Below are 71588 nucleotides of genomic sequence, written 5' to 3' on the forward strand. Positions count from 1 at the left end.
AGGTTGAGAGGTGGAAAGAATGGAGGGGTGAAGAGGCAGGTGTGAAGCTGGTGTTTTTTTCACTGCTGAATTCAATGTAGCACATGGGGGTTGGTACGAGCAGATGCTCATGAAAAAGAGGAGAAATTTGGGTCAGGAAGGAGCATGAGCTATTTTTTTTCTCTCTCTCCAAGGAGAAGCTGCTTTAAGAAATAAGAAAGTGAATGCCTAATATATAAATACACAGAACTTCTTCCCTCTCTGATAAGCAGGACTCTCAAGAGACAAGAAGCTTTGGGGGTAAGCAGGAAGTCATTCATTCAGCAAACATCTGAACACCTACTCTGCACCAGGCACTGTTCCAGGGGCTGGAAATCCAGCAGTGGGCAGACCAAAGTCCTTTGCCCAATGGAGCCACCACTCCTAATTTCTGAGTGTGATCAGAGAGTGTAGTGAAGTGAGAGTGAAGGGGAGGCTTCAGAGTCTTTTACCTTATATTTTAAAAATTTGGAAAAAAAGTTTTTGCAATAAACCCTACATTTTTAAACATTTTACCAGGGAAGTTTTCAAGAATACATTAAAGTAATGGGAATAATAATAATAAAGCCCCATATACCCATTGCCCAGTTTCAACAGTTGTCCCTTTTCTCTGCTTATTAAATGCAAATGTCCACCACCACCATATTTTATCCATAAGTATTTCAGTATGTGTCTCTAACAGAAAAGGACTTAAAACATTTAGCCATAATATCAGTATTACACCCCAGAAAATGAACGTTAATTCAAAATACTATTTAGTGGTCTGCAATCAGTTTTCCTTGATTGCCTCAATAATACATTTGTACAGTTTGTTAGTAACGTATCCAAACTGGGCTTACAGTTGTATTTGGTTGAAATGTTTAGCATTGATTTTAAGTCAGAATAAATAATATTTTGAGGGGAGGAGGTAAGAAAGAGAAGTATTGAAACAAAAATTACACTATCGGCCGGGCGCGGTGGCTCACGCCTGTAATCCTAGCACTCTGGGAGGCCGAGGCGGGTGGATCGCTCAAGGTCAGGAGTTCGAGGCCAGCCTGAGCAAGAGCGAGACCCCGTCTCTACTAAAAATAGAAAAAAAAAATTATATGGACAACTAAAAATATATATATAGAAAAAAAAATTACACTATCTTTAGTATATTATTTACAATTCTATATTCCTATGGAAAAGTGGGGGCTGGTAATGGGGAAAGCAGTCATCTGTGAATTGGGACAGAAATGGGCTCATGTCTCAGCTCTGATCCTAATGAGGCCAGCAAACGAGGGAATCAAATGGTAGGACTGTCTTTCACATTGCTGGTGGTCCAGATCTGCTGGAAAGATGTTGTGGGTTTCTACAGCAACCACCCTTCTCTTGAAGATGGAAAGAAAACACAGATTGGCTGCCCAAGAAGGAATCAGGGATCCTCTCTCAGAGAAGAGGGTGTCTGCAGAGACCCAGGCTGAAGGCAGAAGGAATTTGACACTACCAGCCCCCCACCCTGGTGAATGTACAGTCCTGGGAGTGAGACTGAGAAAAGGAACGGGTATCGCTCCTGGTGTTGAAAAGCCTTCAGAAGGCAACTTTCCCATGGAGTAGGACGAGGGCAGGCGTTAGAGCTGATCAGCCTCTGGGCTGTGTGAGCATGGCCATTTCTTTAATAGATGTCAGAAGGGTGCCTGATGTGTGCCCAGGCATTGGTACTCACGAGTGAGCAAGACCATTTATGTCCTCACCCTCAGAGGACTTACCTTCTCCCAATCCCTTTTTTAAAAAGTAATATTTTATTTTATTTCTTGACAGTTGATAAGTAAACACATTTTGGGGATCAAAGTTCAAAAGACATTGATAAAACAAGATTTCCTACTGATTATACATCATCAGCTGGTCTCTGCTCCAGAGGTGAGTGACTGCTATTGGGGGTTTGTTGTGCAGGGTGGGAGGAAGTTCTTTTCCTTTGCATTTGCATACTTATTTGTACCTAGAGAAATAGATGTAATGTGTGTGTGTGTGTGTGTGTGTGTGTGTATGGGGATGCACTGATAATCAGCCTCACTTTCCTTATACATAGAATGAACCTGGCTAATATTAACCATTCCATAATAACAATGCCAAATGTGTATCAGCTGCTAACTATGAGATATGCCCTATTGTTATTGGATAAGTTGTGATAATTAAAATCTATATATGATATTTCATTGATATTTAAATGACTTTTGCTTTTTTTTACATTTTAACATTGAAATGTGCCTTACAACTGTTCATGTCTTTGATTTTTCTTCTTTTTCTTTTTAAGATTTTGACTTTTTATTTCATAAGCCATACATGTGGAACCAAAATTTTCATGTTCATGGCATACCATACTTAGGAAGAAAAATTAGGTTGCCTCCTGAGATTAACCAATATACCAGATTCACCCTTCCTAGTACTGGTCCCCAAATAATAAAACATCGAACATTTCCCATAAGCCCTTACTCCTTAGCAAAGGCAGTTTTATTGCTGAGTTTTGCCATGCTGAGATTTGAGGATATGTCACAAACTTTTTGTATGTGATAATTATTTAATATAATTACTGCTTTTGTCATTAAAAACAAATATAATCTTGGTAAACTTGGTAATCTTTTGATTTTTTTCTTTTAAATGCCTTTTGGGTTTTTAATTTGGTAAGTCTTTGCATATATATCTATGTGCCCACAGAAAACATCTGACATTGTTTTATGTATTGTTGGATTTTCACATAAGTGATGTCAGACTACATCTGTGATTCTGTAACTTACTTTTTTTCCCATACACAATGCTGTGTCTTGGAGATGTTTCCATATCAGTTCACAAAGATCTATTTTGTTCTGTAAAATGAGGATAATAACATCACCCAACCAATAGGGTCTTGGTGAGGATGCAACAAGTCTCAAAACATGTTACTTGACTTATAATGATTCTGTTTTTGGAATGTTAACCCCATCACTACTGTAGTGGTACTGCAGAAAGCCCTGTGGGATGGTGGTGGTAAGGAGGATGTGTGTTTTTCTAAGCAGACTTGGCAGCTCACTGCCCTTCTAGGATTTACCCCATACACTCCAAGTGACTGGATGCTTCAAGGTTATATGCAATGAGGTGAGTTTCCTCACTTCAATCATCCTTTGTTTACCCTTCAGAATAAACTGAAGTATTTTCAGTAGTAGTGAAACAAAAAGGTCTTTGGGGACAGAATGTTCTGGGTTAAATCCTGACTGTTCCATTTCATTTACAAGTTAAACTTGGGCCCTTCCCAAGGGGTCCAAGGCTCCCAAATAATCACTATTTGGAAATAATCCAAATGTCTGCAAGTTGGGGAATGGCCGCATAAACTAGATACATTCACACAGTGTGATTAATTCCCTGCAGTTGTTAAAAAGAATGAAATAGATTCTTCTCTTTGTGGGATGATCCTTACTGACAGGATTCCCTGTTTGTTGCCATAGAACTCTGCCTTCTGGGCCATAGCTGATGGACCAGAGGACAGAATGATAGATCACCTGCTCATAAAGTGGTCTCACTGCAGAATCTTGCTTAATGGGGAATCCATGATCTTGGATGTCTCAACTGGGAAGATTATGGGCTGCATCCAGCCAACTGATGTTCTTGGTTCAGTTCACTCATTTTCACTGTAGTTATAAGTTACCAACATTAAGACATTAGGATAGTTTACATTTACAAACATCACCTTTCATTCAATCAGTCTTCTAAAACCAAGACACATAGAGCATCTGGTATATGCCAAGAAGTGATATAGGTGCTGGAGGCTTAGGAGCAAATTAGAAACACATAATCTATACCATCATGAAGCCTACATTCTAGGAGGCAAGGCAGGCAATAAGCAAGAAAAATATATATAATGTAATGAGCTCCAGCTTCTTTTGAAAATTTCAAATATCAAAACATACTGGGCCAGCAACTCCAGCAGAGGATAACAAAATAGGTAAGTGCCAGATCACAGTGGTTCTGTCTGAGCAAAGAGCTCAAAGCCCGAGTCTCAAAGCTCTCTGCCTTTTGAAGAGGTGTAAACATCATCCTCTTAGAGACAAGGGAATATTCCAGGCATCCTCGGTGTCCCCTCCAGTGTCTAGCACATAGTGGGTGATCTGTGAATGTCTATTTCTTGAGTGATTGGGGCAGCTGTGGATTACCTGGTGACCAGATGTTTGGGAATAGCAAACTTGTTCATTCATTCGTTCAACAATACCAGAGTGGTTGGATTTTATGCCAAGGACTCACTTTTAAAGAACATGGACAATTCAAAACCCTCATAATTCAAGACTAATCCTTAAAAAGAAGGGTGGGCATGTGTATTCAGTAGCTAAAGTGATATTAAAATAGCAAACACAGTTTGCAATATATGTAATTCATTTTATTAGAAAGTATAGATTTTTAGTATAGATTTTTTTAGGAATATTTAAATAGCAAAGCTTCTCACCATTTCAAAAAAAAAAAAAATGCCACGCAAAGGTCATGATTTCAGATGCTTGTAAGAAAATGTAGCCATGCTGCATTTCTATAAATCTACAGTAATACTAATTTGAAACCCCATCTTACAACATAAAAACTAAGGCTTTGCCAATAACGCACATATCCTTATATAGTGGGCTCTGCCCTGTTGCCCTGCTTCCTTCCCCCAGCCCAGGGAGACCAGCAGCCTGGGTCGTGGAGACATCTTTCCCTTACTTTACATTTTGTACATTTGCCCGCCTTAGAACTGTTTTGGAAACTCCGTGTTAATAATTTCAATGAGGTTGTAGCCAGGTCCTGCTGTCCTACCAAAGCTGTGACTTAAAAATGACTCTGCAGTTTTTGCTCTCATGTGCTTGCCTCCCACGCTCTCTGCAGCCCAGAAAGCTTTGTGTCTAGGCAGCAACAGGGATTTCCCCAGGCGGATGCTTTCTCGGGGCGGGGGGAGGCGGGGGGAGATAAAAAGAATCCTCCGCAAATTGTCTGTATAGCTATTCGGCACCGCGGACAGCTCTGGCGGGGCTGGCTCAGCAAGCGCGGCGGTCTGTGCTGGTGCTGGAATGGTTCAGCACCGCGGACAGCGCACTCCCAACACTGTTCTGCGCCACGGACAGCACCGCGGGCCAGCCCTGCTGGGATGGTTCGGCACCGCGGACAGCTCAGGCGGGACTGGCTCAGCACTGCGGGGAGGTCTGTGCTGGTGATGGAAATGGTCAGCACCGGGGACGGCGCACTCAAAAACAAAAAACAAAAAACGGTTCGGCACCACGGACAGCGCCTCGCTGGCCAGCCCTGCTGATATGGTTCAGCACTGAGGACAGCTCACTGGAAGGTTCAGCACCGTGGGCAGTAACAGAAGTGTCATTTCGCCACCACCTGTGCTAGGTGTATGTGCTCTTCTGAGCTGATTCCTGAGCCCACTCCCCAACACTCACCCCTAGAGTCTCCAGATGAGGATATTTGCATAATCCAGGCTCTCCTGGTGTTAATCTCAGAAATGCAGGTATCCAACAATTAACATGCCCCAAAAGGAACTCTAGATTTTCCCCACAAAGAACCTGTATCCCCCTCAGTGAGCTTCAGGGCTCTCAGTTGCTCAGACCCAAAGCCTGAAAGTGTTTCTTGATTCCTCCCTTCCTCTCATGCCTCCCATTCCATCCATCAGTGAGTCCTCTCAGCTCCACGTGTGGAGTAAATCCTGCATCTATCCACTGCTCTCTGTCCCTACTGCCACCACCTTACTCCAGGCCAACATAATTTCTCACCTGTTTTATGTCAAGAGTCTTCTAAATGATCTTCCCACTTTACCTATTGCCCCTTCTAGCATAGCCCCACACAGCAGTTTCAGTAATCTTTTGACAATATAAATCAGAGTCTATCACACTACTCCTCAGTACCCTGCCACTGCTTCCCAACACACTTACAATAAAATTCAAGGAATTCCTGAGGCTTTCCAGAGCCTAGATGCCTCTCTGATCTTACATTTCATCATTATCTCCCTTGCCTAGCCATTCTGGCCACATTGTCCTCCTTGTTGGTTTTCCAGGGTCTTTGCATCTGATGTTCTGGATTCTAGTATAACTAGCTCTTTTCCATCTTTTGGGTCTTTGCTCAAAATGTCACCTCTCCAAAAAGGCCTTTTCTGACCACTCCTTTCTAAAGTAGTCTCGTGGTTACTATCATATTGATCTATTTCATGTACTTCATAGAATTTACCATAAACTATATTTTATTCTACATTTATTGGTTTGATTGTCATTATTTCATCATTAGAACTTAAGCTCCATTAAGCCATAGACATTGATAGCCATGGTCACCCAGATCAGCATTTGCCACATAGCAGTTGTTTAATAAATATTTGTTGAATGGATGAATGAATTCTCAGCCCTGTATTAATCTGTCTTTCCCCAGCTAGTCATGGGGCTCAAAAAAGATGTCAACAGCACTCACATCCTTGTAGAATCATACAGGGTTTGAGGGCTGTTCCAGGGTCTCCAAGACACCCCCAGCTTTGGTGGTTTTCTGGGAGGACTCACAGGACTCAGTCTACTGCCATACTCATGGCTACAGTTTATTACACAAAAGTATACAAAGCACAACCAAAAAAGGAAAAATGTTCATGGGCATAACAAATCTTTTCTTGGCCACTTGACTTGCCATGAGGCTATGGCACAGGTGAAGGTGTGTTGTGTTACAACAGGATAATGAAGAATTTGGACCAATAATTCCACCTACCACATCAAGTAGTGGCATCTAGCTATGATTTATTAATCTTGATTTTATTTCCCTTTTAGGTTATGGCACTTGAAATTGGTTTTCCATTTATGGGAGTGCTGTAAAGTTTACTTTAAAAAAGTACTTCTAGGCCGGGTGCGGTGGCTCACACCTGTAATCCTAGCACTCTGGGAGGCTGAGGCGGGTGGATTGCTCGAGGTTAGGAGTTCAAGACCAGCCTGAGCAAGAGCAAGACCCCGTCTCTACTAAAAATAGAAGGAGATTATCTGGCCAACTAAAAATATATATAGAAAAAATTAGCCGGGCATGGTGTCACATGCCTGTAGTCCCAGCTACTTGGGAGGCTGAGGCAGTAGGATTGCTTGAGCCCAGGAGTTTGAGGTTGCTGTGAGTTAGGCTGATGCTACGGCACTCACTCTGGCCCGGGCAACAGAGCGAGACTCTGTCTCAAAAAAAACAAAACAAAACAAAAAAAAAAACAAAAAAAAAAAAACAAAAAGTACTTCTAAAATGGTTGTAGAAAATGAGTTCACATTAAAATAAAAATATTAAATAAATAATAATACGGATGTTATACAGAAATGGAAGCAATCATGAAGGTGGTAGGCAGGATCAAGGCAAATGTTGAAAAAGGATGTATGGGGCCGGGCGCGGTGGCTCACGCCTGTAATCCTAGCACTCTGGGAGGCCGAGGCGGGTGGATTGCTCAAGGTCAGGAGTTCGAGACCAGCCTGAGCGAGACCCCGTCTCTACTAAAAATAGAAAGACATTATATGGACACCTAAAAATCTATATAGAAAAAATTAGCCGGGCATAGTGGCGCATGCCTGTAGTCCCAGCTACTCGGGAGGCTGAGGCAGTAGGATCGCTTGAGCCCAGGAGTTTGAGGTTGCTGTGAGCTAAGCTGACGCCACGGCACTCACTCTAGCCTGGGCAACAAAGTGAGACTCTGTCTCAACAAAAAAAAAAAAAAAGAAAAAAAAAGAAAAAGGATGTATGAAAAACTGAAGTTGGATAAACATTAAAAATATGGAGGGGGATTCCAGACACTCTCCCTTCACTGTTTTCTTCTCTTTCAGGAATAAATCACCTCCAAAGGAGTCATTCAGTAATATTCTTTCCCTCAGGATTCTGGGGAACTCCTCAAACTTGAGTATATTTTAAGAGCAAGGAGTAATTTATCTGGATTATTAGGATCACAGCTGGAGTTTTTCCCTATGTTGAGGATCTGGTGTTCAAACATTATAATGGTAATACTAATGACATTTACAGAGCACTCAGTATGTGTGAGGCATATGTATTAACTTATTTGATGTTTACAATAACCCTATGAGGCAGGAACTGTTTTTGTCCCTATTTTGCAGATAAGAAACTGAGACCCAGTTAATTCACTTCTCAAAGTTACACAGCTGGTGGATCTGCATCTGGAAGCCCAGATGTAGACTTTATCAAAGTCTACAACTTAAGGTACTATGTAAACACAGTAAAAAGATAAGGGAAAGGCCAGGAGAAAATATTTGCCACTGATAGAGTAACAGGCAAAGGATTACTATCCAGAATATATAAAGAATGCATATAAATCAGTAAGAAAAAGCTACATAAACAAACCGGGAGGCTGGGTGCGGTGGCTCATGCCTGTAGTTCTAGCACTTTGGGAGGCCGAGGTGGGAGGATCGTTCGAGCCCAGGAGTTTGAGGTTGCTGTGATCTATTATGACGTTATTGCACTCTAGCCCTGGCGACAAAGCAAGACCCTGTTTCAAAAACAAACAAACAAACAAACAAACACAAACGGGGGAGCTAAATGGGTAGTTCACGGAAGAGAACGTAAGCCTGGTCAACAAAAATGTTAGTTTGCTCTACTTCACTAGTAACCCGGGAAGGAAATAAAATTACAAAGGGAGACCATTTCCCCCTACTCCATGGCTTTGTCAACGATTTAAAAAAATTGATATAGACTTCATTGGAGCAACTTGGCGGTGGTCATTGCATTGTAAAATCTGAATAATAATGATCACTGATAATAACAGCAGTTGTTAGGTATGGTTGTAAGCACTGTACGTGTATGACTTATTTTTTATTTTTTACCCTCACAGCAATCCTGGGAGGTGGTCACCATAATTGTTCCCACTTAAGAGAATGGGAAACTGAGGAACAGAAATAAGTAATGCACCGGAGGACACACTAGTAGCAAATGGCAAAGCCAGCCCCTGACTCCAGGCGGTCGGGCCCCAGGGTTCCCCCTGGTTTCTAGCCTAGAGAATTGCCAAAGGGCTTGTGTAAAGCTGCTGGCTTTAGCGGGCTTCTGCAGCAGGCGAAGTCGACCATAACCTGCGTGCGCATCAGCTGGGGATGCCTGGCCCATCCCACTTCAGCCAACCCTCAGGGCGGAGCACAGGACCACACCCTCTCCCCGCCCCCTGGGACCCCACGTGGGCACTCAGTCTCGGTGGTGCCTCCGCCCTCTCCCCACTTCCCTCCCTGTGCAGACTTCCTGGGGGAGGAGGGAAGAAGGCCGCCCACCCTTCCCTATTGCCCCCACAGCAGCCTCCGCGTCTGCGCAGCCGCGGTCCCTGAGGCGCCAGCTCTGCAGTGCCGGACAGGTCTGGTTGGGGAGGGTGAGTCCTTGGAGGGACCCCCGCGAGCGGGAAGGAGTCGGGAAAAGGGAGCTAGGGGCGCGGGCGAGGATCCGAGACGCGCGCGCGCGAGTGTGGAGGTGCGAGATTGTGGATGTGTATGGGTGGGGGTGGGGCAAAGCCCCTCCAGGGATAAGGGTCGGGGGAGGGTGGGTCTCCAAACCCATCCGATGGGAGAGGCCTGGGGGTCTGTCCGGGTGGGGCTGTTTCTCCGCCAACCGCGGTCTGTCCACCCGGCTGTGTATTGCATGTGAATTTCAACCTCCACGCGATGAGAAGAGAATGGACTTGCATTTAGCCTCCATTTATGTGTCTGTGTACCCTCGTGGTCGGTGTGTGCACGTGCGCTCTTGTCCCGCGGGGGTCCCGAGTCTGCGGTCGCTGTCCCTGGGTGTTCAGCCCGCTGCCTCCGCGGGCCTGCGGCGCGTGCAGCGGCGCATGAATGGGTTATGTGTCTGTCTGGACACGTGTGTGCCGTCCTGCAATGGCTGGGAGCACAGGCTCTGAAGTCACCAGGTGTGGAATCCCTGCCCCCTACTCTTCCGAGCTATGTTGCTTTGAAAAAGGGACTTCCTCTGCTGTGAAATGAAATTATAACCGTATCTGCTGCGGAGAGTCGTGGCGCGCATTAGGTCAGAGAAAGGATTCCAGGTGCTCAGCAGTGCTGGGTACACGGAAGCGCCCCAGGAAACGTTGTCGCCCATACTGTTATTGATATTGTTGTTGTTGTTACTGCATCTCCACCCTTTCCTCTGAGCGGATGAGTTGTTTGCTATTTCACTAAGAACACTGCAGTTGTGAAGTGCGAATTCTCCCCACCCCATGCACACGTCTGTCCCATGTCCTCCCCCCTCCTCCATCCACTGCGGATGCAGTTTCTTCTGACCTTGACCTGACGGCTCCTGCCTTCTCCATCTGTCATCCCTCTTGCCTGCATTTTCTCCTCTTCCCATACATTCTCCCCCTCAGCTAAAATCCATGATTATGTCTCATATTGAAAACAAAACAAAGCAGTATTCCCTGGTAGTATTCTCTCATATTCTTTTCCATCAAGGCCAATATGTTACTTTTTTCCTTGAAAAATGTTGTCTGTGCTGGCAGCCTCCTCTCCTCACTCCCCACGGGCTCCCCAACCCACCCCGAGGTTGCAAACTGGCAGCCCCAGGGTCTAATTCAGCCCCACAGCTGGTGCTGTTTGGTTTGCATCCTGGCGTGCAAACATTTTAAACACTTGAAGTAATTTTTGACATTGGTAAACTGCAGATGTCATCTGAAAATACAGATTTCCCTTCTTCTTTTGAGAATTCAGAAGATAGGAGACATTTGTGCCAAACATTGGCTGGACTGAATGGGGCAGCTTCTTCAGACAGGGCACCTGATCTCTCTTTTGCCACAGTCCCTGCTATGCCCTGTCGCCTCTCGCCATACTCTGTATCAGTTGCTATTTGTTCATGCTTTCTTACAACAGAGAAGTATTTCTCTGGGTCCATATTTCATTTTCAATTTCAAAAGAGTGAAAGTAAAAACCAGACAGAGGGGGCTTTTGTTTGATTGTTTGTTTGTTTGTTTGTTTTGCTTCCCATTGGTGTAATCTGCCCAAACTCTGGAGGTGTTTGAGTCCTAATCCTTTCCGTCTGCTGGAGTGCTGGGCCTGTGCTCTTGTTTAGTCCTGTGTGTTCACTCATTTCTCTCATCCAAGAGAACATGAGCTATTTAAGGTGTCAAATGCATCACCATATGTCTAATATACAGCACAGGTCTGGCACAAAGTTATGGCTGAGGAGTGGTTGGAAAAAGTTGTATTTGCTCAAGCACCCAAGGGGTGGCACATACCTACGAGGTCCTGTTAAAAGGTGATGTTTAGGGTCAGTTGTGAAGGCTGAGCCGTGTTCCTGGAAGCTGATGCAGGAAGGGCAAACTGAGCCAGAAGGAGAAACACCCTTTTTGTTCTTCCATTCACCAGGTACTCAAACTCTGTATTAAATCATGTTCTGTCTCAGTAGAAAGCTCACAGGACTCAATGAGGTAGCTGCTGCTGTTACCATCTCCCCATTTTACAGATGAACAAACTGAAGGTTGGAGAGGTTAAAGTGACCTGCTCCAGGTCATGCGGAAGATACGAGGCAGAACTGAAGTTCCCACAAGTGCAGTCACATCCATGCCTGGCTTCTAACCACCCGGCCATGCAGGAGCAGTTAGCATTTTTTTAACACCAGCCATTCTTTGCCCACCTTTGTGACTATTTTCTCATTTTAGCATCACCTGTACTAACACTTACCCACTATTTTTCCTTTAAGTCATCTCTCATTTTCCTCTCTTTTAACAATGTTATTTTAATACCTGAATCACAGCTCCCTAAAGATGTCCATGTCCTCATCCCCAGAACCTGGGAACATGTCAGATTATTTGACCAGGGAGAATTAAGGTTGCAGATGAGATTAAGGTTGTTAATCAGCTCTCTTGGAGATGGGGAAATGATCTGGATTATCTGAGTGGATCCAATATAATTAATTATACAGTGGTCCTTAAAAATGGAGGGGGAGAGTCAGAGTCAGAGGGTTTCAGCGGGAGAAAGAGTCGAGTGGCCCTTGTTGGCTTTGCAGATGGAGGAGGAGCCAGGAGCCCAGGAATGCAGGCGCCTCTGGACACTGGGAAAGGCAGAGATTGGATTCCCCTGTGGATCCTCCAGAAGGACACAGCCCTGCCCACACCTCTGTTTTGTCCCAGGGAGACTCATTTCAGATTTCTGACCTATAGAACTGTAAGAAAATAAATTGACTCTGTCTTAAGTCACTGAATTTGTGGTAACATGCTACCGCAGCCCTAGGAAACCCAGACAATATCTCAAGGGCTTCTAAAATCAGGATTTTATCAAAGACTCCACAACGGTGCTGATGATGCAATTGAACCGGTTTAAGCAATGCAATGAAATTCGTATGAGGTGCAATTCTCAGAGCCAGCATTTGTATCCATATATATGTGTTGAAACAGATAAATGCAGCAAAGCACAAATAAAATGACTTGAAATTTAAACAATCTGTATTTTATTTTAGTTTTCTTTTTTCAGTGAGGTCTAAAAAAGACATAGAGTAATGTGCATTAAGTGTGCAGTTCTGTGATGATAGAGCCCAGTGAATTTGTACAAAGGTGTTCACGCATGTGACCACCACTCAGATCAAGATACAGAACTTTCCCTAGAACGTTTCTGCCAGCCCAGTATAACCCCTGTCTGACTTCCATCAGTATCAACTCATTTTACCTGTTCCAGACTTTTTTATATTAGTAAAATCACATATATGTGTTCCTTTGTGTCTGGCTTTTGTCACTTAGTCATATATGTATGTATAATGTCAATATATGCATTATACATATTATATACATTATATATGAAATATTTGTTAAATATATATTATGTTTATGATTATATATTTATATAATTATATTTAAAATATATTGTAGTTATGTAAATATATTAAGATATGTTTATATAAAAAAGACATAAAATATTAGAAATACATAATATATACTTAGATTCATCCATGTTGTTCCCTGTGTCCTTCTGTTTGCTCCTCTTGTTGCTGGGTAATCCTCTGTTGTCTGAATAAACTGCAGTCTAGTTTTCCATTCTCTCGTCCATAGACAGCTGGGTTGTTAGCATTTTTAATTACGAGTATGAGTGCTTTTGACTATGAATCTAAACTGCTTCGTTTTTATGAATGCAGTGGACATCGGCAACATTCATGTACAAGTGTGTGGGTGGGCATAGGTTTTCCTTGCTCTTGGGGAAGTTCCTGGGGGTGGAATTTCCGCATCCCAGGGTACGTGGATGTTCAGCTTTCCTAGATGTTGCCAAATAGTTTTCCAAAGCAGTTGAACCAGTAGACACTCCCACCAGCATGCATGAGTCAGCTTGCTTTTGAAATCTACCTCAAAGAATTTCAAAGGGAAAGCCAGTATCACTTTTTTTTTTTTATGGTATATATATATATCCCACATTTTCTTTTTTTCCTTCCCCCTCCCCTTTTTTAGAGGCAGAGTCTCACTCTGTCTACTCAGGCTGGAGTGCAGTGGCATGATCATCTCACTGCAGCCTCCAGTATCTGCCTCAAGTGAGCCTCCTGCCTTGGCCTCCCGAAGTGCTGGGATTATAGGCTAAGCCACTGTGCCCGGCCTGAGTATAACTTTAAAATTTTTTTTTTTTACACTTATTAAGGGTAACCATGAAAATAAACACAGGCAAAGTCTTCACATTCTGGATGCTTTGCCTGCTAAGCCTGAAGCTGCTCTCCCTGTGTTAGAAGGGGAGCTCAGCTGGAGATGTTAAAGGCATATTGGCACCAAACCAAGACTTTCTCGTTAAGGTAATATTAAATAAGAAGAATCAAAGGGTGAAGAAGGGAAGCCTTCTTTCCCCAGGATTCAGTGTTACTGAGGCCTAGGTGTGTCTAAAATCCCTGCCTGGGCTGCCCTGGGGGAAGGAGACTGCAGGGATAGACAGACGGACGCTGGGCCCTCTGCTTGCGACTGGGGGTTGAGAGCATTGGACCCAGAGCAGCTGGTGGGAGGGACTGGGGCAGGTTCAGGGAGCAGGAACAGAGGCTTGAGAGCCAAGTGGACCCCAGGAGGCAGGGAGGACATGGTCGAGGCCACTTTATCCAGGGGAACAAAAGCAGGGGGCTGCAACAGTGGGCAGGAGGGCAGGGCCTTTTCTGAGGCAAGAGCAGGCGGATTGGCAATGGACTGGGTGCAGGAGGCGAGCTGGGGGCAAGTCCAAGACTGGTCCTGTGGAGACTGGCAGGGAGGATGGTGCAGTCCTGGCGCAGAGTGGGGGACACCGAAGGCGGGTGGGGCGCGGGATGGGGGGCCAGTGGCAGAGGGTTCTGGGGAAATGTGAGTTTGGGTCTGGGTTTTAGGAGCCCGTGAGCTCCCCCTGCCCACCTCTCGCAGGAGGAAGACATGAATGATGATTGGCAAAGCAGAAGAAAAGAATATATTTTGCATATCCATTATATATTATACAGAATATAATTATATTTATAAATAATGTATAACATATTGTGCGATATTAATATAATTAATATATAATCAACATAATTTATTGATATATAATTATGATATACTTGTATATGTTAATATATCCATATATATATAATTTCTTTTATGAAAAAATTTCAAACACACTCCTAAGTATGAGGATAGTACTGTGAACCACCACCTACCATTTTCCAAATTCAGCAGTTATTATTTTCTTGTTTGCTCTAATGCTTCTTTGTCTATTTCTTCTTCTTTCTTTGCAGAAGTATTTTAAAGCAAATCTGGGCCATCAGGCCAATTTGCTCCTACATACTACAAAAGCACCTCTAGAAAACTAAGCTGGACACTTCCTCCCTATCCATAAAACCATCCCCACACCTGACAAAATCAGTGATAATTCCTTGGTATTATTGAATACCCCGTCCATGATCAAATTTCCTGATTCTTAAAGAGTTTTCTTTTCACAGCAGGTTTCTTTCAGAGTCCAAACATCATAGTCTCTACATGAGTTGCAAACTTCTCTTTAAAGCATCTGCCCCATGGTTTCAAAATTTAATAGAACAATTTCTATTTGCATAAACCTAAGTAAAGAAGAAAAAGCTTACAGAAGATTATCGTAAGTCATTATAGTTCAGATATCTTCTTGCAAACAAATTCCCGAATCTCAAGCTGACCAGACATAGAATGAGAATATTAAAGAATATTTTATTTAAAAGTAAGCTGGGTGTAGTGGCTCACACCTGTAGTGCCAGTGACTCTGGAGGCCAAGGCAGGAGTATCACTTGAGGCCAGGGGTTTGAGACCAGCCTGGCAACAGAGCAAGACTCTGTCTCTAAAAGAATTCTTTTTAAAAAATTAGACTTTTAACCCCAATGTGGAAAGTGCATCTTTTTTTCAAAAATGACAACCAAGGAGAAAGTTGGAGCTGTCAGGGGGTTGGTGGGAAGACGAGAGTCCTGCCTGTAGCCAGAGGGATTCTAGGGGGTGAGTCCCTTATTCTAAAGCCTCGCTAAGCAGTTTGGGATGTGGACTGAGTGCATGTGTGCCTGTGTGCCTGCCTGTGACACTCGTGATCCCCTTTCCTGCTCTGTCCCCGGAACACTCACCGCCATTTGACACACTATGTACTTTGTTACCGGTCTGTCTCTTTCTCACCCCACTAGAATGCAAACCCCATGAGGGAGGGATCTTCATTTGGGTCACTGCTGTGTTTCTGGCGGTTAGGGTGGTGCCCAGCACCTGCTGGTCCCCTGTAACAATCCACCGAATGATGAAATGCCTTTAAGTCCTCAGGTTCTGAATCCCGTGCCTGGGGGACCAGACGGGGCCCTGGAACAGGAGTTAGAAGGAGAAGCCTGTCTCGGGAGTTCCACCTCCTCCTGGGGACATGCAGAGCCTCAAGCCTGAGCACACTCGTGGGCTGCTAGAGCCCGAGAGGACCAAGACACTGCTGCCACGGGAGAGCAGGACCTGGGAGAAGCCGTCCCCTTCCGCCTTCAGCAAGGACTGGGAGGCCGTGGAGGTCGGGGCCTCCAGCTGTGACAGCGAAGAGAAAGGTGAGGGTGCCCTGGGGAGGTGAGTGGGTGGGGGAAAGGTCTTGGCAGAGCCTAGGAAAGACCAAACACGCATTTCTTCACTCATGCATTCAACAGCTATTGGTGGAGCTCTGTGTCAGTCCACTTTTGCTGGGTAACAAATCATCCCCAAACCTGGTGGCTTAAAGCAATGATCATTCATTGTCTCGTGATTCTATGGGTTGGCAGTTTAACCTGGCCTCGGGGGACACGTCTCCTGCTGCCCTTGCCTGCAGTTGCCCATGCAGCCTCAGAGACCTGGCTGGTCTCAGATGGCCTTACTCACATGTCTGGCCGGTGCTGGCTGATGGCTAGCTTAGTGGTGCTGGGGACAGGCCACACGTCTCCATTGGGCTATCCCGGGCTTATCCTCATGGGAGTGGCTGCAGGCATCTCGGAAATGGCTGGAAAGGGGATGCCCTGATGCACAAGCTGTTCTGAAGCCTCTGCTGGCAGGCCAGGTGCTCACCTGCCATTGTGCAAAATAAGCTGCTTGGCTGTGCGCGGTGGCTCACGCCTGTAATCCTAGCACTCTGGGGGGCCAAGGCGGGCAGATCATTTGAGCTCAGGAGTTCGAGACCAGCCTAAGCAAGAGTGAGACCCCATCTCTACTAAAAAAACAGAAAGAAATTAGCTGGACAACTAAAAAATATATATATAAAATGAGCCAGGCATGGTGGCGCATGCCTGTAGTCCCAGCTACTCGGGGGGCTGAGGCAGTAGGATCACTTGAGCCCAGGAGTTTGAGGTTGCTGTGAGCTAGGCTGACGCCATGGGACTCTAGCCTGGTCAACAGAGTGAGACTCTGCCAAAAAAAAAAAAAAAAAAAAACCAACCAAACAAAAAAATGCTGCATGGTCAGGCCCAGGATCCGTGAGGGAGGGGCTGTGGACGTAGGGAGAGATGAACCACTTGCGGGCTACTTGGGGATATAGCAGCGAACAAGATGGCCCTGGTAGAGCTCAGATTTTAGTGGAGAAAGCAGACAATAAGTGAGTTAAGAAGCAAAAGGAAAGGCAATGTCTGATGTTGATGAGAGCTACCAAGACAAGTAGATGCTTTGTAGGTGAGGATGGTCAGGGCGGTGGCCTGCAGTGGTGCCAGGAGCCCCTGGAGAGAGAGAAGAGAGAGGGAAAAAGACAGATCATCTGGCCCAGTAATGGGGCATCTCATAGACCACGGCAAGGAGTTTGTATATTATTCGACTATTGGAAACCACTTGGAGCCGTGAAGAGGAGAAAGACATTGTATTTCAGAAAGATTCCTCTAACTCAGTGCTTTCCAACCCGGGACAATTTTGCACCCCTTCCCCTCCCCAGAGGAGGCATTTTGGGTCTAACTGGGAGACGCTGCTGCCATCTAGTGGGTGGACTCCATAGTGCCACTGCTAGACATCCTGCCACAAAGAACTGCCCATAGCACCCAGGTGGGGAAGCCCGTGTCTCACCGTGTGTGAGAATGAATTGTAGGGTTAGGAGGTTGCATGGAAGGTGGGAGGCTGGTTAGGAGACTCCCTCCACTGTCCGAGAGAGGTGGGTAAGTGGAGAGATTTGGGACACCTTTCGGAGGGGAATCTGTTCTTGCCAATAGATGTGGGAAAGGGAAGACGACAGACATCAAGGATGACTCTTGGGATTTTGGCCCAAGCAGCTGGATGAAGGGCAGTGCCACCTGCTGAGATGGAGACACCTGAACGACGCCTCACAGCAGAAGGGGCTGAACCATCTCCTAGGGGCTGTACTATTTCTCAGAGATGGGCAGAAGGTGTGGCTAGCAGAGGTCAGCCCTGGCTTTGAGGCTGGGAGCTCGTGGCCAGGGTAGGTTGCCCAGTTCTCCCCAGAAGGACGCTGATGCTCTCACTCTGGGGCTATTTCTCCACTGGCAGCTGTTTTTATGGAAGCCGGGGAAGCCCCCACCACCCAGGCTTAGCTCTGTGAATCTTCTTCTGCTCCCTCACCTGGCTGTTGTTGGAGGCCCACAGGGAGGGAACCCTGTACCCACTGGGCAGGTGAAGGAACAAAGGCTCAGGGGACAGAGATGGCAGGTGACCCAGTTTCAGTCTTCCGGGTAGTGATAGGATCAGAATTCAGGTCTCTCACTCGCTCAGCCCCACCTGAACACGTGTGTGTGTGTGTGTGTGTGTGATAGAGAGAGAGAGAGAGAGAGAGAGAGAGAGAGAGTTGGCAGAGAGGCGTAGGAGGCCAGTGGGAAGAGCAAGTGGACCACCTGGCCGCGTGGTCACCCTCTCATGGCTCCTTTCTCCTCCACACCCACCAGACCTGTCTTTTCAAGAGACTGGGCTTTCCCAGGAGTGGAGCTCGGTGGAGGAGGACGATGAGTCCGAGGATTCCCAGGTAACGTGTGGCGGGGTCCCCTCCTTTCCCATGGGTGTCCCACCTGAAGATTTCAGTGGGTTGTCACATTTCCTTTCGCAGCTTGGAGTTTCCCTGCCCCACAAAAGTCTCATGAAGTCTCCTATGGGGAACAGGACATATTCCTACAGTGATCAGAGTGGAGGGTCTCCATGTGGCATGTACAACTCCATCCTCACACACCCTCCAACCCTTCACCTATAAAACCATCCATCCATCCATCTGCCCATGCTTCCATCCTCCCATGTACCCCATGTGTCTATCCACTTATCCATCCATCCGCAGACCCTCCCTTCCACCCATCACCCCACCTTTCAGTCACCCATCTGTTCCTCCTTCCACTCGTGGAATGTCCACCAACCATTCATCTGTCCACTCGTCCATCTGCCCAGCCTCTCATCCCTGCTCACCCATGGACCCACTGCATCTATCCTGCTGCATATCTAGCTATCCACATACATGCTCACCCACCCTTTTATGCATATGCCATCAATCCATTTATTCAACCCACCCACTCACACACCCACCACATATCCACTCACCTGTACACCGACCTAGTCATCCTCTATTACCTGTTGCCATGGTGAGGTTGTGGCTACTATCCATGCACCCGTGTTCTCACTCATCCACTCATCCATCTCTGTCCATCCGCCCATCCATCCAACCGTCCATCTACCAACCCAGTCACTGATCCACCCATCCAGCCACGATTCGTTTATCCATCCAAGAACCAACTACTGGGTTTTAATCCAGATTCTATGAGTAAAACCAAACAGAATCATCATGCACACTGCTTTCACTCAAAGACCTAATGTTTTCTTTTTTTAAGGAATAAGACATCAATATAAGAAATAATAAAAGTGGTTCTTTTGTTTATAGTTCAGGTTATACATGAGTAAAATCACATAACCACCCTCAGCAGCACCTGAGGGTCCCACCCATCTCCCAGTCATCTGTCAGGAATCCACCTCTGACTGGCTCAAGCTAGAAAAGGGTTTATTGACTCACTGTGCGGGGCAGGGGTTGGGGGATGGCACAAAGTGGCCAACAAAATGTGATAGTGCCGAGATAAGTGCTGGCTACAGTGGGGTGGGTTCATCCTTCAATAGCCCAGAGAGGAGGAGATGTCAGACCTGGGGTTCAGGGAGAGTAAGAATTCCCCAGGCAGAGCAGGGAAGGGCATAGCATGTGCAAAGGCACAGTGACCTCGCAAGTCACGTGTGGGGGAATGCTGAAGTTCAGGGCAGAACAGTGGGAGGTCTGGGGGAAAGTCTGGCTGGGGTGAGATCACGCATTCATTCCACAACTATTTCTTGTGCATCTACGGTGTGCCAGGCAGTGTTCAATGCATGGAGGGTACAGAAGTGAATGGGACAGACATGGTCCCTGCCTTCACAGGGCTCATTGTCACGGAGGTAGACAGACGACAAGTGAAATAAGCAGCTAAAATATAAATTATGCTGGATGATGATAAGTGCTATGGAGAAAAATAAACCAGGAAGGGGGTTCCAAAGCGTGAGGTTGGGGCTGGGATTGCTATTTTAAGAAGGGTGTCCAGGGACAGCCCCACCGAGGAGGGCTATTGAGTAAAGACCTGAAAGAGGTGGGGGAACAAGACTGGTGATGTCTTGGGGGCATGGCAGGTGCAAAGTCCTGAGCTGGGCCCACGCCTGGCACGTTGAGGAAAAGCAAGAGCAGCTAGTGTGGCTGGGGAGAGTCAGTGTGGGACAGAGGGCTGGGAGATGAGGTTGTGGAGGTGATGGGGTGGATGACCGTGTTTAAAATGTGGCTTGGGCCGGGCGCGGTGGCTCACGCCTGTAATCCTAGCACTCTGGGAGGCCGAGGCAGGTGGATTGCTCGAGGTCAGGAGTTTGAGACCACCCTGAGCAAAAGCGAGACCCCGTCTCTACTAAAAAAGAAAGAAATTAACTGGCCAACTAAAAAATATATATAGAAAAAATTAGCTGGGCATGGTGGCACATGCCTGTAGTCCCAGCTACTCGGGAGGCTGAGGCAGGAGGATCGCTTGAGCCCAGGAGTTTGAGGTTGCTGTGAGCTAGGCTGACGCCACGGCACTCACTCTAGCCTGGGAAACACAGCGAGACTCTGTCTCAAAAAAAAAAAAAATGTGGCTTGTACCTTGGGCGGGGTGGCAGCCGAAGGTGAGTTCTGGACAGAGGAGAGACCTATTCTGGCTCATGCTTCAACAGGAGCCCTCTCCTGCCAAGTTCCATGCCCGGAAGGTGACGAGTGTCTTGTAGGCCGTAGGTAGCCCTGGAAGGGGTTTGAGGATTTACAGAATCACTCTTGGCAGCCCATAGCGAAGGAAGGTGGGTTGGATACAGCAGGGGTTGGCATTTGGGGACATGCAGGGGCCAGTCGGGAACATCCAGTTAGAAAAAAACAGGTGGAAATGAAAGAGTTGCCACTTACCTCATGTGTATCATGAGCTTGACGCAGTTCTAAATGTGTCCCATGAACACATATATTAACTTGACACTCATTAACTGGCGTGATTCTCTCAGGACCTGTGAGATCCTTAGTGTGGTTCCCCCTTTTACAGATAAGGAAACTGAGGCAGAGAAATTATTCATAAATGGCTTGCTCCAGGTCCTCCTGTGAGTAGCTGGCAGAGCTAGTGTAGAATTGAGGCCATCTGGAGAGGATACCAGCTAAGGCAGCAGCGGCGGTGGGAGTGGGACACGGAGTCATCATTCATTCATTCACTCGCTCAGTCATGGTTCCTTGAACCAGCATTGATGGAGCATGTCCTTGAAGAAGGACCTGTTGTTGTCTCATTTTACAGATGGTGAAACTAAGGCACAGAGAGGTCAATTGACTTTCCCTCTCTCACTCAGTGTGTAAGTGGTAAAGCTGGTATTTGAACCCAGTACATCTCCTAACCTGCCTGTGTGTCTTAATCCTCTCCCAAGAGAGGACTGGGGACCTGGATGAAGGGCTCTCTCTGTTCCACCTGGGTCACCATGCCTCTCGAGGGGAAGAGTGAGAGAGGGAGTGGAAGAAAGAAAAGGAGTCACTTTCTAAGAGGGCAGAAGTTCCCACTCTGTGGACCCAGAGGAAAGCAGGGAGGAGAAAACAGTCCCATCACCCTCATCCCATAAAATACAAGCATGTGTAACACATGCAAATCTTATCTAAGTGCATGAGGTTAAAAACAAAAAAGAAACACTAGCACCAGAGATAACCCCTGTAAAAGTTGCTGTGACAAGCCAAACTCATCCACATCATTGGAAGTCAGGATAATGGTTACCTTTGAGGTGGGGGAAACCAGGGTGCTCGTAATGGCCTGCTTCTTGTTTGGGGTGCCGGTTACAAGGGTTGTTGATTTTCTGCAGTTTGCTTAGGCTGTATACTTAGGATGTATACAAACTTCTCTTTGCATATTCTACTTCTAAAGAATGTTTTTAGAAAGTTGCTATATGTCCTTCCAGATATTTTTTCTTAGACACAGAGACCAAATTGAGATCTCTGTGTAAGAAATTTTTTGAGGGATGTGCTCTCAGGTGAAGCCCGTAGGGGAGTGAGGCAGGCTGGAGAGGGGAGGAGGAAGCTAGGTAAATACGTGGGTTGACCCAAAGTCCAGCCCTGTCTGACCCCACAGAGAGCCCTGGAGTGCAAGCAGAACCACAGAGCTGTCCTCCTCTGAGCCAGTGGAGTGGCCTCTTACACCCCATGTGTCAATCATTGGGTGTGGACTGCCCTGGAGGTGAGTTTAACCTCCTAGGTAATTCTATAGGAGGCGAATCCCATTAGTAAGGGCATTTCTCAGAAGAGAAGAGGCAACATAATCCATAAACCATAAAGCTAGCAGCCAATACCCCAATAGAGTCCAGGGGACAGCTGCACCAGCCTGGTAAACAGAAACAACGGGGAACTAGGTGAGGCACCTGCATGTCTTGTCTTATAGCCCATTTGTGTTACTGTAAAGGGAGACCTGAGGTTGGGTGATTTATAAAGGAAAGAGGTTTATTTGACTCATGGTTCTGCAGGCTGTGCAGGAAGCATGGCACCGGCACCTGCTTCTGGTGAGGGCCTAAGGCCGCTTCCACTCATGGCAGGAGGCAAAGGAGAGCTGGAGTGTGCAAAGACCACACTGGGAGAGAGGAAGCAAGACAGTGAGGGGAGAGGTGCCAGGGTCTTCCTAACAACCAGCTCTGTGGGAACTAACAGAGCCAGAACTCACATTACCGTGAGGACGGCACTAAGCCATTCGTGAGGGGTCCACCCTCAGGACCCAAACACCTCCCACTAGTCCACACCTCCAACTCTGGGGAGTAAATGTTAATGTGAGGTTTGGAGGGGACAAACGTCCAAGCCATGGCAGGTCTGTTATGTGTGGTTTGTGTCAAGTCGTTGGATTTCAAATGACCTGTATTTATTATATTTTCTTAATTTTATACTCTGCGTTTTGAAATGGAAGTGTAATTATTTCCAGTAAAATGCAGAGGTCAGAGCATGTTGACACCTGTGTACACTCTTGTAACCAACACCCCAATCAAGACAGAGTGTTGTCATCATTCTAGAAAATTCTCATTTTCCCTTCCAATCTATCTCACTCCCCCACCCCAGAGGTAACTACAGTTCTTGATTTCTACTTGTATAGATTAGTTCTGCCTGTTGTTGAACTTTATCCAGATAGAGTCAGACGGTAAACTACATACATTTTAACACACAAAAAGGAGATTATTGTAAAATTATTATTCTGCCATTTGGTGTTTTCACTTGATATATTCTGATTTATTACATATTAATTATCTTCATTCTTTTTCAAATTTACTTTTTACTGCTGTCGAATATCCTAGAGTTTGGGTATGTCAGACCCATTTCCTCAGCTGATGAATTGTTGTCATTGCTCTGGGAGGCAATGCTACACAAACGTTTGGTCAGTTGGCTCAATTTTATATAGCGTGGATTATGAGGAACTTTATAAAAATCCACATTCTCTGGTCCTACCTGACATGCACTGAATCAGAAAATCCAAGCCCAAGATATTTGGAAAAACTCCCCCAACAAGTTTCTGATGCTCCTCTAGCTCTTGGAATTGCTTACATGGGGCATTTTCTCTGGGTATCTGGTTGTAAAGGGAGATTTGGAATGAGACAGTACCCAGGGGGGTACAGCAGGCTAGGAGAAGGAATTTCACCTTTCCAAAGGTTAGAAATGTGAATTCCATCAATGGTTTGTAATATATTTTAACATCTCATTGTACATGTCCCTTCTGTTTCTCTTTACAGGATTTTTTCAGTGTTCACCGTTGCCTAGCTTTCCAGATAACTCATTATGTCATGTTCATTTCCAAAGCTTTCCTGACAATTTAATAGCAATTGCACTAAACTCATCTTTGGAGAATTGTTGTTAAACATTTTGTCTTCCCATACTTCATCATGGTATGTTTTACCATGTACTTGTTCACTTTACAGATATTTACAGAGCTCATAGTCTATGCCAGGTGGGGTCCCAGGTGCTGGCAGCAAACAAAGTTTTTGCCCTCACAGGGCTTACAGTGTCTTTGGGGGAAGGGACAATAAGCATATATAGTATGCCAGGTGGTGATAAGGGTGCTGAGAAAAAGTAAGCTGGGGAAGGAGCATGGGTGGTACTGGGGTCTTTGTTGAGAAGGGTCGGGGAGAGTGTACTGTTTTAAATAGGTGGTGAGGGAAGGATTTTCTAAGGAAGTGAAAGAGTGAGGCTTAAGGGTATCTGGAGGAAGGGCATTCCAGGTAGAAGAAACCATAACCTCAAAGGCCTGGAGATGACTGGCTGGAGCAGAGTGAGAAAGGCAAGGAGTAACTTCAGCGTTAGAAGGAACACTCTGGCTGACCCATGGAGAAGAAATTGGGTAGATCATCAAGATAAGAAACAGGAGTCTGTAGCAAGTACAACAGAGATGACCGTGGCTTTGCCTAGGGTGTAGTAGTGGAGGGGATGGAAGTGGTCAGATTCTTGATATGGTTTTGAAGGTAAAGCCGACAGCATTTGCTGATGTCCTGAATGTGGGTGATGCAAGATAAAGAGGGGTCAAGGATGCCACAGTTGGAGGCCTGGAGGGGCCTCAAGGAGTAACATGGAGAAAATTGCATGAGGAGCTTTTCAGGGGAGGTGATTAGAATATGTGTTTGGGACATGTAAAGTTTAAGGTGCACATTAGATACCCAAGTGGAGATGGCAAGTGGACAGTGAGCTAGATGTATAGTTGGGAATTCAAGAGAGGGGTTGGGTCAAGAAACACACACACACACACACACACACACACACATATGCATGTACACAATGCACATCTTTTTGCAGGGAGTCATTAGGGTATAGATGGTATTTTTAAACTGTGAGATTTTATATACCTACAACATTTGGAAATCTTTATCCCATTATTCTGAAAGTTCCTCTAATAGAGAATAGGTATGTTACTTTCTTTTTTATATTTATCTCAGATCTAGTTACTCTGCTATATAGTTTTAAATTCAAACAGCTTTTCTATTGATATGCCATTTTATTTCCAATCATATAATCCTATTTTTCTGCAAGTAACAATGGTGGCCCCTTCCTTTCCAATATTTATCCTTTTTTTTTTTTTTTTTTCTGTTTCAGGGCTTTGTGGAGTGGTCAAAAGCTCCACAACAAACAACCATAGTCTTGGTAGTATGTGTGCTTTTTTTGTTTCTGGTTTTAACAGGGATGCCTATGATGTTTCATATTTAACTATAATGGTGGCTTTTGTTTTGAAATAGATGCCCTGTGTCATGTTAAGAAAGTGTGCTGGTTAAAAATCAGGAATGAGTGTTGAATATTATCAAATGCCTTTCAAACATCCTTTGAGATGATTTTTTTTAACTTTTTGGTGTGAGGTTTTACATTACTGTATTTAATTGAAATTAAGACGTCATTGATTGTAAAACACGTATTATTTTATATACCATTGAGAAAGAAAAATGCTAATTCATTATAAGATGCCACCAACTGGAAGATGTCTCCTGACTTCTGAGAAGGTAAAAAAATGTGCAACAGAGGATTGATGAAATCTTGTAGATTTCCTAACATCAAATCAACTTTGCATTCTTAGGAATGTGGTGCACCAGTCTTTTCATATACTGAATTCTATTTCTTGATATTTTATGTAGGATTCTTGCCTCTATCTTCATATGTGAGATTGGTGCTATCTTTGTGAAGTTTTGGTATCATGGCTAAGCTTGCATCACAGAAAGACTTGAATAACTTTTACCCCTTTCCATGCTTTTGAATAGTTTCTGTAGCTTGATAAGTGTCAATCCCTTGACACTTTAAAATAAATTGCCAGTAAAGTAATCAGGACCTAGAGCCATGGAGGGGAGGTTTCAGCTACTTCTTGGGCAGCTTTCTCAGTTTTTCCCAATGTTATTGGTTTATTAATACTTTTTACTTCTTGCATTCATTTTGGTGATTTATAGAGTTCTTTTATCCCCTAGAAAATTTTTCATTCCATAGAGCTTTTCATATTACTACCTTAATTATGCATACTATTTTATAATTAAACAAAAATCTTGTTTATTTTATCCCCTTTAGCCTTTAAACTTCTGTTTTTTTCGGTTTACTCATTATCAGATTTGTCAAATGCTTATCTAGTTTACTGTCATTTTTCCCAAGAACCAGCGTTAGGATTTATTTCTATCCACTATTTCTCTTATTTGTAATTTGTTTTCCTTTAATATGTATTGTTTATTTTTTATTGTTTTATTTTTGTCTCAATTTTTAAGTTCAATACTTAATTTATATTCTTTATATTTTCTATATTAGTATACTTAATAATAAAAATGTGCTTGTGGATATAGCCTTGGCCACATCTTAGAGTTTGATTATCTGTGTTAGACAATATGTTGTCTAAATATTATATTGTAGTGTTTCTAAAGTATGTTTTGAATGTCAATGATTTGGTTTGCTTTTTGTTTAAAAACTGTTTTGTTTTCTTGTTTTATTGCACTGTGAATAGAGAATGTGGCCTATAATATATCTGCTTCCAAAACCTTTTAAAAAGCTTTTATTGGGGCCTAGAACATGTCTAAGTTTTGTAATTGTTTCATGAACATTTAAGATGAATATGTATTCTCTATAGAATTCAAAACTCTACATGTCTGTTCATTAACTCAGCCTCATCAATTATATTGTTTAGATTCACGTGTTATTTAATTTTAGCCTACTCTATTTGTCAAAAACCAATCAGGTATGTGAAAATCTGTTAGTACAATTGTCTTCATCAACTTATTTTTATAATCTTTGCTTTATGTATTCAAAAGCTGTGTAATTTGATGCACGTAAGTGCAGCAGTGTTATGTCCTTGCCAATTAAATAATATATGTAAAACACCAAGCACAGTGCCAGGCATATAGTAGGCACTCAATAAATGTTAGCTAAAACCTGATTCTGAATCCTTTGTTAAACATAATCATCTTTAACCAATTTAATCCTTTGATTTAAAATTTACCGAATACTTGTTGATATTACCATATTGCTCTTTTTAAATTCTTCTATGTATGTGAGGTTCTCTAGAGAATTAGCAGGGAAAGTATGGGATTCTCTCTCTCTCCATTTCTCTCACAGGCTGATTGCATCCAATAAGCAACTAGCCCTTAAAAGAAAAGAACACGGGCCTCAACTTTTACATTTTTGGGGATTTTATTAGTTGCAAATAAGAGAAACTCAATTTCAATGAGCTTAAGCAAAAGAAAAACAATTATTATTGGTTCATGTTACAACAATGTTTGGGATAAAACTGACTTCATGTATAGCTGCTTTCACAGATCTAAAAATATCACTGGGGGTTTGCATCTCCTCACAGTTGTGCCCGCTTCTGAAGGTGACCTCCCTTGCTCCTCCCACTGGGCTGGGGATGGCTACGCCTGGCCTGTGGTCACCTCTTCCACATAGTGAAGTAGGAGGCTCAGCATATTTTCATCACTCTTGCAGCTCCCCTTCCTGCTCTGCTGCTGGGGCAGGAGTCCTGAAATAAGGGGAGAGAGAACAGCAGCTGCAAAGGCCCTGAGGCAGGCGCAGACTGTCCAAATAAGGGAGGAGAGTGGATGGCAGCAGGGCAAAGGTGGAAACAGGGAGACAAGTGTGGGGACTGGCTTAGATGCCCAGTCGGGAGGGGGTGCGATGACTGGACTGTGACTAGCTTAGTGCCATGGGTCTTGATCAATTTTGTGGGATAGTGGAACTAATCATGAAAGTAATAAAAATCCTAGTAGCAGTGGTCATTCATTTGGGCTCTTTGATGTGCCAGGGACCTCATTTCATTGATGGTGGAAGTACCCGCCCAAGGCCCAGATGTTCTGTTCACCCAAGAGCCACACAGATCCCATTAAAACATAATTGAGACCACTCATAATCCTGCCGCTTCACTCCGTAAACTCCCGATGCCATCCAGCCCTACTCCAGCCGGCTTCTACTCTCATTCCTCCTTCTCTGGCTCCTTTTACCCAGCCAAATGGGCCTCCTTACTGTTTTTCTAACTTGCCCATCATGCGCTTGTCTCAGGATCTTTGCACTGGCTGTTCCTTCTACTTGGAATGCTCTTTCTCTGGAAGCATGGCTCCCTCACCTCCTTCAGGTCTCAGATGTCACCTCCTCAGAGATGATTCCCCTGACACCCTCAAATAGCATCTCCCTCCGCAGGCCACTCTCTACTTGCCTTCAGAGCCTGTTTCACCACCTGACAAATGATGGGTTCCTGTGGTTCCTCTCTGGCCTCCTCAACTGCCATCCCTGCTCCTTTGGTGGCTCTCCCTGGAGGAACGGATTTCTGTGAAGGAGGAACTAGGGGCAGAGAGGGTTCAGGCTGTACCTCCCAGGGACTCGCGCATCCATACCACCCTTGCTGGCCCCTCTCCCACGCGCTTGAAGCTGCTCTGTCCCTTCTGGGAACAGGTCACGTCAGACCCAGGGTGGTCTCTGCATTTAGTGTCTGGGGCATGCGGTGGCGGCGGCAGAAATATGTTAAATAAATTGGTAAACAGGATAAATCAAAAATCACAGGGAAATAGCTGGGGCGCCCCTGCGGCCAGTCGTGTGGCTCCTGGCTGTATATTCTCAGCATGAAACGGCTGCCCCGAGGGTGGGTGACTCCGACGGGAGGGACGGGAGGGACCGGCTGGCGGGATCGCAGCACACGCCTCCAGGGGACTCCGGCCAGTTCCGGTTCCGCTTACCTTATCCGCCGATACTCACCTTTCCAAAGGTAATATATTATTCCAAAGGTATAACATATTCGATAATTCCTCTCCGGGGGCTCGGCAACTTCCACAGTTGTGGAGACTCAGCAGACTGTAACCCCCCGGGTGCTCCCTCTTTCCACCGCGAGAGGGGTTCAGGGCAGATTCTCGTCGCGCCCCACGTCCCATGCCTCCTGCTGCCGCGCCCACTGATCCCCGCGTGGCCCAACTCCGCGGGGAAACCCCTCACCCGCGATGCTGCGCGGCGCCTGCGCACTCCGACCCGACAGGCTGGGTCTTGGCAAGAGGCTCTGTGGACCGCCTCAGGCCCCGCCCCCGGCCCGCGCTCAGGCCCCGCCGGGTCTCCGCAGAGTGACTTTGGTCACCCACTTTGTGCTGCTGTCCTGCTTCCCCTGCTCTCTTGGGTGATTAAACTCTGCCTATGTCTGTACACTACGGTGGCATTTCACTCATTCGTCCATTCGCCCAGCATTTCCTGAGGACCTACTGTGTGCCAGGCCTGGGCTGGGTGACGTGTGGGACCAACCATGTGGTCCAACCATGTGGTCCCTGTCCTCAAATGACTCGGGCTGGTGCTGGGGATGTGCAACTATGCATTCAGTCACCGACAATTCTTGAGGACCTACTGGGTGCTGAGACCTGGGTGGGCGGGAGCCCAGGGAAGACCAAACTGTGTGATCTGCGGCCCTGAAGAGCACCAGGGCCAGGTCAGGGTTTTTTCACTTATTCATTCATTAGCCTGACATTTCCTGAGGGCCTACTGTGTGCAGGTTCCTCACCCCGCAGGGCACCAGGGCCAGGTCAGGAGTCTTTCACTCATTCATTCATTATTGCCTGAGGACCTACTGTGTGCCAGGGCCTATGCAGGCAAAACAGCTCTCTTGGTGGGGCCTAGAGTTGAGGGCGGGGGTGGGGAGCCAGATGTGTCTGTACTGTGTATTTTTGCCTATCTACATATCTGGATCCCTCCCTGGGTGCCCACGTATCTTAGCTCCCCTGTCCCCTCACCCAGTTATACACATTAAAGACTGTGTGTCAGTTATCATATTTTCAAGGCTTGAAACATTATTTTCAGATAAATTATATCACTTTTCCAAACTTTTGCTGGGGGAGGGACAAGGAAATCTGAACGTGGTTTGGACACTGGATGGCATTAAAAAATTATTTTGTTGTGTGTGATAATGGTATTGCAGTTATATAGCAGAAGATACTTTTTCTTGTTTTTTCTTAGACATGAAAGCTAAAATATTTAGCAGTGAAGTGAGATCACATCTGTAATTTACTTTAAAATAGACCAGGAAAATATACAAGATGTATTTTCATGACCTATTTTAAAAGTAAATATATATTATAAAATATGGTAAACTTATTATTTAAAAAATTTTTAGGGCTGGGCGAGGTGGCTCACGCCTGTAATCCTTAGCACTCTGGAAGGCCGAGGCGGGTGGATCGCTCAAGGTCAGGAGTTCAAGACCAGCATGAGCAAGAGTGAGACCCTGTCTCTACTAAAAATAGAAAGAAATTATCTGACCAACTAAAATATATATAGAAAAAATTAGCCGGGCATGGTGGCGCATGCCTGTAGTCCCAGCTACCCAGGAGGCTGAGGCGGTAGGATCGCTTAAGCCCAGGAATTTGAGGTTGCTGTGAGCTAGGCTGACGCCACGGCACTCACTCTAGCCGGGGCAACAAAGCGAGACTCTGTCAAAAAAAAAAAAAGGAAAAAAATTTTGAGGTATTGTATTTTTATTAAAATTATTTTTTAAGTATCGAAGCTGGGTCAGTATATATTGATATATGGATACTAATTGTACTTAATACATTCCTGTATAATTGAAAAACCTTGTAAGAAATTCCAGGGGGTTCTTTTTTATACTGGGGGGGCTATGTTTTCCTATGACCCAGGACAATTTGTTGGTCAGCCTTATAAGAAAAGCATTCTTAACTTATAACAAAAATATTTTTCAGGGATTTTTTTCCTGGGGCCAAACAAGTCACAGTGGGAAGACCAAAACAATAGCAGGTGATTCTACTACCTAAGAAATCTTATGCCCAAACTTTGTGAAAGGAATGTCTACCCATGTGTGTACTAACACAAGGGGTCTCAGAATATAAGATAATGAAAAAGAAGTAGACAGAAAATTCTGTGTGCCATATGCTGCCATTTTTGTAGAAAGGTGTACTATATCTTTCCAGCATGCTCTATCCATATAAACAAATATATATATATATATATATATATATGAAGTGATTGCTTCTAGTGAAGGGGATTTAGTAGCTGGGGGACACAAGGGTAAAAAGATTTTTTTTTACTGTATAAACTGTGGACCACATAAATGTATTCCGCATAATTTCATAAAGATCATAGTTTTGTGAAGTTATGTAATTATGCTAGTAACTTTTGTCTCCCCACTGTAGTAGGTGGGGAGCATTAATGGCTGCTACTCTTCACTCCTCCTCTGAGCATGCTCTGGGGGCTCTTCCTGCGTTGCTCCTGGCTTTGGCTATGAGGCTTGCACCAGTGGGACTAGATGCAAACGTGACACTATCAGACGCTTGAAACTGTGCCTGTGTGTGTCCACTCTCTATCAGGCCCCGTGCTACCTCTCTGGGAACATGCCAGGTTAGATGTGAGTCACCAGGAGAGTGTCTTGGTCCAGCTGAGCGCTCTTGAACAGCCAGCCCTCATCTGACCCACAGCTGATTGCAGATGTGAATGTGGGTCCAGCCAAGATCAACCAAGCCCAGTCCAAACAGAACCACCCAGCTGACCTGTAGATGTCTAAGAAATATTAAATGGACAAATGGATAATTTGTTACACAGCAGGAGCTAATTGATGTAATCACTGACGTCAGGTCTTTAAGTTGGGGGGGGGAAAGATGTGCGGTAGCTGAAGGTGGTTCCTCATACTGAAGAAAAGACTGGGTCCACCCTAAAAATCTTTTGTAGCTCAGTCAGAGGAGAGGCACTCACTTCTTCTAGAACAATTTCCTACTCTGAATTTCTCCTACTCATTTTTCTAACTTAGTGAATCTTGATTTCTTCCTCAGACTCTACTCCTTTAATAAATATGCCAACTGTACCAAAGGAACCAAACCTTTTTAATCTCTTTAATCCAATTAAAATCACTGAGCAAGTGCCCAGTCATTCATGTCATCAACAACAAAAAGACCAGCCAGAGCCCCTCAGAACTGTGCCACGTTCATAATTTTGCACCGGAGAGCCAGTTGAGGGGAGTCCGGCAGCCGTGGGGGCCAGTCCCAGGGCGGTGTGCTCCCCACTGTGTGACCTGGGGCAAGTTACCGAGCTTCTCTGAGCCTCAGTTTCCTGGGAGCAGCGTGGGGGAGATATAGTACCTCCCCCATAGGGTGGTGAGGCTGGAAACTAGGCATACAAAAAGGTTAGTGAAGCACCTGGTGTATGCGCCCTGTAACCTCAACTCTTAATCTTCTGCTGGTCCAGGCGGGTTTCTGCGAGGGCGCCACTGTCTACAGGCTTCTCCTCCCTGTGAACGCTCAGGTGTTGAGTCAGGTGTGGGAGCTGGGCAAAGGTGTCCCCACACTGGCCACACGAGTAGGGCTTCTTGTCCCCATGGGTCCTCTGGTGTCGGATGAGCGCTGAGGAGAAGCTGAAGGCCTTCCCGCAGCCGCCGCATTCGTAGGGCTTCTCGCCGGTGTGCACGATGTGGTGCTGGACCAGGTAGGAGCGGTTGCTGAAGGCCTTGCCGCACTCGGGGCAGGCGTAGGGCCGCTCGCCCGTGTGCGTGCGCTGGTGCAGGGTGAGGGACGAGCCCTGGCTGAAGGCCTTGCCGCACTCACCGCACTTGTAGGGCCGCTCCCCAGTGTGGATCTTCTGATGCTCGATGAGGGAGGACACGTGGCTGAAGGCAGCGCCGCACTGCAGGCACTTGTAGGGCCGCTCCCCGGTGTGCACAAAGTGGTGCTGGAGGAGGTGGGAGCGGTTGCTGAAGCGCTTGCCGCAGTCCTGGCACGTGTAGGGCCGCTCGCCGGTATGTGTGCGCTGGTGCTGCGTCAGGTGTGACACCTGCGTGAAGGCCTTGGCGCACTGGCTGCAGGCATAAGGCTTCTCGCCCGTGTGGATGCGCCGGTGCTCCGCCAGCGAGGCGCTCTGGCTGAAGGGCGCGCCGCAGTCCGGGCAGGTGTAGGGCTTCTCACCCGTGTGCACGCGCCGGTGCTGCGTCAGGTGCGCGATCTGCGTGAAGGCCTTGGCGCACTGGCCGCAGCGGTACGGCTTCTCTTCGGTGTGGATGCGCTGGTGGCGGATGAGCGCCGAGGAGAAGCGGAACGCCTTGGCGCACTCTGCGCACTCGTAGGGCTTCTCGCCAGTGTGAATGCGCTGGTGCTCGATCAGGGACGAGCGGTTGCGGAACGTCTTGGCGCACTGGACGCACGCGTAGGGCCGCTCGCCCGTGTGCACTCGCCGGTGCTGGGTCAGGTGCGTGACACGCGTGAAGGCCTTGCCGCAGTCGGCGCAGCGGTGCGGCTTCTCGCCCGTGTGCGTGCGCCAGTGGGACACCAGGTAGGAGCCCTGGCTGAAGGCCTTGCCGCACTCATGGCACGCGTAGGGCTTCTCCCCCGTGTGCGTGCGCTGGTGCAGGGTCAGGTGCACGCTCTGGCTGAAGGCCTTGCCGCACTCGGGGCACGCGAACGGCTTCTCCCCGGTGTGGATTCTTTGGTGCAAGATGAACGCCGAGCAGTAGCTGAAGGCCTTTCCGCAGTCCTCGCATTTCCATGGCTTCTTGGGGCTGCCACCTTTCTCCCCCTGGCCAGTGTCTGAATGCTTCTGCTTCGGGTTCTTGGTTGGCACACCGCACCTCTGGGGCCTGCTGTCACCGGGGGCCGTGGCTTGGGGAGCAGCAGGACCCGATGTGGTTCTTGAGATTTGGTTGAGTTCATTGCGTTCCTGGATGCCGTCCCCTGCAGGGTCTCCCTTGTGGGCCACTGCCTCTGGCTCCAGACAGCTTTCCAGGTTTTCCTGAGGGTCTGTGAACTGATCCTCGTGTTTCCAGGTTCTTTCCAACTCTGAGCCCTGGAGGGTGAGGCTCAAAAGTCCCTCCATCCCTGCTCCCTCAGCTGCTGTCTTAAATTCACATCTCTTCTCTGGGTCTAAAAGAAAAGAAAGAAAAAAGAAGTTAACGTTGTTACTTGCCCTGGGTTGGAAAAAAGGCTAACAAATGGACTAGGAAGGATTTAGTGCGGGGTCCCTGGACCTCAGAACCACTGACATTTTGGGTCTGATAATTTTTTGTCGTTGGGCCTCACTGTGTGTTATAGGATGCTGAGCAGTGTCCCTGGTCTCTTCACACTGGATGCCAGGAACACCCCACCCCCACCCCAGTTGTGACAATCAAAATGCTTCCAGACATTGCCAAGTGTCCCCTGGGTACAAAACTGTCCCTGGTTGGGAATCGTTGATTTAATGGAACTGAAAATAAATTTAGAAGATCCCTACAGGCTGGGTGCGGTGGTTCAGGCCTGTAATCCTAGCATTCTGGAAGGCCAAGGTAGGAGGATCACTCAAGGTCAGGAGTTCGAGACCAGCCTGAGTAAGAGCAAGACTCCATCTCTACTAAAAATAGAAAGAAATTATCTGGATAGCTAAAAATATATAGAAAAAATTAGCTGGGCATGGTGGCACATGCCTGTAGTCCCAGCTACTCGGGAGGCTGAGGCAGTAGGATTGCTTGAGCCCAGGAGTTTGAGGTTGCTGTGAGCTAGGCTGATGCCACGGCACTCTAGCTCAGGCAACAGAACGAGACTGTCTCAAAAATAAATAATAAATAGAAATAAAAATGAAATAGAAATAAAAAGGAAGATCCCTGCAAAAAAAACATGAATCTGTCAGAACTTAAATGTACCCTGTAATCTAGTGCTATGGGCTGAATTATGTCCCCTCAAAACTCCTATGTTGAAGCCCTCACCCACAAGGTGATGCTATTTGGAGGTGGGGCCTTTGGGAGGTGATTAGGGTTAGATGAGGTCATGAGGGTGGGGCCCCCATGATGGGATTAGTGTTTTTGTAAGAGGAAGAGACACCAGAGCTCGCTCTCTGCCAGGTGAGCACAAGCAAAAGGGGGCCATCTAAAAGCCAGGACAAGAGCCCTCACCAGCACCCAACTGTAGGAGCAGGAGCTATGAACTGGCTGTTTCCTTGATGCTGAATGGGTGTGGACGAAGGAGGACCTGGAGGAAAGCCATCTGGTCAGCAGCCTGAGAAGCTGAATTAAACAGCCAAGTCTCTAGTGACTGCAGTCAGGTAAGAGGTCTGGGAATGTTCTTTGAACAGAGCATTCTCAAAATATAGAGATTAAGGAGTAAATGGCCATCTGTTTCCTGCCCTTGAGTTCCCTCTTGAGTTGTATGAATAAAAGCAATGTGCACACCAAGGACGGGGCTCTTTGCTCTTAGAGCATCGAGTCCCCCGAGCCCATTTGTCCTGATAATTGGCTACTTTGTCTTCATTTCTGCAGAGCCACTTGGTTTTGGGTTACCTGTGCTGAGCTGGACTCAGCACCCAAACATGCTGGCAGCTTGATAACAGACCAGCCTCCAGAACTGCAAAGAAATCAGTGTCTGTTGTTTAAGTCACCCAGTCTGTGGTATTTTGTTAGAGCAGCTAGAGCTAAGATACCTGGAAATAAAGTTTTCTTTTCTGGGGAAAAATCAGTTCACTTCATACACAGAGGAAAAAGCAAGCCCTAAATTCCATGCAAAATATATTGCTGGTGGGAGTACGCATTGGGAAAACTGGCTTGGAAGACTTTGGTATTTTCTAGGAAAGCAGAAGACACACATCCTCTACCGCCCAGTAATCACATCCTCTTGAAAGTAAGCCAGAGAAACGTGCACATGTGTGTACCTGGAGGGTTCCGAGATGGCTGGTAACGGCCAAGGACTAGAGACAATCCTGCCATCCATCAGCAAAGGAATGGACAAAGAAACAGGGTAAACATCAACACTTCAAACAGTGTTGGCAAGAAGGGCAAGATGCAAAATAATCTCTCAGGTATGGTGCTATTATGTTTAGGCTTCAAAACAGGCAAATCAAAACCATTTGTTTTTTTAGGGATCATAAACGTGGCAAAGGTTCATAAAGATAAGTGTAGGTGGGCCAGCTAGGATGCCGCCCCCTACAGACAGCCTTAAGGCCCCCGTAGGGTCCCCAGAGCTAGTGGGGGTACCTGCCTTGTGGTCTCGGGATCTATGTCACTCAGGCTGGGGCCCCTGCTCTGGCTGCCATGTCTCAGTGGGTCCAGTCAGCATCTGTGGGAGAAAGAAAGGGGACCCGTGAAGGAAGACACTGGGGCAGACGCAGGCATTGGGGGGAGTACGTGGGGGTAGTGAAGATGCAGGGTGTTTTCTCCCCTGTGCACATGTAGGGAGGGAAGTGGATTCTGGGCTGGGTTGGGTAAACTGGGGTGTGTCGGGGGGAGAGGTCACGCATATACACAGTAGCCCAAGGAGAGAGGCAGGCAGGCCTGGGGCAGTAGAAGGAGAAACCTTTCTCTACTCCCAGCACTTTTGACCCATGGGTTTTTAAAAATATGTATTTCTGATTATATCACAATATCACAGGTAGACACAGGCATCACGTCACACTCTGACACACACAGAGTCACATGCAATCAGACCCCGGGGAGGGCGGGTAGTTACATCACACACAAACACACAACAACATGCAGGGACACACACTCAAAAGGCAGGCAGGAAGCCGTGCACCTGCAGCCACACACACACACATGCACACAGGGTCTCAGGGACAAGTAGGTACACACACGCCCAGCCCCACACTAGCATCCCTGGGTGACCAGGTACACACAGGGACAAGGTCACACATGCCACCCTGCTCCACACAGGCAGACCATGTGCCAGGACACCACCCACGGGGACACCTGTGACTCCCTGTGCAGTCACACCCAGTAGGCAGAGCTCCAGCATGGCCAAAGGCCAGGTGTGCAGGGGCTCCCCCAAGCACAGATGCACATACACATTGACCCCATGTGCCTGCAACGTGTTTCTCACAAACATATCCTGTGATACAACCACACCGCCCTTTACAGACTCAGGTACATACAGAACAATACAGGCACATCCAGGCCGCCGAGCTTCGTGTTGGCAGGCACACACACCGAGCCACCCTACACAGTTACACATCCAGAGACCCACACGTGGGGTCATACACCTCATGCCCAGAACAGGTTTCACCTGTGCCCAACATCAGACACACGTCTTTGTGTGACATGCTGTGATATGCAGAGATCCCCAAACACATGCAGACACATGCTCAGTTACACTCGCTGCTTCACCTGCAGAGCCTGAATCCCACAGGTGGGCAACACGCCACACCACTGGAGTAACCAGGCATAGCCATGGTGACACGCGGGAAAGCCACTGGAGTGACCAGGTGCAGATACGGTGACACGCGGGGACGCGCCCACACGCACGGTTACACAGCTGCACGGGCAGGCAGCGCTTTAGTCGCGAACATACGTGCACACACATACACAGGCGCGCATGCGCACACTACACACCGGCGCCCTCGCCTTCTGGGACCACCTTCAAAGGCCCGGGGCGGCTCCCGCCAAGCCCCGTGGAGTTGTCTCAGCTTCTCTCTAGTGTCCGGCCCTCCCAAGCCAGCGCAGACACAAGGGCCCTCCTCCCTCACAGGCGTGGAGACAAAAGACACCCACCACCACCACCACCACCAACTGGCCCACGGGCCAGGCCAGGCGAACTGCGCCTGCGCACCGAATGAGGACCATTATGGGCGGCTCCGAAGAACTACAACTCCCAGAAGGCCCTGCGCGCCAGTCCGCTCCGCCACTGACAGGGCCTGGGTCACCGAAACTACAACTCCCAGAAGGCTCAGCGTCCGTGCGCACGGGGTCTACGGGTCCCAGCCTCCTTCGGCGCCCGACGAATGAGAGCGGCTGGGGGCGGGGCTTGTGTCTACACCCACAAGTCCCGCCCACCACAGCCTGTGTGCGGGTCGTGGGCGTGGCCAGTAATTAGGGGTGGGACTTTTCTTCCTCAAGGGAGGGAGCAGAGAAGCCAAGAAAGAAGGAATCTGAGGATCAGAGAAGCCTAGTCGCTTATCCCAGGCCACACAGCCCTGAAAAGGCAGGTTCTAGGGTTTGCGACCCATACTTTTTTTTTTTGTCTCAGGTAGTTGATGCCATTCAATCCAAAGCAAAGAAGATGACAAATCCACTGATAATAGGTGAATAATTATAATAGTGGACATGTATGTGAGATTTACTATTGGCTCCTGACTTTGCTGGTTGGTGAGGGAAGTCTCTCCCACAGGCCCTCCTCCTCCTTGGGATATCTTTAGGGGTAGCTGAGCAGTTTACACTTAATAGATCAATTTCAGTGTTCACATTTCCTTAAGCCTTCAAACCCCCTTCTCTGTAGCATGCGGGTAATGTCTGTAATTTTTACCTGAAGGGTCTTATCTTAGTCTCTTTGGGCTGCTATAACAAAATAGCATAAATGGGGTAGCTTATAAAAACCAGAAATTTATTTCTCATAGTTATTGAGGCTGGGAAGTCCAAGATCAAAGTGCCAGCAGATTCAGGGGCTGGTGAGAGCCAGATTCTTGGTTCATAGTTGGTACCTTCTCGAAGGTACCAGATGGTGGAAGGGGGCTAGCTATCTCTCTGGGGTCTCTTTTATAGGGTCACTAATCCCATCCATGAGGCCCCTACCCTCATGACCTAATCACCTCTTAAAAGTCCTACCTCCTGATACCATTACCTTGGTGGTTAGGTTTCAACTGTAATTTTTTTAAGGTAGGGGAGACATAAACATTCAGACCTAATAGATCATTGTTGACCCAGGCTTCAATTAGCCAACTTAGGAGACTGTTAATATTCCTGGGCACCTCACATTGAGTTCTGAGTCCCAAGTGAGTGCACCCATGCACACGAGTTGGAGCTGATCAAATCTTGTATTTCATCTTCTTTGGTCTGACACCCTTGGACTCCCTACTCCACACATCTGTCAGGCTGCTACCAAGACAGATTGGTGAAGTCTTGTGAGTCTTTTTGTGTATAAGCTGTCTCTTCTTGAAGCACAGCTTATCCCTCTCCCCTGGGTCTCAGATGGGACATACTTTTGGTTATAAGCCTGGAAGCAGTGAGAGGTGGGTCCTGAAGTGTGTACACATTGGCTCCTGCCACAGCTATCTCAAGGGGAGATGACAGGTTTTGGTGGAGAGGAGGTCTGGCTCACTCAGATGGTGAGGAGAGGGCTCCCACCAACATGTATTATCTCCACTTTACAGAGGAGATGACTGAGGCTCAGATAATGCAAGTCACCTGGACAGTCTGGCTGTGGTGTCCAGGAGCCACTTACCACATCTCATCCTGCCTTCCTAAGCAGCCAAGGAAGGAGCCCTGTGCCAGCTTCTAGCTGAGGATTTCTCTGTTTTATTCGTTTGCATTTGTGGAGCTGAGCAGACTCTGAAGGGCAGAGCCAGGGGGAGGGGAGAGGGACGGAGACTCCATTGCTGGCTGTCCATGGGGAGTAGCCAAAATCCCCATGTGCATGCATGCACACACACAATTCTGTACATACATACATACTGTATCTGTCAGCTTTTGCTGCATAACAAATGACCCCAAACTTAGAGGCTGTTATGGACTGAATTGCGCCCTCCTCAAATTCATATGTTGAAACCCAAACCCTCAGTATCTCACAATGTGACTTTATTTGGAATGGAACCTTAAAAGAGGTGATTAAGTTAAAATGAGGCTGTTAGGGTGAGCTCTAATCCAATCTGACTGGATGTCCTTATTATTAATAGAAGAGAAAATTGAGGCACACAAAGAGACATCAGGGATATATGAACAGAAAGAAAACCATGTGAGGACACAGGGAGAAGATGTGCAAGCCAAGTGGAGAGGCCTCAGGAGAAGTCAAACCTATTGACACCTTGATCTTGGACTTCAGCCCCCAGAACTGTGAGAAAATAAATCTCTGCTGTTTGAGCCACCTAGCATGCGGCACTTTGTTATGGCAGCCCCAGAAGACTAATATAGAGGCTGTAAAAAAAAAAAAAACGTGTTTTATTTAATTAGCAGTGAGCTGGAACCCTGGGCTGGGTTCAGCTGAGCAGTTTTTGTAGTCTTGGCTGGGCCCACTCATGAATCTGTGGTGAGCAGCAATGTTTTGGCTAAAGATGAGATAAACGTTGGTTCTAAGTACAATCAGGAAAAATTACCAAGTCTCACTTTACCACAAAAAAAGAAAAAAAAAAAAAAGGAAATAGACCAGACGTAAACCCCGATAAACATAATTTTGTTCTCAGGTCACCTGCAAAGACACTGCAAGGATAGACTCGTTTGTTTCAGATTGTGTTAGTGTGTCAGGCCTCGTGGTGCCACTTGAGGGCACTATTGCCTCACAGAAGGAAGGACAAAACCTGCTCAAACGAATCCTTTCCCTTAAGAGGGGAAAACAAGATTCTGGAGGGAGGCTCTGTAACCGAGGGGCTAGCGGGAGGGGACGTCCCCCTGAGCCAGGTTGGGGTCCCCAGCTCCGGAGACCCAGGAGGTGCAGTGTTAGCCTCGCATGCCGCCGAAATGCACGTTTTCCTGAACGCAGTTATGTGAGCACGGAAAGGGGTGTGATTTTCCAAAGAGCACCACGGCCTCGCTTCCCTGGTGCAGGGCGGCGAGGTGACCAGAGCGGCGCTGGGCTGGGAGCCACCTGCGTGGGCTCCAAGCGTCCTGGGGCGACGTTACCTGCGACCCTCAGCGCATTCACGTGACGTGGGCGGTGATGAGGCGGAGAGGTTGCCGATGGTTAGGGTTAGGGTGGAAGCTTAGTAGGTGCTCACGGCACAGATGGAGCAAGATTTCTCACGCATAGATTAGGATAGAAAGAAGAGGTTTATTTACTTTTTCCTGGGTAGGTGGAAAAAGGAAGAATGTGCTGGTCCAAAAAAAACAGCTATGGGAGCTTTTTAAATGCGATTGTAAAAATGGCAGGGTACAGTTGAGAACCTGCTGCATCTGCTCCTTCCTTTCTTCTTGGGCAGGTAGATAACAAACACTGCCAGGATGTCAAAGTCCAACACTTGGTTTCCTGCCTCTCCTTGGAGACGGGATTATCGCAGGAGATGTGACTCTGCCTCCAGATGTGGTTGAGGCTGTAACTCGTTTTCCTGCTGTTTCTCAGGAGCTCTGTAAAAGCAGATTCTCAAAAAACAATTTTAGAAGAGCGAGATTTACATCTCTTTTCCGTCCATTCAGCTCTTTTCAGAAGTTGTGCAAAACAGAACTCCTGCGGGGTACCTGTTAGCGAGAGAAGTCACAGGCTTGACCTTTAACTGTGACCGGGGAAACTGTGGGATTAGGCATTTTCCTGTTATTTTTGCAAGGCTGCCCCTTTCAGTTAGCACCCAGGTTCAAATCCTGCCTCCGCCGCCTCCTGGCTGAGTGTCCTGGGGCAAGTTGCTCAGCCTCCCTGTGTCTCATCTGTGAAAAGGGTATGACTGGCATCTCCAGAAGAAAAATCGGGATGTCCTAAGTACCTACTCCACCTGTGGTATCACTGTAGTAGAAAAAACAGCAGTTTTATTTTATGTATTTTATTTTAGTGAAATAGGTAAACAAGTAGGCACATTGTGTTTCACTGGTCAGCTTTGATGGAAACGGCTGTAGACAGCGCCAGGACAAGGGTGGGGTGGGGGAGGCACCAAAAGGCTCGGTGACTGAGGTAAACCACATTTTAATGCAAGTTTTTAAAAATAAATGACGAAACTTTTACATAAAAACAAGATTAGGATTAGTGATTTTTTTCCCTGTATGGTAGGCTCCAATTTTCCTCAGCATGGCACTGCACACCACCAGTGTACATTGATTTTAGGATTAAAAGAAGTGAGCGTACGCCTTCGACATTATTGGACTTGCTAATGGGAAGCTTCCATCACAGGGAAGTCACTAGAAATTTCTTGTGCATTGATCTTTCGGCAAACCTTTAGGGGAAAGGGGAAGTTTCCCCCTTTCCCCCACAATATTATAAGATAATATAGTATATATAATATTTATGATAATACAGTATATATTTATGATATAGTATATATAATATTTAAGATGTGTATATAATGTATACACAATAAATATTATAGTATATATTATATAATATGTACATTATAGGGTATATTATATAACATAATATATGAAGATATCTAATATATTTTATGTATAATAATATATAATATTAATACACAATGCATAATTATTATATTTAAAGCCCCAAGAACCTTTGTCTGGCTTTACTAAAATCTTAGTATCTCCAGTCGTTGTTCTCTGGAGATGGGAAATGGCTGCGATTCCTGATACGAAGAGTCCACTCTTGGGTGGTATAGTTGTCGATTCTCAGCAGTTTGGGTGTACAGGAGTTGGAAAAGGAGTAAACTGCGTTATGTTTGTCTCCACCAGCTGGCTCACGTCAGGTTGAAAGGACTGTCGACAAAAGGAAAAACAAAAAAGGGAAGACAGAGTACTTGGTTCGGTGGAAAGGCTATGACAGCGAGGACGCCGTGTGGGGCCAGAGCAGCACCTGGTGAACTGTGAGGAATATATCCACAATTTCAACAGGCGCCACACCGAAAAGCAGAAAGCAAGCACATTAACCAGAACAAATAGCACCTCTCCAAACAATGCTAGGAGATAAATTTCCAGGTCCACCAACAGCAACTTTTCTAAGACCTCTCCTAAGTTGCTAGTGATTGGCAAAGACCACGAGTCCAAAAACAGCCAGTTGTTTGCTGCCGGCCAGAAGTTCAGGAAAAACACGGCACTATCTCTCTCGAGCAGGAAGAATATGGACCTAGCAAAGTCAGGTATCAAGATACTTGTGCCTAAGAGCCCCATTAAGAGCAGGACCGCAGTGGCCGGCTTTCAGAACGAGAGCCTGGAGAAACTGGACCGTGTCGAGTAGGGTCAGGAAGACACAGTGGCACCTGAGGTGGCAGCGGAGAAGCCAATGGGAGCTCTGTTGGCCCTGGTGCAGAGCAGGCCAGGATGGGGAGCAGGCCCCGGATACACCCACTAGTGCCTCAGGTGCCTGGCCCTGTGACTGCAGCCATGGCCACGGGCTTAGCTGTGAACGGGAAAGGTACATCTCCGTTCGTGGATGAATTAACAGCCAATGGAACAACCAACATACAGACATCTGTCACAGGAGTGACAGCCAGGAAAAGGAGATTTATTGATGACAGAAGAGACCAGCCTTTTGACGAGCAGTTGTGTTTCAGTGTGAGGCAAACAGAAAGTGCCTACAGATACAGAGATATTGTCGCCAGGAAGCAGGATGGCTTCACCCACATCCTGTTATCCACAAAATCATCAGAGAATAACTCTCTAAATCCAGAGGTAATGAAAGAAGTCCAGAGCGCTCTGACCACGACAGCAAGCTGGTTCTGCTTGGCGCCGTCGGCAGCGTTTTCTTTTGCGGGCTTGACTTTATTTATTTTTATACAGCATTTAACAGATGACAGAAAAAGAGAAAGCACTACAATGGCAGAAGCTATCAGAAACTTCGTGAATACTTTCATTGAGTTTAAGAAGCCTATTATTATAGCAGTAAATGGCCCGGCCATTGGACTAGGAGCATCCATATTGCCTCTTTGTGCTGTGGTCTGGGCTAATGAAGAGGCCTGGTTTCACACACCCTATACCACCTTCGGACAGAGTCCAGATGGCTGTTCTCCCGTTATGTCTCCCAAGATTATGGGAGGAGCATCTGCAAATGAAATGTTTGTTGCTCAGCGGCCCGAAGCTGACTGCACAGGAGGCATGTGGCAAGGGCCTGGTGTTCCAGGTTTTCTGGCCTGGGACCTTCATCCAGGAAGTCATGGTTCGAATTAAGGAGCTTGTCTCGTGTAATCCAGTTGTGCTCGAGAAATCCAAAGCCCTTGTGCGCTGTAACATGAAGATGGAGCTGGAACAGGCCAACGAGAGGGCGTGTGAAGTGCTCAAGAAAATCTGGGGCTCTGCCCAAGGGATGGACTCCATGTTAAAGTACTTGCAGAGGAAAATCGATGAGGTTTGTTGGTCAGGCTGCCTACTGATGACAGTCAAATTGGCTCCAAGTTTCCCTAACCCATCCTCAGCCTGAAACAAGTTCACCCGTTGCTCACGCTTGAAAGCAGGACTGAGACCATCCAAGCTATTTATTATCAAGGAGTTTTTAAGTACTGTAACTTTAAAATAAATAACTACAAAGCTTCTTTGTCCAAACGTCATTGTTTTATACTTACATACACACAAGTATAAAAGTATAATGTGAGCACTAGACTGCTCTTGGAGGCTCTCATTTTTGTTTTCTTTGGCTAGTACTGTCTAAAAGACAGAGCTGTGTTTTATTGGTTTTGGATGACAGGAAAGTCTGGAATGATGTTTGTTTTCCTCATTTTTTCCTCCTGGAACACATAATCTAAAGGGGTATTAGCCAGCCTCACTGTCCCTACCCCAAATAGAGATACAGAAAAATTTGAGACATCGCCTTTGTCTCCAAGAAGGTACAAATACCTCAGAGATGGAAAATTCTAAATCAAAAGTAAGACTTTTCTTTTAGGATACATACTTCTTTTTTTTTTTTTTTTTGAGACAGAGTCTCACTCTGTTGCCCAGGCTAGAGTGAGTGCCGTGGCATCAGCCTAGCTCACAGCAACCTCAAACTCCTGAGCTCAAGCGATCCTCCTGTCTCTGCCTCCCGAGTAGCTGGGACTACAGACATGCACCACCATTCCCGGCTAATTTTTTCTATATATATTTTTAGCTGTCCATATAATTTCTTTCTATTTTTGGTAGAGATGGGGTCTCGCTCTTGCTCAGGCTGGTCTCGAACTCCTGAGCTCAAACGATCTGCCCACCTCGGCCTCCCAGAGTGCTAGGATTACAGGCGTGAGCCAGCGAGCCCGGCCAAGGATACATACTTCTGATGAAAAATCCACTGATGAGCATACCCACAAACCAAACATATGCTTAGGATTCATGCTGAGATATCAGTTGATTTCCCCCTTTTTTAAATATGTCCAGTTCTTACCCAGTTAACATGAAGAAACCACTGTCTCTCTAGAAGAAAGCTTGTTTTGCAGTATTAGTGAATCACTGAATAGCTTAACTATGAATATCTAAGTTATAAGTTAGGCCTAGTGGGATTTAAATAGTTTTTCTGACCCTTTTGAAAAATAACTACCTATGTGCTTCTTGTTGCTGGGTGAGAAATACTACTTTATGTACAGTTTTGGTTTTCTATTTGCAGATATGGTTTTCTATTTGCAGAATACCAAAATAAAGTATTTTTATGTTTATAAAGTGTAATTTTTAAGTTCACTTAGAATATATTTTACTTAATAAGTTAAAATTCTTTTGGCACACTATTAAATGAGAAACTCCTTTAAAAAAAAAGAACTACCTTATATTGGACATTTCATGTTCTTGGTCTCTGCTATGTCTATACAATATACTGAGTACAGTACGGTGTCCAAGATGCCCTGTGTGAGTAGACACGTGCATTCCTTTCAGGAGTGGGTACTGATTCCAGACTACAGATGCCTGGTACTAGTTAGGCTTCTGAGCTTGCAATCACATTGAATGTATGAAGAGCGAGATAAAATATTCAGCTGTGAAAACTGGTTAAATAAACTAATATTTCTTAACACACATACACACACACAAATCTCAATATCTCAAGAGTGAGTCTGAAAATCAGGGACACCAGACCTCGAGGAAGGAGCGTGGGCTGAGCCAGAGCTGTCCAGCAGTGACCCGCAGCCTCAGCTCTGCTTCCACTTCCCTCTTGGCACCTTCCCAGGCCCCGGCAGGATGGGGCTCCTGTCTCCAGCTCTCTTGGCTCCCCACGTGTGCATTCACTGTCCTTATTGAAGATTTGATTGAGCAGCAAATGCAGTTGGATAATGAATGGCTTAATGTGTCTTCACACATTTGAAATGTCAGCTCCATGGAGGCCGCGGGTAGGGTGGGAGACTGTTGTCTTATTCACAACTGTCCAGCCCATGGCCGTTGCTTGTGGGTGTGTGGAATGAGTGAATGAATGAGTGAGTGAAAGAAATCACCTTCAGACCCACTAGATTTGTGCCAGGGCAGGGAGAATCCCCAAACACAATAGGACATACTGCACATTTTTCAATATTTTCTGAGTCCCACAGTTTACCTATTTTCATATTGTGACCCCCCATACATTTATGTAACTAAAATGAAAATTTTATAAAACGTTACACTTAGCAATGCATACTGGTATTTTAAAAATTATATTCTAGTCTTTTAAATTTTATTTCATTAAAATATGCTGATTATGATAAATGGAGATTGATTACATTAATCCCTACTATGCTCCATCCATGGATTTAAGGCACTACTTTAGAGCCAGCTGAAAAACACTGGGTTGGTTTTTTTAGGTTAGGAGTGTGGACAAAGGAATTAGACTGCTAGGCTGTGGCTCTGTGTGACTTTAGCTCTTGTGACTTAGTTTTTCCTGTGTGTAAAATGGGGATGATACTGGGAATGGCATTCACCTCTTAGGACTTTCGTAAGTTTAAAGTACCAAGAATGGTGCCTGACATAAGGTAAGTGCCATACACACACACACACACACACACACATATATAATTTCATCATATATAGGTACCACATTTTGTTTATACATTCATCCTTTGATGGACACTTGGTTTGCTTCCGCTTTTGAGTATGAGGATAAATCATTATGGAAATTGTATTCCGGCAGGCCTCCAGGAGGAGTTCCTAGACAGAAGAGTTTAAACGATGTCCAAGAATGACAACAAAAAGCTAATGAAGATTCCTCTGAGTTTTTGGAACACATCTATCAGGCATATCAGAAATATACAGATGTGGATCCAGGGGCCCATGAACATATGTGCATGATTAATATGACTCTTATAGGGCAGAGTGCTCCAGATATACAGAGGAAGCTGCAGCATGTGGAAGGGACAATTGGCATGAATCCCTCACAGTTTGCTGATATTGCCTGTGAAGTATATAATGCTAGGGAAGAACAGAAACTGAAACCCTAACCCTAACCCTAACCCTAGCCGTGTCCACCAAGGGTCCTTTGCAACAGTCAAGAGGAAACAGCAAAAATAGTTGTCCCAGGATGAAGTACAATCAGTGTACTTTTTGTAAAAAGGAAAGGCATTGGAAAGAGCACTGCCCAAGATTGCAAAGGGCTCCAGGTGCAAGAAAAACCCCAGGAGAGCAAATGGTTCTTTAAGTCCAGGACTCAGATGATGAAGGAGGGAGACCAGGGCTCCAATCCAAATATCCTCACAGGACTCCAAGTGGGGACTCCCAGCCGTGTGGGCAGAAGTGGCCCAGGGCCCCCCTTGGCTGCTGCCCTGGTGCCCAGCACCAGCCACGCACAGTGTTAGATCAGGTTCCCCTCGGCCCCAGGAACAGAGAGGCAGAGTCACCGAGGCTGCAAAAAGGCAAAAGAGTTTATTGGCTAGTTCGAGCTAGGGTCCAAATTCCAGAGCACCAACGCAGTGGCCTCTCCACGAACTAGGACCCCGCCCTGGGGTAAAGGTTAAGCTTTTATACTTTTCTGTATGCTAGTTTTCATACGACACGTTAGTCTGCACACGACACGTTAGTCTACACACAACACGTTAGTCTGCACACGACATACTAGTCTGCACACGACATACTAGTCTGCACACGACACACTAGGCTGCACACAACACACTAGTCTGCACATCATCCCCCTTCAGTTTATTTGTTCTTTTTTTAGAAGTGGCTGATCGCGTTGGCTTCTGGTTTGTTGACTCTAAGCTTCGGGCTTTTCACGCTGGCACCAGTTGTAGTTAACATCATCCAGGGGAAGAGGAGGACCTCCGACGGGGGAGGGGGGCTGTTGATGCATACCTTCTAGTTTTTGGTTACAAGCGATACTGGGAACACACGCCCTGCACAAGCCGTTCTTGCACTGATCATGTCTTGCTCTTCTTATCTACTTAATTGGTTGGAGGGCCCTGGACTCTCCAGCCCTTTATCAGGAAGTAACTTGCAGTTACCTCCCCGGGGCTTTGTTTTCCTTTACTTTAGTGAAGCCTGCCATACGCTAAGCACCAAGCCAGCAAGCCATATATACAGAAGCAGAACTAGGCTTCTCACATCCGGGAAGCCTAGCCTATCATGGAGTTACCTTTGCTCTTATCCCTGTTTTTCATTCTGATTAACTATATTTATCAAACAACTAAAAGCAAGCATAGTCACAGAAGCGAATAGCATCAGTTAGAATCAAAGAGAGCACACATTTTCCTACTATCAATTCCTGTTCTTCAACAGTGCTCCACAAGCCAGGCCAGGGATGGGGGCCAGGCGGCGGCTAAGCAGCCATGCTCATCACCAGGGGCCCAGGAGGCCCTGGGGTGCCACTGCTGGAGATAACGCTGCTCTCACCACTGCCACCACTGACTCTGGCAACCCTGACGTTCTCAGTGGCCATGATGGAAAGCCATATAGACTGACAGTACCCTGGGATGTGCAGAAAGATAGATTCATGCAGGATCTATGTGCCATTAATGATATTGTGTGTTTGAACGGCAAGATCCTGGGACTAGGGTGGCTTTGTGGTGCTCCTGGACTGTGTTGCCTCAGGGGCTTAAAAAGGCTCTCCTGCCCTGTTTGATGGGAGCTTAGTGGGGGACTCATGGAGCCCGCCTGACTTGCAGAAAGAATTTAAATTATATGTTCATGAAAAACAAGAAATGAGCCTTGGTGTCTTAATATGTCCTTCATTCTTCAATAGTGACAGTTGCTCAATAATAGGATGTATGTGCCTGTTGGGCACTGCACAACTTCTCCCACTTGGAATCAGACTGGACAATACGATCCTCATTCCCTCATCCTCCTTGATTTTCAGGTGCTAATTGCTTTTCTTCACAGTAATCACCGACAACCCAGCATCACAAAGACATGATATCAGCAAAGGACATGTAGAGACATCTAATGTTCAAGCCATGAACCCTTTGGAGCTTGTAGTTTATGTGGCGTCAGATATCAAACGTTGCTGTGATTTCCTAGACATTAAAGTATCTGCAGTACCTGGGCACACGGTTTCAGATGTGAGGATAAAAGAGCAGGAATGCAGTAGGTGTTCACTGGAGGAGAGAGAATGGAGGAGCTGGTCTGATTGCCAAGCAACGTTCAGTATCCTAGGAGATGAGTCATTATGAAATCAGAGTGAGAACAGGCAGTGGGGGAGGGGCTGCTCTGCCACAGGCAAACGCAGCTGCAGAGACTAAGGAAAGCAATGTTGATATCCCACACTTTCTTTAATTAGTAATCCCTCATTTGCATATTCAGATAATTTCACATATATTATTTATATGTCTCTTAGGCCAATAGTTCACAAAATGTAGTTCCAGAACTCCTGGGGGAAATCAAGACCTTTTCTTGAGGTCCACAATTCCAAAGTACTTTTTGAAGATCATTAAGATTCTATTTGGCTTTTTCTGTCTCATCTTCTCTGTATGATATAATAATTCAAGTATTTGAATTAAGTAGCTGATATGAGAACCCATCTGTATTGTGGTAAGGAGGACACTAGAGGGATTTGTAAAAATGTAAAATAATGCCACCTCTATTCCTAAATTTTTGTTTGGAAAATATACTTATTGCTCCTAAAAAGTGTGTTATGTTAATATATAATAGGTATATTACCTTTTTTAAGTTTTAAATTTGAAATTTTCTCAATTTCCATTGAAAATATGGTAAATATTCATAGACATAAGTCATACAAAGAAAAATACTATGGGGTCCTCCATGATGTTGAAAAGTATAAAGATGTAGTGAAAATAAAAAGTTTGGGAATGACCATCTTAGATATTGGTAGGTATAATTTTGTGGGCTGAAGGATACCCACATTTGTTTTTTCAGATAGACTATGCCAAATTCCTATGATACTATTCAGTTGTTTTCCTGGCCCTAAATTCTCATGGGAATATAATCCTTGACTGTCTGACTCTTGATGATTTCCCAGGCTGCCTTCTCTGGTAAACCCAGAAAAGAGATTTTTATGAAATGTGTACTTGGGCTCTAGTTACTTAAACTTCTAGAGATCTCCCCTAATATAGGATAAGTGCAGAATTCTCGAAAGAGAAGGCTGGATGTAGATTCTCCATTATATACACCTGAGCCCCAACCTCCATTACATGGTTGATCATGGACAAGATGCCTGCCCCTTCAGGGCCTCTTTTTTGTCCCTTGTAAATGGGGATTAGATGTGGATAAGAATTTGACACAATGCTCAGTACACTGCAAGCTATCAATAAATGGTAGCTGGGTGTTTTTGCATTTCTGTCATAAATATGAAATACAATTTTAATGTGACAATATGAGCAAATGAGAGGTAGAATAGTCACCTTCTTTGCAAAATGTTTGCTAACTGCCGTATACACAATTATTGAAGCAATTCTCTCCTCAATATTGTCGCAATAGGTGCTCTAGTTCTCTTGTTCCCCATCTCTCATGGTGATAAAATTGACTGTTTATCTGTTTCCTCCACCAAGTCGTGAACTCAGAGAGTTTGGGCTGCTAAATTAAGTGCAGCTTTGTGTGTCAGAAAGGAAAACTTCCCCTTTGCCCCATGAAGTTTTGCTGAAAGATCAAATCACAATAAGTCAGGTTAATAAGAGAAAGAGGTTACAAATTTATTTACTGTGCACACAGGGAGAATCACAGAGTGATTATCCAGTTTCCCAGTGGGGTCTACAAGTTTATACATCCTCATTTTAGAGGGAGGAGGATGAGGATTGTAGATAATTCTATTTAGGGGCAATAAATGGTTACTAGGGAGGGTGAATAGATGCTTGAGAGAATGAATGGATGATGAGAAACAGATTGACTTGTAAATGATTCTCTTCGGAAATTAAATTAACCTGAGAGATAGGGATTATGTTTAAAACGGATTGGGCCAGGTCCGCTGCATTCTTGATCTTCTTTCCTTCAATGTACTGAGATAACAAATAAGTCAATTGTACTGTCTGATGAGTTCATCTGGTTATGCAGATAGAGGGAAAGCCTCTTCCAAGGCCTATCAATTTCTAAGGACCTTTAATTCAAAATACTTTTTTACAGCAAGGTGACATATTTTGCGGTGAAATTTCCTAAGCTCCTTCACTGCATCGTATGGTAAGTCTTTTTGTAATTTTTTTCAGGAACTATCATACTATTTTTGAAAGGCATGCATTATGTCACATTGCCAACAACAGTGCAAAAGTGTTCCAGTTTCTCTAAATCCTTCCAGTAAGGATTACATTCTTACATTCTTTTTTATGGATCACCATGTGAATGGGTGTGTGGTTGTTACTTTTTTCTTTTCAAAAGATAAAATAGGCTGGGTGCTCATGCCTGTAATCTGTTAGGTCTGGAGGGGAGAGAGAGACACACACACACACAAAGGCTCAGGTGTCGCAAAATGCTGTTTATTTTGAGCAATGGGTGCAGATGGGTAGAAGCCGAAAAAGGTGTCCACCCGTGGGAGGGGAAAGCCTTGGGTTTTATAGAGGGCTTCTCTGGCAGGGAGTGAGTACTTGGGCCAGAACACCCGCTGTAATAACATTTTTTTAAACAATCAATCTCTGGGACCCCTGCATCAGCCTTGTCCTGTAGAGATAAAGGAGGGGGGTAGCTTCATCCTTATTAGGGGGAATAGGAATTTTGCAGCTGTTAGATTTACAACCCCCAACTCTCCAGACTCTTGTGGCTATTGTTTTACAAACCTAAGTTTTCCATTAACCCCTTTCCGTCCTATACATACTTTTCGGGTTCCCACCTGGAACAAACCTAACATAATCCTAGCACTCTGGGAGGCAGAAGTGAGTGGATTGCTTGAGCTCAGGAGTTTGAGACCAGCCTAAGCTAGACTGTGACCCTGTCTCTACCAAAAATAGAAAAATTAGCTGGGTGTGGTGATGTGTGCCTGTAGTCCTGACTATTGAGAGGGCTGAGGCAGGAGGATCTCTTGAGTCCAGGAGTTTGAGGCTGCAGTGAGCTACGATGATGCCACTGCACTCTAGCCCAGGCGATAGAGTGAGACTGTCTCAAAAAAGAAAAAAAAGAAAAAATAATATTTCATCTCCTTCTTCCATAATAACACTCACTAAATAGTGGGATGTATGTGCCTGCTGGGCACTGCACAACTTCTCTAACCTTGGAATCAGACTGGCTCGTACCATTCTCATTTCCTCATCCTCCTTGATTTTCAGGTGCTACTTGCAACCACTGACAACCCAGCATCACAAAGGTATGATGTCAGCAAAGGACACCTAGAGAGACCTAATGTTGAATCTGTAAACTGCTGGAGGTGGTAGTTGATGTGGTGTCAGATGTCGAATATTACTGTACTTCCCTCCATTTTGGTGTATCTGGCATACCTCTGCAGACAGCTGCAGCTGTCAGGACGGAACAGCAGGAATGCAGTAGGCATTCATTGGAGGGGGAGAGAATGGAGGAGCTGGTCTGGTTGCCAAGCAATGCTCAGTGTCCTTGGAGATAAGTCACCATAATCAGAGTGAGAACAGGCAGTGGGGGAGGGGCCGTTCGGCCCTGTGACCCAAGTGAGCTGCACTAACTAGGAAAATAACAAGGTTGTCCAGTTGTTTCTTTAGTTGGTAACCTCTCATTTGTTTACTTAGAAAGTCTCCATTTATAATTTCATGTCTATTATTTCTGTATCTCTTGGGCCATTTGTTCCCACAATATGGTTGAAGGATTACTGGAGGAAATCAAAATCTTTTCATAGAGTCCACAATACCAAACTATTTTTCTAAGACTATTAGGATTTTGTTTGCCTTTTTTCGTCTCATTTTCTATGTGTGGGGTAGTATATCATGTGTTTGAATTAAGAAGCCAATATGAGAGTCAATCATTCCTCCCTAAGAACATTAAAGGGATTTGCAAAAATATAACACAATACCACCTTTATTACTACTTTTTTTCTTTGAAAATATAAATGTTCATACACTATGTTTTGTTAATATATAATAGGTTTGTTACTTTTTTAAGTTTTAAGTTTAAAAGTTTCTCATCTTCAATTCATAGTATGGTAAATGTGCACAGATATAAATCATACAAGGGAAAATTCCCTGGAGATCCTCAATAATTGTGAAAGATATAAAAGGGTTCTGAGATTAAAAAGTTTGAGAATTACTATCTTAGGTTCAATTCCCAGGTATAAATATGCTCAGTTGCAGGCTGAGCACATTTAGTGTTTCTGATACACGGTGCCAAATTGCTATGAAGATTTATAGAAATCCAACATCAGTGAGTCCTTGGGGTTGGTTTTCAGGAAGTCTCTCTCCCTCACTTCTGATGGTCATCTTCCCCCTGTGTCCACACTGAGTCTCTGTTTCCTTTTGTTGTTGTTTTTGTTGAGACAGAGTCTTGCTCTGTCACCCTGGGTAGAGTGCAGTTGTGTCATCATAGCTCACTGCAACCTCTGGCTCCTGGGCTGAAGTGATCCTCCTGCCTCAGCCTCTGGAGTATCTGGGACTACTGGTGCTCACCACCATACCTGGCTAATTTTTCTATTTTTAGTAGAGGTGGGGGGGTCTTGCTCTTGCTCTGGCTGGTTTCTAACTCCTGAGCTCAAGGAATCCTTCTGTCTTTGCCTCCCAGAGTGCTGGGATTACAGGCATGAGCCACTGTGCCCGCCCACACTGGGTCTCTGTTCTGTGCACATTCCGGTGCCACTGTGTGTATCAAAGCTTCCTGTTCTATGAGGACGCCAGTCAAATTGGATTAGGGCCAATCAGAAAGCCTCCTTTTAACTTAATCACCTCTTAAAGGCTCCAACTCCAAATAGTCTCATTCTGAGGTTCTGTAGTTTAGGGAATCACCATATAAAATTTGAGAAGGGAAACAATTAGTCTATGATAGCATGCTTTGTGTGGATGCATGTTCACAGGAGATGGTGTGAAGATTGCCATTCAGTCCACACGATTGTGTGAAACTGTGATTCATGCAACTATGAATCCCTTGTTGTATGTGTCCCTCGAGAACCCAGACACATCTTATCCTGTGGGGGGTGGGGGATGAGGGTTGAAGGGAGTTTGGGAGATACTCATAGACAACCAAATTGGATTTTCTTGCCACTTTGCTTGACCCTTACCTACCTTATTAGGACCCTTTTCATCCTCTAAACCCCACCACAGGCATTGGGGAGTGATTTTGGTCCTGGAATCTCTCTGGGAGGTGGGCAGGACCCCTCTCCTGGGTGCTCAGGGACAGGATGGGGAGCAGGTGGTGGAGCCTGGGCTCAGGGCCAGACACCTGGAGACCTCTCCTCCCTGAGCCCAGTGTTCTCCTCTGTGAAGTGCAGACACTCCTAGGACCTCGCTCACAGCCAGGCTGCTGGGGATGACTGTGCACATTTACTTTGCACTTAGCTCCTGTCCAAGGGGAGGGGGTGGTGGTGGGGGGTGGGGTGTGTGTGTGTGTGGAATCAGCCTGCACTCTCTCCACAAACTGTCATCCCAAGGCTGAAGGATGCCACCAGAGCCGTGCCACCATTCATCTAGCCAAAGTCCCACAGCCTACCACAGCCCTGTGTTCATTGATGAAATTTGGGAAACAAATTCTTTTCAAAAATCAAAGAAGCAAATAAATAGTAACAACGATTTTTATTGTCTATTTTTTTTTCTCTTCTTGTTTGAGGCAAAACTGATGATATTATCACGTGCCTTTGCCATCACTAGATGGCACTGTCGAATCGTTAAAAAGTATTCACAAATCAAAATTTTTTTAACTTTCAAGTTTTAATTGTGACAAACTACACAGGACATACAATTTACCATGTAAACAATTTTTACTGATATGAATTCATGAAAATAGCTGCAAATTTAAAAAACTTTTATTTTTAAAAAACATGTGATCAATTATCCATAACTTTATATTTTAACCATTTTTTTATGTACAGTCAGTGGCATTAATTTCATTGACACTGTTTTGCAATCATTACTACCTTTTATATCTAGAGCTGATTTCGTCTTTCAAAACTGAAATTCTATACCCATTAAACACTAACACCCATTTCTCCTCCCCCAGTCACTGTGAACCACCATTCTGTGTCTGTGAGTTAGACTAGTCCAGGCACCCCACATGATTGGAATCACACGGCAGTGGCCTTTGGGACTGGCTTATTCCACTCAACATAACGTCTCGAACATAACCCAGGTTGCAGCATGTGTAGAAATTTCCTTCCTTTTCAATGCTGAATAATAAATTTGTTTATCCATTCCTTTGATGGAAACTTGGGTTTTTCTACCTTTGACTATTATGGATAATGCTGCTATGAACATGGGTGTGCAAATATCTCTTCAAAACTCTGTTTACAATTCTTTTGGGTTTGTACCCACATGAGGAATTGCTGGATCATGTGGTAATTTTACTATTTATTTATCAAGACCTGCAGACCTGCAGAAAGGTTACACTTTTCAAAATCCTTCCAATACCTGTTATTTTCTGTTCTATGCATAGCAGTTATGTTAATGGCTGTGTAGTGCTTCCTTTTTTCTCTTTGAAAAAGAAATTTTTCTTTATTTTTCAATAATGACCATTATTGAACAGTAGGGTGTGCGTGCCTGTACAATTTCTCAAAACTTGGAATCAGACTGGAGCATGCCACCTGCACTTTTTCATCCATGTTGATTTTCAGGCAATAATTGTTTTTCTTCGCAGCAACCACTGAAAACCCAGCATCACAATAATGTGATGTCAGCAAACAAAATGTAGAGAGATCTAATATTCAAACTGTGGACAGGGCGTGGTGGCTCAAGCCTGTAATCCTAGCACTGTGGGAGGCTGAGGCAGGAGGATTGCTTGAGGTCAGCACTTGGAGACCAGCTTGAGCAAGAGCAAGACCCTGTCACTACTAAAAACAGAAAAAGTTAGTCGGGCATGGTGGCATGTGCCTGTAGTTCCAGCTACTCTGGAGGCTGAGGCAGGAGGATCGCTTGATTGAGCCCAGGAGGTTGAGGTTGCTGTGAGCTAGACTGACGCCATGGCACTCTAGTTTGGGCAACAGAGCAAGACTCTCTCAAAAATAAAATAAAATAAAATAAAATTGAATAAAATAAAAACTAATATTCAAACTGTGAACCACTGTAGTTAGTAGTTCATGTGATGTTAGGTGTCAAATATTGCTGTGCTTCCCTCAATTTTAACACAGCTGATGTAACTCTGCAGTTGGTTGCAGCTGTGAGGACAGAACAGCAGGAATGTAGTAGGTGCTCGATCATTGGAGGGGAGAGAATGGAAGAGCTGATCTGGTTGCCAAGCAACGCTGTGTCCTTGGAGATGAATCACCATGGAATTAGAGTAAGAACAGGCAGTGTGGGAGGGGCTTTTATGCCCCAGCCAAATGCAGCTGCAGAGAATGGGAAACTGATGGGATGTGCCATGGTGTCTTTTAATTACTCATCTCTTATTTGTTTATTCTAAGGGTCTCCATTTATAATTTCTTGTCTCTTATTTGTATATCTCCTTGGCCATAGTTCAATAATTTTCAAGGATCTCTGGATCTCTGGAGGCAGTCAAGACCCTCTCAGGGGGTTTGCAACTTCCAAACTATTTTTTGAAGAATATTAAGTCTTGTTTTTTTCTTCTGATTTTCTCTGCCTCGTGTAATACTTCAAGTGATTGAATTATAAAGTAGATTGAAGAATCTATCTTTTTTCTATTAAGTAGGACATTAAAGGAATTTGCAAAAATGTAAAAATTTCACATTTATAACTATTCCTTTCTTTGGAAATATTATTCCTACAGTGTGGGTTATATTAATATATAATAGTTTTTTTGCTGTTTTTTTTAGTTTAAAATTTAACAATTTCTTTGCTTTTATTTATAACATGATAGAAATAGTAGTTATAAACCACACAAGGAAGTATTCTTTGGAAGTTTCTGTCAACAGAAAAAAAGCCAAACTCTGTAAAAATATTTAAAGAGATTTATTTTGAGCCAGTTTTGAGGACCATGGCCTGGAGCCACGCACAAGAAGCCTTGAGCAAGTGGACTTGCTGTGGCTGGGTTACAGTTTGGTTTTATACATTTCAGGGAGACAAGGGTTACAGGTAAAGGCATAAATCGATACGTGGGAGGCATACATTGGTTTGGCCCAAAAAGGTGGGCAATCTCGAAGCGGGGGCGCTTACAGGTTATAGGTGAGTTTAAAAATTCTTTGACTTGTAATTGGTTAAAGACATGAAGCTTTGTTTAAAGGCTTGGAATGTTTTAAGATAAGGAGGTCTGTTAATCAGTGACAAGCCACCGGAAGGGGCTGTTCCTCCCCGGCCCTGTTGAGCTGCATGAGTGAGGACACAGAGCAAGCAGAATCAGAGTCCAGCAGTGATATGGTTTTCCATGAAAGTAACAAAAGGAGAATATGAAAAATTGATTCACATGTGTGTATAAGAAATTGATTCTGGCTAGGCGTGGTGGCTCATGTCTGTAATCCTAGCACTCTGGGAGGATTGCTTGAGGGCAGGAGTTCGAGACCAGCCTTAGCAAGAGTGAGTCCTACTCAGCCACAAAAAAACAATGGTGATATAGCACCTCTTTTATTATCCTGGATAGAGCTGGAACCCATTCTACTAAGTGAAGTATCACAAGAATGGAAAAACAAGCACCACATGTACTTGCCGTTAAGTTGGTATTAATTGATCAACACTTATGTGCAGCTCTGACTCTGGTGGGGCAAAGGCAATATATGTAACCTAAACATTTGTACCCCTGTAACATGCTGAAATAAAAAAAAAAAAAAGAATCAGAGTCCAGCAAGGATTTGGTTTTCCAAACTCCATGGTATACATAAACCACATATTATTAAGCCACTCATGTATTGATGGGCACTTCGGTTGTTTCCACATCTTTGCCATTGTTAATTGTGCTGCTATAAACATTCCAGTGCAGATGTCTTTTTTATGGAATGTCTTAAGCAAAAAGAAAAAATTGGGAGGCATCAATTTATCAGACTTCAAGCTATACTACAAGGCTATAGTAACAATAATTAGAATATCAAAAATTTCAGGAACTGTCCTACTGTGTCCCACAGCATCTATATCATCTCACATTTCTAAAAACAGTGCAGAAGTGAAGCATATCTCCAAATCCCGCCAGCACTTGCTACTTTTTGCTTTGTGGATAGTGGCCATGTTAATAAGTGTGTAGCAATATCTTGTTTCCTTTTGAAAAGTATTCTTTATTTTTCAATAATGACAATTACTTCATAATGGGGGGTGTGTGCCTGCTGGGCACTGTGCAACTTCTCAACCTTGGAATTAGATTGTTCCATGCCACCCCCACTTCCTCATCCTGGTTGATTTCCATGTAGTGATTGCTTTTCTTCACAGCAACCACTGACAACCCAGCATCAGGAAGACAGATGTCAGCCAAGGACACCTAGAGAGATCTCAGGTTGAAGCTGTGAATCCTGGAGGTGGCAGGCCCTGTGGTGTCAGATATCGGATATTGCTGTTCTTCATTCAATTTTAATGTATCTGGGGTTCCTCTGCATACAGTTGCAGCTATGAGGGTAGAACAGCAGGAATGCAGTAGGTGCTGATTGGAGAGGGGAGTGAATGGAGGAGCTGGTCTGGTTGCCAAGCAACGCTGTGTCCTTGGAGATGAGTCCTTATGGAATCAGAGTGAGAACAGGCAGTGGGGGAGGGCTTGTTCCTCCCCAGCCAAGTGAGGAGCACTGACTACAGAAACTGATGTTGATGTTTCTTAGTTTCTTTCGTGAATAGCCTCTCATTTGTGAATTCAAATGATCTCAATTTGTAATTTCTTGCCTGTTATTTGTATATCTCTAAGGCCCACTTTTCCCAAAAGGTCGTCCAGGGATGTTGTGGGAAGAAAGACCCTTTTTTGGAGTCCACAAATTCCAAACTGTTTTCTTAAAAACATTAAGTTCTGGCCAGGCATGGTGGCTCATGCCTGTAATCCTAGCACTCTGGGAGACTGAGGCAGGAGGATCGTTTGAGCTCAGGAGTTTGAGACCAGCCTGAGCAAGAGCAAGACCCTGTCTCTACTAAAAATAAATAAATAAATAAATAAATAAATTAGCTGGACAACTAAAACTATGTAGAAAAAATTAGCCGGGCATGGTGGCACATGCCTCTAGTCCCAGATACTTGGGAGGCTGAGGCAGGAGGATCACTTGAGCCCAGGAGTTTGAGGTTGCAGTGAACCAAGATGATACCACTGCACTGTAGCCCAGGCAACAGAGCAAGACCCTGTCTCAAAACAAAACAAAAAGATGTTTATATACTCTGCCATGAGAGTCCAGAATGTCTGAAATTAGTGCAGGTGAGGAAAACTATGTACATATTGGAGACACTTTTCAATCCCTAGTGTTAAGCATGTCAGAGAGTTTTCATTATGTAAACATATATCACCTGCTAGTCAGTGTTGTGGCCCTAGTGATTTTTCTATCTTTATCTATCTTCCCAAAATGTGCCCAGTGACGTGAGTTTATCAAGGACCTAACATGTGTAAATTGCAGGGTTCATATGTATGAACTAATTAATTAGGAATTTTCAAGGTTTAATTGAAATATTAACTCAAAAAAACTAAGGATGAAGCTAGAAAGCATAAAGATGTAAGCACTGAAGGTGCAGGTTAAAAACCATGAGCCAATGCCTTGGAGCATTTAACTTATAGATCTGCAACAGTGTGAGTTGTTCATCTGAGAGTTGAGTGGCTAAATGATTTAAGTAGTGGGTCTGGTTATAATAGAAATCAGTCCTGTATCTGCTGGACATTTCCCAATGATAGGAGCCTGTGGAATATACTGGTGAGAGTAACATTAACAAGGCAAACTCCATAGGAAGTGTTTTCAGTCAAGATAAACACTGGTGAAAACAACGGCTGCATTGAGCAGAAAACATATTTGAGCTCACAGCTGAGGATTCTGGATCTTTACTCTGGTGCCATCAGCGTACCACAATAAACGCAGGGAGCAGCTGCCACATAAAACTGTGACATGAGGTTATAGGGGAAGGTTGGAAGGGGACTCCCCACATTGCTGTGAAGTGTGACTTCAGAAGAGATGATGTTGTGTCTATTACAGGGATGACTTATTCTGATGCAACCAGAATATGACACAACACTGAGGTGCCAGTGGATTCATTTGAGGACTGAGTGGCACTGATGTGCAGGAAAACATTTCAGAAACAGCAGCATGTTGAATGTCACTACAAAGGGAGTGGACCCTTGTGTTGATGACAGTCCTGTTTCACACATGGGGAATAGTTGAGTCAAAGAGTCACTGTGATAGGTGACAGGTTATGTACTCTCAGGGCATTTATCTACAAGAAAGTAGGCAGTAGTTTTCAAGGAGAGTGAAGTCACCATCTCCAGGGCAGGGGGGCAAAATCTTGGGCAACTGTCATGGGAAAGAGTTTCCACAAGAAATTCAGATTCAGCGTAGTCACACACTGACTCACACAACTATAAAGACCTAGTACAAAATTATTCAGCTTTTTAAAGATGCACAACGCTAATATAATAAGAGAAGAAACAAACAAGAAAGATAAGGTAGCAACGCCAGAACTCTCTAAACAAACAGCAAGGAACAGAGGCAGACAGGGCTCAGGAAGCCATCTGAGGACAGGGAGGCAGCACCCTCTGGGAATGGGTCTGGACCCAGGGGTGCTTCAGGATCTGGGCCAGGGGCAGCCGCTCCTGGGGATTGTATCTGAGAAGCTTGGAGATCAAGTCCTGGGCTCCCAAAGGCATTGTTAGGGGGAACTTCACATCTACCTGATGAAGCCAGGAAAGAAGAAAGAGAAGTTTGATTAGTTTCTTTGGTTAATATTCTTCCCATTTTTTTTTTTTTTTGAGTCCCTTCAAAGCACTCTGGACCTTTGTAGACAACCTTGTGTGTGTGCCCTGGTCCCCACAGGCCCAGCAGCCAACCAGCTTCCCCACAAATGCCCAAAAGTGTGACCATCCCACCTTGAGGATGCGTTTGTAGGTATCGTTGTGGGAGGCGCTCTCAAAGGGTGGATTTCCCACCAGCAGCTCATAGCAGAGCACCCCAATGCACCACAGATCCACCTTTGCAGCATATGTTCTCCCCTCGATCATTTCTGGAGGCAAGTAGTCCAGTGTTCCACACACTGTGTTTCTCCTAGAGGAGGGCAGAGAAGGGAACACTGAGCAGAAGCCCAGACCGAGGGAAATCCTCCTTCCCAGCTTCCAGTGAGATGGGAGACCTTAGGACATCCTGGACAGTCCTCTCCTGAGCACAGGGGTTTGGAGACAGACTTTTTAAATGGACCAAGGTTAAGAGAAGGCAAGTACTAGGACCTACTAAATCCACTATTTGGAATTATTCATACAATTATTTAGCTCATGATCCAGAATGTTTCCACAAGAATATTCTCAGCATCAAGAAAGATTTGGAGCCTGGGCAGTAAGTCAGTGGGGCATGGTGGCACGCGCCTGTAATCCCAACTACTCGGGAGGCTGAGGCACAAAGATCACTTGAGCCAGGAGTTCAAGGCTGCAGTGAGCTATGATCGCCCCACTTCCCTCCAGCCTGAGTGACAGAGTGAGTCCCTGTCTCTAAAACATGTATAAACAAAATAAAATTTAAAAATAAAATAATAACTTGAAAAAAGCAACATTCAACTATAAACCCAGGTTTGTATCTGCGTCTTACTTGTGGAATAACTTAAAATGGATCATTCCTAACTAGTACTCAGGGCCCACCCCACTACCACCACCAAACCTACCTCAGAGAGGGAGTATGCACAGAACAGCCAAAATCTGCAATCTTCACCTCACCCCTGAATCCCAGCAACAGGTTTTCTGGCTTAATATCCCTGTGAATCACTTTCTTGTCATGGCAGTAAGTCAAGGCATCTGCCAACTCCTCTATTATCTGTGTGAGCAAAGAAAAGGCAATCTGGAAGTGAAGCCTGCCACAATTTCCCTGCAAGGTAGAATACCCCTCATGAATTTTATGATTGTAGTGGGATCTTTTATTTTTTGCTTTTCAGCTCCATTACCTCCTTTTTAATAGCATTATGGTTACTGGTGGGGAAAGATTTCCTCTCCCCCATTTTTTTGGTGTTACAGGATGGATGTTACAGGATGGACAGATCTTCCTTGTTGCCCTAGCACAGCAAGTAGCCACACAGCCTACACTGAGCTATTTAGATGATCTCCCACAGGACTTTGAGGACTGAGGAAATGATACAGAAACAGGAGGAAAGATAGAAGATCATTAATTTTGACAGAGAAAACTGACTTGGCCATTGCTGCTGGAAGATCACTGTTGTGGTTTCCTTTCTAGAAATCTCTTGGTACCTATTTCTAAGCCAGTTCTATCCACATTCAGTGAACTCCTTCACAGCCTTTTGGTTTGTTTCTTTGCATAAGGTAGATTCCGTTGCTTACAACCAAAGAATCCAAACTTATACACACTACTTATTAATGTTCTAGAGATACACCAAAGGTAATTAGAGTACACAAATGTGAAGCTGTAGGATGTTTTCCTCATTATATAAAATTTACATATGTGTCCATCTGGAGTTTATTCAAAACAAAATTTAAAAATAAATGAAAATTTAAAAAATAAAATTTACAGAAATAAACTTTTAAAAAAGAAATCTAGACACTCATGACAGCCACAAACAGACCTCCACCAGCCCACAGTAAACTCCCAGACCCAGAGTCTCCAGGCCCTCCTCACCGTGGCTGTTCGCTGCTCATCGAATTTCTGGTTTTTCTGCAGCTCCTTGTAGAGCTCACCCCTTGGAGCATATTCCAGGATCAGGTATATCCTGCGAGTATCATGGAAGTAATTATACAGCCTTAGGATATTGGGGTGTCTGAAAGAAGGATGGAAGAAGGGTCACAGTTTTCCCTGAGGCCCAACACATGATGCTATCATCAGTGATTGGTCACAGAAGTGGCAATCGTGCTGGGACCAAAATAATAACAGCTCAGTCTGGGAGTGAGTGAAGGGAGAACGGGAATAGGTATCAAGATTTGGGTGCCTGCCACAGAGAGGGAGATTTACATGGTGTAACTGGAATGAACTGCAGAGAAAAATCTTAAAGGTAGAAGCAAAGGGCTTTCTTGGGGGTAGTGTTGGTGGGGGTAGAATTTTATGCTACCAAATTCTGGGTTCAGATGTCAGAGATGGAAGAGGAAAACAGGCGAACGAGTAAAGACCCAGTGTGGGAGTCTCACGCCGAGACTGTCCTTACTGTAGATGCGACTGGATTTCAATTTCCCTGCGTAGCTGGTGCTCCAGTCCTTCCTTCTCTATCTGGGACTTGAAAAGAACCTTCAGGGCCACAATAAAATGGTTTTCCTTGAGGCGAGCCAGGTACACATTCCCAAATTTCCCCTTGCCCAGAGGACGCCCGATTTCAAAGTCATCAATTATGAAGCGCCGCCTGCCGAGAGAAGAATAGAGCCTGAGCTCGGGAGGGAGGGCAGGTGGAAGAAAAGTCAGGGATCCCGAATGCTCCCCTTCCTCTTTTACGTTCTCCTCCCTCTGCCGCCTTCCCTTCTCCTGGGCCCAGCCTGGGTGTGCTGTCGGTCCAAGGAGGCGGCCCTCCCTCCTCACGCCTAGCTTGGGGTTCATCCCTGGGTTCCACTCCCTCCCTTCTGCACGGGTAAGCCGAAGGCACGCACCTGGCCAGGTTGCTGGGCGGCGGGGTTTCCGGGCCTACTGCACCTACGGAAAGGAGAGGAGGAAGATGGGGACGGGGGCAGAAGAAGGGGAAGGGGGAGAGGGAGACATGTCAACACGTTCTTCTGTGCACCACACCCCAACCACGGACACCAGTCTTTCCTTCTCCACCCTCTTTCTCTGGTCGCAGTTCTTACCCTTCTCACCTGTGGGCTCTTCTTTGCCCATCTGCGTCACAGACTTGGGGTCACTCATCAGGTGAGGACAAGCTGACACCTTACTGAGCCCTAGAGAACTGGGAGCTCAAGTTCACGAGTGCCTGAAGAGGGGCAGTAACCTCCAGGCAGAGGTTCTTCCAATCCCACCCGCGGCCTCGTGGGGGTCCCTGCGAGGGTCTCAGGCTCCAAGATCCGGCGCGTCGTGGGGAGTCTGGGCAACCCCGGGCAGGCCTTTTATAGGACGCGCCCTGGTCTGGGACCTGAGCGGGTGATTCCTGACTGATTCCCATTGGATGAAATTTGTGACGTCACCGCAGCGAGTCCAATAGAAAAGACAGAAATGGGAACTTCCGCCTGGGCCCCGAGCGTGGAGCCAATGGGACAGCAGGGGGCAGAGTGAGGACCTGGCCGGAACGTGAAAACCCGCTGAGGTGGCCACTGAGGGGAAGAGGCTGAAGTGCTAGGGGGCCTGAATGGGCGCGTGAACAAACCCATAAATCCACAGGGGTGCGCGCAGTATAGCAAGTGCCCAGATGCGCGTGTGAGTGAATATAAACCAACGTCACGAGCGTGGCCCGACCACAAACCCCAAACCACACGCGCTCAACCCGCCCCTGCTTCGGGTCGTGTCGGATTCAGGTCGCGCTCGGGGGCGTCTCTGCTGGCACACGAGCGCGCGGGACACCTCGGGGGGGCCCCTAAAGTACGCACCTCCACCCCGACTTCCACGCGTGCACCCAGCCGCGGGGCCTGGGAGCGGTGATGCCCCGCAGCACTCATGCCTGCCCTCCCACAGGCCTTGTGTTTGTTGGGCTCTGTAGTTTGCATTTTTGGTCTCAATAAAATCAGCCCACGTATTTACTTGCTTAGCAAATACAGAAGTTTCAAAGACATTTGGAATTGGATTCTTCTAGACAGGGAACAGATGCGGGAGAAATACAATTGAAAACACAATCTTCTCAATCCAGAAGACCTCATCACAGAGTAAGATGATTTATGGTAGCAATAAGTGCTCTGAGGAATAGAAAACAAAGTGATAAAGGAGAGAGTGCTTGAGTGTGGTTACTCATATTGGGGACATATAATCAAAAACAAAATTTCCCAACCCAGAAAACTTCTTCACGAAGGTAGTAGAAAAAGAAAACAGTTTTATTACTGAATAAACATCAAACGAGAATGTGATGCACATTTCAGGCAACACATTACAAAGACAGAAGAAAAAAAAACTCACCCTTTTGTATAATCAAGCAGATACAACCCATTACATACATACATATTCTCAAAATTAACAATAATTAAACCTCAAGTAAGAGAACATGAAAGGACCGCAGAGGCTTGGGCCCAGGCGATGGAGCTATGGGTGCTGGGCATCAAACAGCAGAGGATTATTCCCAGGGCTTAAAACCTAATGGAACTTTTTCTGCTGGATTTTTATGCACCTTGGGACTGATGACTCCTCTCTACATTCCATTTTCTCCCTTTCTGGAATAGGAATATTTATGACTATTATCCTATGGCTGTTCCATTGTATTTTAGAAGCAGACAGCTTGTTTTCTAGTTTAGTAGGTCCACAGATGGAGGGGAGTTTTGCCACAGGATGGCTCATAACCAGAGTCTCACTGATACCTGATTTACATGATTAAATGACATTTGGGACTTTTGAACTAATGGTATTTAAATATGATTTTAAAGTTGATACAGTAATAGTTTGACACTTTGGGGATGGGATGAGTGTATTTTGCACATGAGACATGCTAATATTGGAGGGCCAATGGGCAGACTGGAGGGTTGAATGGTGGTCTCCAAAAAGATAGGTCCACTTTCTAATCCCGGGAACCTGTGATTGTGACTTTATTTAGAAAAAGGGTCTTTGCAGATGTAATTAAGGATCTTGAGATGAGGGGATCTGTGGGGGCTGGGCCTAGAAGAAAGGATGGATGGATGGATGGAAAGAACATGAGCAAGGTGAATGAAGGGTAAGGCTGAAACGCCTGCCGGAAGCTGTTTGTTTGCTGTGTAAAGGTCAGCTGAAAACAGCTGACCTGAATGGAAGTTGTTAAAGAAATTAACAAATGGCCCTGACCCTTTGCACGTGTCCTTGGAAATAAATACGGGGAAGAATTTAGCTGAGGAGGCCATTTTCTCCTTTAGGTTTTAGTCTCTCCCCTTGTCTCTAAACACTATGTGTTTCTAGTAATTATTCATTCCTTCGCTACCGAACTCAGGAGTGAAAAAGTAGCTGCAATAAGGATCATCTTGATTATCAGGGTGCACCCTAATTCCCATGTCAGGTGTCTTTGTGAGTGACAGAAGAGAAGACACGGATGAGAAGGCAATGTGAAGGTGTAGGCAGACATTGCAGTGATGTGGCCACAAGCCAAAGAAGCTGGCAAACACCAGGCACTAGAAGGGGCAAAGAACAGGATCTCCCCTAGAGTCTCTGGAGGGAGTGTGGACCTTGGTTTCTGTTGTTTTAACCTGCCAAGTATGTGGTGATTTCTTAAGCAGCCCTAGGAACCTAATATGTTTGGTAAATGTCACCAAACTCCAAATATGGGACCTACCTGATGATACCTGATTGTTTAGGTAACATAGGTGCTCTGACCCTGGGAAGCAGGAAGCCTGTAGCAGCCTCTCTAATGTAGTAATCATGGGTTTTTCAGTTAACTATAAGTTGTCATAGAAGCATTTCTAGTGCACAATAATAAAATTATTTATTTAACCAGTGCTTTAATACATGTTCAATCAGCGAGTTAAATAAAGTTGCAGAACAGTGGGATAAAAATAAACTACACATTATTGGGTTAATTTTAATTATTTTAATATTAATGTATGTGTATCTATGTTTTAAAGACATTACTTGGCACTTCCTCTTTTGGTACTATCATCTATAATAAATGTTTCTCCATTTTTTTAATTAAATGAAAAATAAGGATAAACTCCCTGTTTCTAAACTCCTAAAAAGAAGAGAAAGAACATGACAGGACCAGTTGTTACATATAGCTCATCCTAAATTTACTTGGTAATTAGAGTGACAACCTGAGTTACTTAAATTGGCTTTCTATAAAGGAAAAAAAAGACAATTAACTTCTCACTTCTTTATGACCTCAGGTAGTTTTGGCACTTGGAGCAAGTCAGGCTCCTATCCTCCCTCCTACAGAAACTGGGCAATGGGCGTTCAAAGAGATGGTTCCCAGACCTTTGAGAAAGCCATTCCTGGGTTGTAAGATTGGCCAGAGGCTTTTAACAAGATTTACATACATCTCAAAGGGGAAGAGAAAAAATTTACAATAACAAGTGTTCTATGAAAAATGCTCTAAGGAAGCCGGGTCCATCTCTCCTTATTTTTAGCAGAATTAAGCCTCTTATTTTTTGTTTGTATTTGCCCTTACTACAGCGTTCAGCTGCAAGATGCAGATTATTTATCTATAAATTATTTAAATGCCAAGGATTTGTTTATTTTTAATTATCTCACAGAAATAGAAGCCTAAAATGTCCAGGATTTGTTCAATGCCTTAAGATGTCAGGAAGGATCCAGGCTTTTTCTAATCAACCTCTATACCATCTTCAGAGTACTGGTTTTCCTCCACTGGTCACAAGATGGCAACACCACTGCACACCACGATGTTATTCAAATATGTCTAAAGAAAAAAAGGAAGGTACAGATGAAGCTTCCAATTGTGCACGGGTTCTTTCTTATCATGGAGGACATTTTTTCCAGAAGCACAACAGTGGATGTTCTGTCTAGTCACTTTGTGCAAGACTGAGGCAATGTCCCCACCAAGGTTTCTGGGCTTTTAGCCTCTGTAAGAAGAGCAGCTCTGCCAGGAACAGGGAAGGTAGGGAAATGGCTCCTGACTGGGCCACTAGTAGACACAGACAGGCTGAGTGTTTGCCAGCTCCCTAGTGTCCTCTTCTGTCTTTCCTTCTCTTCTCTCTCACCCTACAGGCTTCACTCAGGCTCATTATCTCTCACTCCCTGAAGGCATTTGGCCCTCCTGCCTTGTCACAGACAATCACTACGTAACATTACACACAGGCTCACTTCCCCTTCATCACCCCATGTGTATGAAAGATGAAGAAAGATGAACAAAACACAAAGTTCGTCTTATGAGAAGTATTTATATTTATTTGATTTTTAAAAATAAAACAACAATTAATAGTGCTCTTGCATAAATAAAGAGGGAGTTGAGGCAAATCTTCCTAAAGAAAAATTGCAAATAGAATATGTAGATACTCCTTCTTTAGGCAGTGGAGCTAGATTCCCTTCCCCTTGAGTTAGCTGGACTTAGTGACTAAGTGTGAAAAGAGACAAACCTGGCAGATAACACCCTCACCAAGTGATCAAGGTTAGCATCATTAGGGATAATTTGTATGGACATCCTGTGCCACCTAGTATAATGCAGCAGGGACACTTTGCCACTCTGATGTTCTTACCCCGAACCCACAACTCTAATCGTAAAAAAAAAAAAAAAACCCAGGTAAATGCTAGTTAAAAGACATTGTATAAAATACCTAATGAGGATTTGTCAAAAGTGCCTGGATCAAGAAAAATAAGAAATGACAGAGCCACTGTCACAAATGGGAAAAAACTAAGATATAACTTGGTTAAATATTAAATAAAACATGCTGTCCTGGAATGGATCCTGCAACAGAAGGACATTAGTGGAAAAAAATAGGTGAAACCCAATTACAGTCTGTAGTTTAGTTAATAGTACTATACAAAGTTAACTCTTAGCTTTGACAATTATGCCATAGACCTGTAAGATGTTATATTAACATCAGATAAAGCTGAGTGGAGATTACAGGTGAACTCTCTATACTATCTTTGCCACATTTCAGTAAATCTAAAACTGTTTGGTTATTTTAAAAATCTAAACTAAAACAAAAAGAGCAAGACACTTCCAGCATGACAGCGGAAGGCCCCTTGCAGACTCCCTCCCCAGTAAAACTGGTGAAAACTATTTTTTCTTCTGGGAAGATAATTTTAGGTAGATGGTGAAAATTATTAAAAACAAACATGCAAACAAAAGAAAACAAACAAAAGCAAACATTTAATGTCTCCGAAAATGGTCCTAAGGATGTATAGCAAATGAAGAAACATTTATTCAAGAAGCTACTATAATACTATTAATGCAAGAACAGCAAGTCTGTCATATTTGAAACAAGACCCTCACTTTCCCTTGACCCTCCCAATTCCGCAAGATGGAAACGCCACAGTGGTGCACACAAGAACACAGGGCTCCCTCACTCCCCACTCCCAGTTGGAGGGCTATCTTCCCAGCTACTTGGTGTTGAGGATAAATTCTTGGCATGGTGAGCACAGGCTCCAGAGGTGGGGCTCCTTGTGCTCCAGAGGTGGGCTCCCTTTTTCCTTCAGCCAAGCACCACCTGTGGGAATGCAGGCTCTACCTTGGGCACCATGATGATGAGTGTCCTGGGCCCTATGACCCTTGCTTTGGCCAAAAGGTAATGTCTTCACATGGGGAGAGGGCAGCTCAAAAGAGACAACTGTCCCCACCCCGCACTCCCCGCCCCCCCCCCCCGCCCCCATTGAGTACTCTGCTCCTAAAGCTGGCGTGGCAGAGAAGTGTGCCATTGTCCTCATCCCCAGTATAAGAGCTTTGGCCCAGAGGTGTTCCCTGGGGAGAAGCAGAGGGACATGCAGCATCAGAACAAATATTCAATGAATACTATGGGAAACGGACAGACTTGAGTTTTTTTGTGTGTTTTTTTTTTTTTTTTTGACTGTGCAATTCACGCTCCAGGGCATTGCTGAAAGCAGTGTAATTCTGAACTCTCTTCTCAAACCCCATCAATCCTCTCTGTAGGTAGAAGAATCAACTCTTGGAATCTCTCTGGCCAGGAAGGTGATAAATGGGTCCTGACCCTGAGATTCCTCTGGAATTTAGTGTTTCCTGTTCATCCCATCTCACTTCAGGGGAAATTATCCCCTAAGACATGTCTGCTCCAGTGAGCTCCTCTTCCCTTTCCTTGTAGAATCCATCTTGTTCTCAAGGAGCTAGGAGAACACTGTAGGGAAGTTTAAACCTTTCCATCTAACCTCTGAAGTTTTGATAGTTTGAGTCTCTGGAATAAACTGACAGTGACAGATTAACAGGAGAAAAGGCATGCCAACATTTTGCGTGCATACATATGGGAACCACAACCTGTGAGAATCAAAGAAGGGTCAGATGATTGTAATTTATATATTATATTATCCTGAGCTATAGCAAGAAATAGCTCAGGAGAGGTGGCAACAGGTTATGGAAGGGTGAGGGGAGGAAATCCATGATGAACAAAGGTATTTTCTTCTTTCTTTCTTTTTTTTTTTTTTTGAGACAGGGTCTTGCTATGTTGCCCAGGCTGGTCTCAAACTCCTGGTCCAGCCAAGGTTGTTTTGTTATGTAGATAAAATATGTCAGGTAGAAGCCCTAGGAAGAATAAGTGGTAGGCTGAGGCAAAGCCTTTCTGGGTGAAGTCCTCAGACTTTAGTCTTTTTTCTGATAGTAAGATCCATCTTTAGGTAGATAAGGGGACCTCAGAGAAAAGCTCTGCTTGCATCCACTGTTCCCCAATCAGGATACTAAAACATCATACCTTGAGGTGTCACTTTTAGAGCCCCAATAACATCCTGATCCCAAACCATGACTCTACCCTGGAACAGAAGCAGACACAGGCAGCTTTCTGGGAGCACAGCTGGAACTCATAGCCTCAACAACCAAGTTAGAGCCAACAGGCCTACAATGGTGTGAGAAGATCATGGGGCTTAGCCTCATTGTAAAATCCACTCAAAACTCACTCTACAAACACTTCCTAGAGACGCTGAGGGAAGATACTTTGTAAGGTACTGTGAGGGATATTGTTCAACCAGCACCCCCGGCTGGTCTGGAGAGGTGGTCCAGGGTAATGGGACTGACCTGGTGTCAACCATTCCCTCCTCAGCAGCTTCCCCACATCTCTCAACCTGAAGTAGCCCTTCACTCCGACATCACTCTGTACTATTTTTAGGTCACTCAACTATTTGAAAGTATCATTTTACATATTTATCTGTTGTTAATTCAGGAAGTATCGATTGCCTAGCCTGTGACAGGCACTGCTGCTCTAAACAAGGGGATACATACATAGCAAATTAATTATGCATCCCTGTTCTTGAGGATCTTTAGTTCCAACAACAAATAATTAAAAAAAAAAAACAAACCAAACAGTACAGAAGGTTAGGAGGAGGTAATGTAATGGAGATAAGAAAAAGGAGAGCAGGTAAGACTTAGAGGGAGAGTGGGATAAAAACAGTTTTGCAATGTTAAGTGGAGTGGTTGGGACAGGTCCATGAGGCAGTTATATCTGAGCATGGACGTGGAGGAGTAGAGTGGATAGTGGAGGGAACAGTGTCTCACACGAGAGAACAGCTAGGACAAGGGAACTAAAGCAGGAGAATACTTTGAGAAAGTACAAGGCTGTAGTTGAAGATGAAGAGCAAGACTGGTATGAGATGAATTGGAGAGGTCAATGGAGATAGTCATGTAGTGTCTTCCAGGCCATAGTAAGGAGGCTGTAATATGCTCCTTATATATCCTAAAATATAGCTGGGATTTGATTTAGTCAGGTGGGTATGGCACCCAGACACAGAAATTATCGTCATGAAGGAAGAAGTTTATACTCACAGATTTCTAGAAACAGGAGGCAGAACACAGCCTGCAGGAGGAAGCAGCAGCAGAGGTGAGGCAGGGCAGGGGATACAGCTTAGGGCTGGCTAGTTTGAATAATTTCAGTGAGCACCAGGGTGTAGGGATTGCCTCTAGGTGCTTGGTACCTAGTACAGGGGTGATTAAGAATAGGGATAGACAGTGGCTCCAGGTCTGAGGATTTGATTAAGACAGGGCTCTGGATTGGTTGGTTAAGGTATGAAAGGCAAGCTAACAAGAGATTCTTTTGCTATTTCTAGGGGCAGCAGTCTCTAGGAGAAACAAGGGCCCACTTGTCACAATATCAAAATAAACATGCTTGCTAAATACTAGAATCTCCAAGCTAAAGGGAAGCAGTGAGCAGGAATTTCTTCAAAGTAAGAGATGACCAGATAGTCTGACTATAAG

The 71588-nt window shown here is 45.1% G+C and overlaps 3 protein-coding genes and 1 pseudogene across 3 annotated transcripts; 2 read left to right on the plus strand and 2 right to left on the minus strand.

Annotated features, from left to right (window-relative positions):
* The first annotated feature begins 15773 nt into the window (after positions 1 to 15773).
* Positions 15774 to 25049, plus strand: SMIM17 (small integral membrane protein 17). The gene is made up of 3 exons (XM_069457354.1): positions 15774 to 15942; positions 18238 to 18314; positions 24939 to 25049. Exons 1-3 carry the CDS (start codon positions 15774 to 15776, stop codon positions 25047 to 25049), a joined length of 357 nt encoding a protein of 118 aa, XP_069313455.1.
* Positions 25050 to 31938: 6889 nt separating this feature from the next.
* On the minus strand, positions 31939 to 33632 carry ZNF835 (zinc finger protein 835). Its single transcript, XM_069457830.1, is given in 2 exon segments — positions 31939 to 32109; positions 32112 to 33632. Coding segments are annotated over 2 exon segments (1635 nt in total). The 3' UTR covers positions 31939 to 31995.
* Positions 33633 to 37324: 3692 nt separating this feature from the next.
* Positions 37325 to 46994, plus strand: LOC138374245 (chromodomain Y-like protein; annotated as a pseudogene).
* A 13094-nt stretch (positions 46995 to 60088) lies between these two features.
* AURKC (aurora kinase C) lies at positions 60089 to 63532 on the minus strand. The gene is made up of 6 exons (XM_069456957.1): positions 63327 to 63532; positions 62847 to 63038; positions 62327 to 62465; positions 61365 to 61513; positions 60583 to 60757; positions 60089 to 60387 (listed from the first exon to the last, which is right to left on the minus strand). The coding sequence occupies exons 1-6, from the start codon at positions 63530 to 63532 to the stop codon at positions 60217 to 60219; spliced, it is 1032 nt and encodes a 343-aa protein (XP_069313058.1). The 3' UTR covers positions 60089 to 60216.
* Between the last annotated feature and the right edge of the window lie 8056 nt (positions 63533 to 71588).

Source organism: Eulemur rufifrons, chromosome 24 (assembly GCF_041146395.1).
Source record: "Eulemur rufifrons isolate Redbay chromosome 24, OSU_ERuf_1, whole genome shotgun sequence".
NCBI classification, from domain to species: Eukaryota; Metazoa; Chordata; class Mammalia; order Primates; family Lemuridae; genus Eulemur; species Eulemur rufifrons.

Coding starts and splice junctions, on each gene's coding strand:
- SMIM17 (XM_069457354.1), top strand. CDS start 15,774: ATGCAGAGCCTCAAGCCTGAGCACACTCGTGGGCTGCTAGAGCCCGAG. Junction 15,943..18,237: donor CTGTGACAGCGAAGAGAAAG/GTGAGGGTGCCC, acceptor CACACCCACCAG/ACCTGTCTTTTCAAGAGACT. Junction 18,315..24,938: donor ATGAGTCCGAGGATTCCCAG/GTAACGTGTGGC, acceptor TTTCTGTTTCAG/GGCTTTGTGGAGTGGTCAAA.
- AURKC (XM_069456957.1), bottom strand. CDS start 63,532: ATGAGTGACCCCAAGTCTGTGACGCAGATGGGCAAAGAAGAGCCCACA. Junction 61,514..62,326: donor ATGAGCAGCGAACAGCCACG/GTGAGGAGGGCC, acceptor TTGCTCACACAG/ATAATAGAGGAGTTGGCAGA. Junction 60,388..60,582: donor CCTACAAACGCATCCTCAAG/GTGGGATGGTCA, acceptor TGGCTTCATCAG/GTAGATGTGAAGTTCCCCCT.